Consider the following 72,089-nt stretch of genomic DNA (forward strand, 5'->3'; position numbering starts at 1 on the left):
AAACCCAAAAGTCACTACACTTAGCTTGTCTCTAAAAGCATTTTTGCAAAAATAAATAAGATGAACAGTTTAATCATATAAAAATATTTTTAAAGATGTAAAAACTTTTTAATTTTACATTTTCATACAAAAACAAAGTGGTTTTAATATTAAGGATGTAGTCTAGACAATATAAAATTAAAATTAATAAAAACATAAATATTATTATAATAGAATTTATCACTTGAATCTGGTATCAATTATAGATATAGATGAAATGGTTTATGCCTATCAATTGGTAGTCAAAGTCAGAGATTAAGAGGGTGGGTAGGTCACTTCATTTCTTTAGCACCAATTACTGACAAAATTTTCTCTTTCCATTTTTGTTTCAATGACTTTCACTGCACATTCCTCATTTTACTCTTTTCGCGTTCTCGACTCTCTTCTTCTTTTCCCACCATCTCTTCCTTTCCTTTCTCTATATTTCTTCATAACAGAACACCATTCATCACTCATCATATCTATATTAATCAGTCTCACAGCAAAGAAATGGTGAGTGTATTCTTCCATCACTAACTGTTGCTGTCTCTTTTTATATTGTTTTTTGATTCGATGTTAGTTTTTCTCTCATGGTTGGTTCCCAGGAAAATTTAGATTTTTGAGTATTGTATTTATTGCATCACTGATATTCTCAGGAAAAGAACAGGCAGTAAAGCTTCTTGGGTTAATATATATTGTTTTGGCTTAAACTTTTTACTTTTTCATGAATTCAACAACTTTATAGTTGGTGTCGAAATTAATATGTTTCCCAGATTGTGTATTGATTGCATCGTTGCGTATCCATGGAATTTGAGTAATTATTAAAGCAGCAAAACTTGGAATGAATTGTTATTTGTAGGTGGGCTGCGGGATATACATAAAGAAGGAAAGAGATTGGGTTAGAAGCCTTGTGGAAAGCGAGTTCTTTGGGGTTTGTGTTGAACATCAAAACCTGAGAAAAAATGAGAAAAACGTGTTTTGCATCCATTGTAGTATTGGGTTTTGCAGGCATTGTAAGGCTCACACTCACCATCCCTCCTTTCAGATCTGCAAATATGTCTATCAAGATGTTGTTCGTCTTCAAGAAATCCACAAACTTCTCGACTGTTCGAAAATTCAGGTTTTATTTCTCTTTTTTTGTTTGTCATAGCTACCTGGGTGATTATGGTCATCTCTATAATTATTTCCCAATTTTAATTTTTTATAATTCCCACAAAAATCTGGGTTTGGTTGAATCATGTGACAGACATACAAAATCAATGGTGAGAAAGCTGTACATTTGAATCCTCGGCCTCAAGGTAAAGATGCCAAGCCATGTACAAAATCAAAAACTGGTGCTGCTTGTGAAATTTGTGGAAGATACCTTCAAGACCCTCCTAATCGTTTTTGTTCCATTGCATGCAAGGTAATTTCACTTTTAATTCTCCGACTGACATAAGTAATAAAGTGACCAATGCCTGAATCCGAGTAATTAATAATATTGAAATGGTCAGGTAACGGCAGTTGATTTGAAGCCTAAAGACCCAAGTCATAAACTGGAGTTGCCAATACAAGAGCTTACAGATAAACTTGCCTGCAAATACAGTCAAAATGCAGAAACAAACTCGGAAGAAAAGCAATCCACCATCTCGTCAACCGATGTTTCGGAGGAGATGAAACCATGTTTAAGCACAAGTTTAAAGCCTAGGAAACGAATGACCAAAAGAAAAGGCATTGCCCATAGATCTCCTCTCACTTGATACTAACAGCAGAAATCCATAGCTATATAACAGTTGATATATAGGTAGAATTTCAACTGCATTTTTAAATTATTCCTCCTCCGATATTGTACAGTATAGGATAGAAAATGGATGAAATGTTAGATTGTGAAGCATTATTTTAAGTTCCATTTTGAATATTTTTATGTACCACTTTTTAACAGATCTTGTTTTTATGTTTTTTTTTTAAATCCCAAACACGATTTAATTATCTTAGACATGTTTTAATTAGTGTTATATATTAAGCATGGGTTGTAATGGACCAACTGCTGGTCTGGATCTTTGTCGGTATAAGGACTGGTGTTTATTTTCGTCTCATATCTGTTTTTGGGACCCCATCTCCTTTGATTATGGCAGCAACGTGTTCTTTACATATTTATTTATAAATATACACCTCTAGTTTTTTAAAAATATAATTAATTAAAATAAAATAATCAAATAACATAAAAACCTTAAAATTTAAACAATTCTTATTACAATCCACTGTCTAGAAACTCAAATTTTTTAAAGATTTGATTGCATAAAAATAAAAATTATTAACTTTGGAAAAAACAAAATTATTAAAAGTTGTAAAAGAAATAAATTTTGGAAAATTAATTATTAAAACTTATTTAATTAAATTTAAATTAAATTGGAAAATATAGTTAATATAGATGAGTGTATAATAATATTTTACTATCTTTAAAATTTAATAACGTGACACTATTTTATTAACTCCTAAAAACTATACTTTTAAAATGATACTAATATGAATTATTCCTTAATAAAATAAATGATAAAAATTTATTTGTAGCTCAATTTCAAATAAAAAAATCATGTATAGTATTATAAAAATACTAAATTTGTTGATAATAAATAATATATATATTTAGAAATTTCCATTATTTTTTCAACATTTAAATAATAAAATAAATACTTTTTAGTGCGTTCCAATACATGTTCTACTCACTATATCTTACCTTAACAATAATATTAATATTAATTAAATCTAATAAATAATAATTTTAAATAGTGAAATTATTTCCAGTCTCGTATACAGCAACAAACAGAGTACTGTATGAATGGATCAGATTTGATATATTTGGTCCATGGTGTGAACCATTAAAGTCACTTCACAATCTTTGAATCACGAAATGAAATCTGTACCATAAGTGGTGGTAGACCCGCACGTTATTATTATTATTTTTATTATAATAAAAAAATAAAATTATAGATGAAAGAAAATGTTCCCGTAAAAATAACGTGTGAAATGAGGTCTCAAAGGGGTGGATTGCAAAATTTTATATATGAAGTGAGTCACATAATTTTATTATTTTCATTTTTTAAAATAAGATTTAGATGTTATCTAGAAATTAAACTTGTTAATTAAAATTTTTACCCCTTTTTTGAGAAAAAAAACGCCTTTAATCCGATAAAGTCTAAAAAGGAAGTTAATAAACAAGAAGAAATTGGAGATAAAAGTGAAGAGCCTTTAATTTCAAAAAATAATATAAAAAGATAGAGAAAAGGAAGGTTTGAAAGTAATTTGTTATATGGGATCAATATGTTAAATTAATTCTAATGTAACTCTGAAACTACAAGCAACCATTCGGCTAGGAAGCTTTGCATTGTTTTTTTTTTAAACCTAAAAATATCTCAAAAAAATAAAACCTAGAAATATGAAGTGGGAAAATATTTCATCAGTCCCTGTTCCACTTAACAACAATGCCACATGTCGCTCATTTAATGAGCTACGTTTCAATTTCTGATACATTCTAACACGGAGTACCAAAAGACAAGATGGGAAAGAGTACAGGTACTAAAATAACAAATTAAAAGTACAGATGCCACATTGATAAATTTGTAAAAGTACAGGGGTGAAATTTGATATTATCCCAATATAAACTATGAAAACAAAAAAATACAACCAGTTTTTAAAAGAAAAGAAAATTAAATATTAATAAATAAAACTTGGAATCTCAGCCCATTTCCAGGGAAAGGCTGATTATTATCCGTTTTCTTACTGTTGAAAGTTAAAACAAAAGGGTTAAAACTCAGCGCGTTTTACGCTCATAAAGACGCTTTTGCCCCTATCTCTATCACAATCCGATTCCATCCAAGCTACATTGTTCCATTGATATCGTAGGTTTCTTTGTGAATCTTCTTCTTGGGAATTCTTTCTCCAATCATGTCGGTGAGTTTATTTCTTTACCTTCTTTTTTTTTTTTTATGTTTTTGATACAACTTATTCTTTATGGGGTGTTAAAAAAAAAAAAGTCTTATTGAAAGAGAATTGTGGGTTTTGCTGTGTTTGGTTGCTGGGAAAGTATAGGAAAAATGAGACCGTAAATGCTGGGATTATATTGTAGTTCTTCGGGTTTTTAGACTCCACCTTCGTGGGTTATGAAAACAACTTCGATACAAAGATTCAGTTGGAGATACTTCCTTTAGTTTTTTTTTCGTTTTTCTTTTTGAAGCAAAATTTGGAGCTTATGAACTGATATTGAAAAATTATAAATTGCCCTGTGAAAATTGTAATTTTGATGTTTTTAACCAAAAAAGGATCGTAGGTTTTCCTCTTATGTTGTATGACATTGGAGTTTGATGATCATTTTATAATTACTTGTGTGGATTTGCCTTACATTTCATGCTATTTCTAGTTTATGAATCTTGTTTTATAGTTTTTAATGCAATGTTTGAAACATGATTCGTTGATATATGATTTAATTACAATTGATGTTTTATTTCCAAGCATTATAAGCATATTCAGCATTGTTTCTGTTGATGTGGCAATGGCTAGTGAGCATTTTCCTTTGGTAAATTATTATCTGTATTCCGCTTTTACTTGCCATCTATATTACTCCGACTCCGGTGCATTGGATATGGGCATATTCAATTGTTTAAAGTTTTTCCATATATTTGATGGATCCTTGGAGGGTTATATGGCCATACCATGTCCAAATATGCATCGGATACTGGATACTTTAAGAAAAATGAAGAGCCAGGCAATGTAGCTTTCCGTGAATCCTCTGGTTGAATATCTTACAATTGTAATTGTGAACCTGGTTTTTGTTTATGTTTGTGGTGTTCGTTTAGTTTATCGATGTCCATCATACCTGTCCCATGCTATTTAGCTCAATATTTGATTTTTTGCCAACTAGAGCTTCTCTCTTTTACACCTTACTGATTGTGGCATATGCAGGTCACTTTGGATCATATGGATCTCAGTCTTGGAGCAGTACCACGTACAAATGCTACAACGAACTGGATGATCAATGTTTCGGATGTGAGGAAAAAACGTTTTTATTATTTTTTTCGGTTGGTGCAATTAACAATAGAGCTCTGTTGATTATTATTTCCTATAGTTAAACCTCTTTTAGACTTCTAAATTAGAAATTTACATTTGCAGCCTTTTTATAATAGCATTTAGTATCGAAAAATCCGTGAATTTTTTGCCCTCTCGCACACTATTTTTGGGTTGAGAACAGTATAAATTAACTTAACTTTTACCTCTTTGTTTTTTGAAAGATTTTATACATATCATAACAAGTTTTATCTTGAAATTTTTTGATGAGTATGACTCTTATGATATCCACTGGCTGTAGAACTCGAAAACAAAGCAAGCAGGTTCATATTTTAGCTATATGTTGATTTAATTGCAAATTAAGGTATCAAAAGGTTGAGTTGTGAAATTAAGATGCTTGAATCAATTCAACATGTAACAAACATCAAAACCTGCTTGTGACGTATTCGAACTTTATCACCATTATATAGGAATAATAATCAGAAATTCTAAAAGCAGTGATCCTTGTTATAAAATGCAAGCATAATTTGTCTGCTCTTTTGTTCTGTGCAGATCAGAACAGTTAAGGTCAGTAATATCTCACCATCTGCTTCAGAGAGGGATATCAAAGAATTCTTTTGTTTCTCTGGTGACATTCAGTATGTTGAAATGCGAAGGTGATTACCGTCAATTGGAGTGCAACTGAGTTGTTTCAGGAAGTGGTGCTTAAGATTGTGATGAATTTTGCAGGGAGACTGGAAATGCTCAAGTCGCTTATGTTACCTTCAAAGAGTCGCAAGGAGCGGATACAGCAATGCTGTTGACTGTATGTTAATCAGTGAGATTAAATTTTTATGCTTAAATCTCCTCAGCAAATCTTAAGCTTGATGGTATCGGAGGACAAAAGCTAAATTGTTTTACTCTTCGTTTTTTTCTTGAAATACTCATGTCCAACACATATCCAGACATGGGAATCGAGAAATGATTTTCAGAGGACTCTCCAAATTCATTAAAATTTTGGCAAAATTAAGCATATCCATGTCAAACACATGACTACATTCGACAGTCCCTTTGAGTCTAAGTAACATGGGTAAAAGCGTTACCAAAGGCACTGAGGTATCTTGAGATATTAGCTTTAATGCTTTATGAATTTTGAATCGATAGGAAACTTGAAACATTTGGAAATAAATTAATAATGTTTTTGCATGGTCAAACCTATTCGAAGACATATTTCAAAAAGAGAAATCAGAAGTGAAGAATCAAACTTGACTCAAAGTTTAAAGGTCTGTTCTGTGCAAACTTATATCAACGTTGTCTTTGTTGTATCTTAAAAGTTAAGGGGGTTCTTGTGAGAGAATCACTATCCGAGTCCTAATGGTAAAACCTCAAATATGCAGCTGTACATGCTTGCTTTCTACTTATTTGAATTGAGTGCTCATTTTGATTAATTCAACTTATTCGTTGATTCAGGGAGCTACAATAATTGACTTTTCAGTCAATATCTCACCGGCTGAGGATTATGAGCTACCCCCCGGAGCTCTCCAGTCTAACGTGGTATAGTTCCTCCTTTAACCTGTATCATACAGCTTTTATCTCTATAGGATGATCGATGCAGTACAACACTTCACATGACATGCATCAGTGAGAAAAATACCTATATTTAGTTGTCTCAATATGTTTATAACCCTTCTATCGTGCTTTTATCTTGTGGGAAAATGCCATAGTCTATGTTTTGTTTTTGGATGCGTATATTAATTATGCCAGTAGCTACACCTACTTACTTCCAGATACTATTATAGCAAATGCATGATCACTGATGTTTCAAAACTGTTGCTTTGATTCTTTATCATATTGAACACATATTTATGAGAACACAATAACTAAATCTTTTGCTCTCGCTCGAGTAGTCTTATTTGTATTTTTGTGCTTATATCTATTTGGAAGTCATGTTTTTCTCAAGCATTCATTAGAATTTGATGGAAAGAACTGAGTGCATTTTCGCTGTCTTATGCTTAAATCATCAATTTACGGTTATCTTTATGAAGGAGAAAAAGCCAGATGCTACGGATTCTAATGTGAATAAGGCTGAAGATATGATGAGCACGATGCTGGCCAAAGGTTTTATCTTGGGAAAGGATGCTATCAGCAGGGCAAAGGCATTTGATGAACGGCATCACTTGATTGCAAATGCCTCTGCTGCAGTCACTTCAATTGATGAGAAAATGGGTCTGCGTGAAAAGTTTAGCATCGGGACAACCGTTGTAAATGAAAAGATGCGAGAGATGGACGAGCGGTTCCAAGTGTCCAAAATGACGAAATCTGCATTGGCTGTTGCAGAGCTTAAGGCAAGTAGTGCAGGAACAGCCATCATGAGCAACCCTTATGTATCCACAGGAGCTTCGTGGCTTTCAAATGCATTCAGTGTAGTTGCGAGGGCAGCAGAGGACGTGAGCATGTTGGCAAGGGAGAAGGTCGAAAAGGCTGAGGCAGAAAAAAAGGACATTATTTACAAGGAGAGAACAGGGATCATCAATGACTTTGCTCATCTCCATCTCGATGAAACTTCATCACCAAGCCTATGATAGTTCCGACTTGTTGATTCAACCGATAGCAAACTGTAAGTATGGAATGATATGATTGCTTTTGAATTTTTTCAATTTTCCCTTTAATGCCTTGATTCTTTCCATCCTTGCTTGTTGTACAATACACTGTTACAAGGGATTATGATTGATTCAAATAAATTTCAAATATAGAGTTTGTGTAAAATTTTTTATTATTTGTCTTTTTTTCTTTGGTACAAATCTGTTGTTCTTCTTTTGAAAAGCTTTTAATAATAATAATAATAATAATAATAATAATAATAATCAATTGATTATTATCCTTTTAATAAATGATTAATTACATTTTTCACTTATTTTTAATGAGATGGATTCGTTTTTCAAAAGGGTTTATTTGTATTTATTTATTTTATTACATCTTAAATATGATGCATGTTCTTTGAACTTAATAACATTGAATTTATCAAATAATTTTGTAAAAGTATAGGTATAGTTTTTAACTTCTTATTTATTTACCTTAGTTTATATTCACATGGGATTGAACTCTATACCCAAGGGATTGACCCCATTTCAAGAGGGAAAATAGAAAAAAGGTTAATTTCTCATTGACAAGTTAATTTTATTTTTTTAAAAACGCCAAACATTGTAAAACTTTCGAAATCGAAATTATTTTAGTTTAAGTTTTTCTTTCTTTAAAGAAAAACGCCAAGTTGATTTTAATGATTATGTTGGAACAGTTATAACTTTAAAAAAAAAAAACTCGTCTTATATAACTATATGAATTCTCTTAAATTTATTCTAATTAATTTTAATTAAGTTTAAATTTAGTTATTCAATTAAGTGCTTTTAGTAGTTCCTTCTATGGATATGTTATAAAAAAGAAAAACTGTCTTCCTTATGTATAGTATTACAAAACTTTTTCAACATACTGATTATACTTACTATTCCTGCACATGCAGAAAAAAAAAATCACATTCGCTTCGGCTACAATCACTTACAACTTATGACTCCTTCAACTATCCTAATCTTATTATTCCGGTGAGGTTGAGGTGGCAGTGGAGGCAAATTTAGTAACCTGTAAACGGTGGTTTGATAAGGCTTTGCTGACGTCTTGTAACCCACCTTTCCATGTGATGGTGGAGGAACTAGGGTAATAGCAAATGATGTTGGGATTCCTTTCTTTTGCCACTATGCTACCTTATATACTGTACCAACCAGTCCAAGCTCTGTTTAGTCAACATTATCAGTAAATCTTAATGTAGTGAAATCAGTGATAAATATGAAGCAGAGCAGCAACATTTTTAGGCATTATAACGATGTAATAGAAGATTATCTTTATAGCAATACTATTCCATTGTGTATTACTGGCCTTACCTTCATGCATTCAGGCAAATCATTGTCTTTGGTTCTCATATGAATCTGCAATAAACACAGGTAAAAGTTATGTGAATCTTTGACACTTTTTTTTGACAACATCAGAACATAAGGACGTTTTTGCATGAATTTGGATACCATATAATATATATACGATTAATTCAGGTCAACGAGTCATTTACGCTGTGTTTTTTACCTCAATGACTTGGTGGTACAGTCCATGTTGATTGCTATCCATGGAAGCCATGATGACGACCCCAGCGGCAACAGTTGAAGGCCAATAACGTAGCTGTTCATGGTCTGACAATGCAAGCACTGCCAGGTACTTGGCCCTTTTTTCAACATCTGCATCGGCCTTGGCTGCTTTCAGATAGAACCTAAGGATGATTTGTTGTAGATAAAATCTTGGTTCAGCACTTGTATAATGTTGTCTAGGATCTTTCATTAGAACAAAATAATAATAAAAAGAAGTGTACCATAAGAAGTTATATATGGTAGGCAGGAAACATTGGAAGTTGAGAACCTCCATCACCAGCCATTCCATGGCCACCACTTCATTTCTGCTGTACTTGTTGGTTCCTATGTAAATATTCCTTTGCCTCACACTGACATAGATAATTAGACAGAAGTTTACATCAGCCAAAACCCCTTTTTTTTGCCAAAAGTTAGGTTCGTGGAAAGAGTGAATGGGACTAAGCTTATAACCAGTTGTAAGGCTGATTTTCTTCGATTCTGGTGGCCAATGCAAGGCAGGCTATTCCAACGATCTGAAGACTCCTTTTATTTCTGAAGAACCCTTTGCTTAAGAATCTGTCAAGCAAGCAAACGCCAAGGAAAATTGTCTCCTGCTGAAACTCCTTTGCAGTACATTGCTGCTTATTCATAATTATCAAACACGAATCATCTTTAACAACAGATTATCATTAAACAAGTTTACAATATATAATATACATTTAAGTCACGCTACAGCCTAGTTAATAACAAAGACAGCCATAACAGACAAAAAAAAAAAAGGGAGCTTTTACGCCTAATCCATGGCCCAATCCAACCTTCATACATCGTCTATTACGTGGAATTGCTTTAAGAATCGAAAATTGAATTCCAATGCTTTTTGTTCTTTTCTTTCTCTATTAGAACTTCAAACCATCTAACTCACCATCTCGATATAAAAGGACGTCAGCAACAGAGAATCGGGTTTAGCTCAAAACGACGAGTTGTTGGACGCTTTGATTAAGCCCATTGAACGAGTTTAATTTTACACACTAGTCTCATTCGGTTACAAGCTAATTTGGGTGAATACGCTCGCTATAGCACCGAAATTTCTTGCCACGGTAAGTGAGAGCAGTCTATCACCCAACGGTTCAAACAAGATAAGATAGCCTTGGCCAATGCGAAGCAATCCAAGGAAAGCGGACTAACTGTAGATTATTCGAGTAACGACTCAACTTTCATGAACGTAATGAGTGGTAGTATGTCTTTTCATGGACTAAAATGGTGATGTGTCGCAATTTGATTCAATTACACAGTGCTCGTGAAAAATCGTCAATGCAAAGAACATCTAAATGTACTTCTTTGCTTTGATTCAAGCTTATTTTCAAACGTGTTCAGAAAAATTAACCAAAAAAAATGACTGACCTCAACAATCCAGCGGATCATGAAAGAACGTTGCTGGAGAATAAGATCACCGTAGTCAGTCATGAATCGGTATTCCTCGGCATAATCATGCAAATAAACTTGTTGTCTCTCTCTGTCCCTCAACCTTTTGTAACTCTCCTCGTCTTCCTCATTTTCAAATCTCGCCAACTTAAAAAGAAAAAAAAGAACACAAATCATTAAATTAATTCAAATAAAAAATTCAACATATAACTGTAAAAAGACTTGAGTAGACTTATTACTGTAGAATTAAGTTGACGCTCATCTTCAGCGTGCGAAGTAAATTTAGGATCTAAATGAGAGGATGATCTGGAGAATTGTTGTTTGAACTCGAGAAAAAGAGAGTAAGTGGCTGAAGTAGGAGATTCATTTGTTGATTTCTCAGAGAATTGGCTTCCGGAATCATAAGATAGTAAAGGAGTATAATCTGAAAAATCTAAATCCGATGTTTCAGGGAAAAAATCTGATTGCAACTCAGAGAACACGGTCTCGTGACTCGATGAGTAATCAGATACGAGTACGACTTCTTCCAATGAGAACTGTTCATTGCAAGCGAGATGTGAAGAATCTAAACCGGAGAAGCTCTTCGGCTTTTGGTCCACAACGGACTCCGAGTTCGAAACGGTGAAATTGGCGTCCACGACGTCTTTTACATTCTCTTTGATTGCAGTGTCTAAATTCGACGTTGAGGAGTATTCAAAGCCGGAAGTCACAGAAACGAGGTCGTTTTCTTTATTCTCCGACGAGAGTTTTGAGATTTCATGAGGAATCAGCTCGACGCCGGAAATGTCAGATTGCGTAGCCGCTCCAAGAGAAGGAGAAACCGCGTCGTTTTTCTCAGTTTTCTGCAAATCTTGGCTTGGCTTTCTCAACTTAGAACTTCGTTTCCCAAAGGCAAGAAAATCAGTACCAGAATTGGATTCGACGCATGAAGATTCACTCACTTCCGCAGCTTGTTCATGTCCTTTGGCTTCTCGCTCCTTCTTGTAATACGATCTGGTGATCCTCCTAAACTTTGACTCTCCAATTCCTTCATTTCCTAAATTCTTCTTAGCTTTAGCTACACAGCCACCTTTGATTTCAGCGAACTTCCTCTTCTTTTGATTAGAAACACTGCATGAATCGCAAGAAACATCAATAACGTCGAAGTTGGAGCAAGAACCGGAATCAACCGAGAGATCAATGGTTTGGTTTTGGATAACAAAAGAAGCGATCTGAGAACGTCCTTTCCGAGGTCGCTTCGAACGGAGTTTCTTAATTATGAATATGGACGACGTTGCAGCCAGTGGTAGTGCCTCTGGTTCCATTATCTTTTGGTTCTTCGTTGATTTGATATTCAGTTTCATTTACAGTGATTTTGCTTAAAATTTGATTTAGGATTTTTGAAAAAGAAGTTTTGTTTGGAAATAGATGTTTGAATTAAGCAAAAGGTGGCGAAGGTGAAGTTGAAGCTATTCGGTTATGGACGTTGTGGGGGGCGTAGTGGGACTGGGACTGGTACTGGTACGGGGGACAACTGCGTGATAGATTTTTTATATGCTGTGTGCGGCCTTACCTTAGTACCCATGAAGATTCATTTTGGTATCCAATTAATGGTATAATTTTTTAGTATCTAATTCAGTTTTATTAATTAATTATAATTTCTCATCAAATTAATTTTTTTATAATATATTCAACATAATTTTTATATAAACTTTAAGTTGGCATGGTTGTTTAGACTTTTCTATAAATATAAAATTGAATTAAGGTGTTAATTTTTATATAAATTTATACTGTCATTATTATATATACTACCAGAATTTAACTTTTTTTTATCTTTTATGTCTGCTCTAGGTTTTAGGTTCGAAGTTTGTTATTATTCCTCTTAGTAATGTCATTTTCAAGATTTATTGTGTTTTTTTTAGAGGTATAATATGCCTAGGAGAAAGTAACATCCGGTTTTAACCAAAAAAATTAATACAATAGGTTGTTTTGATTTCGATTTAATTAGGTGAGGCGGGTTGGTCAACTTTGACTTCGATTTAATCAATTTTGAAGGTTGGTTCTTAATTTTTTTATCTCGAAATTAAATTGATCAAAAAACCCAACTTATTTTATCTTATTTCTAAATAATTTAAAATATAATTATTTTTATAATATATAATAAATAAATTACTATATAAATTCAGCCCAATAATTCTAAACCCAACTCAATAGAATTGACGGAATCAATGTGAGTTAAATTTGATGAATATTTTTTAATTAAAATCATTTAGGTTAGTTTTCTTGTGTTAAAATCAATTAAATTAATTTAAAAAATCGATGGAATCGACTGATCTCTCCCTAAATATGCTTTAGCATTACCCACTTTTCTGGTAGAAATTAAAACTTTAAAGATTAATAAGTGACATACATCGTAATATAGTGTATAATAAAATAATAATAAATTTCAAATGTTTCATCATAAACATGAAAAATTATCCGAAATAATAATAATTATGAGATTTAACAAATTGCTAGTTAGCCACATTCATGATCAACCTGCTGCCTGTATTCAGCATGCGTAATGAAAAGAAGCATAGAAACATATAGAAATTTTATATAAATTAGACATAAGATAACAGGCAGCAAGGATGCGCGGCTATTCGAAATTTTACTTTTCTTCAAATATTTGTTTAAAACTGTGTCCAATACATATTTGAACACCAGCATAGAAATATGATTCTTCAAAGATATGAACAAAATTAGACAAAATTTGAACATAACTTTCAGAAGTTCTAAGTTCTGAGATATCTGCAATTGCCATCCATTTACCAGTTGGTTCAATCTCCACTTTTTGTGTTTTCCTCATAATTTTGTAGTAAAAGCTCGAAACTACAAGTTTTTTCCAAAAGAGCTCCAGAACCTGATATCTCCATTCCCATACCAGAGTAAAGGGATCCGTCTTCATTTCGATTTCCATCATCTTCATTATTCCCCTGAAAATCGTTTGCAAGAAGCTTTTCCCATGCACCATCATCATGCAAATCTGGAGGAAGGAATGGTGTATGACTTTCATCCATAAGTGCTTTAACAAAATCAATATCCATCCAAAAATCTTTGGTTTCGGATTCATGAGGATTTTCAGAATCTATCATTGGTGTCAATACAGGCTTTGAAGTTTCTATTGTTGGTGGCTGATACTGGACTATCATATGCTCAGAAGCCACTGGTTCAGTATCCTCTGAAACTTGTTCTAGCATATTGCTTGCTTCAGTCATGCGCCAATTATTTTCTTTCGGTTGAATCAGTTGGACCAAAAATCCCGGGCTTTGCATCGCCATTATTAAGAATGACAACAACTGCTGCTGACTTTTCTCCATTCCTTGAAGACGATCCTTCAAGAGAAGCAACTTATTGTCCGCAATCTGCTGGTACTGCCCAAGTTTAACTAATTCCTGCGTAAGAGCATTCTTATCGGTCTTCAAATTTTCAACTTCATTCCACAGCCTATTATTTTCATTGTTTTCGCATGATCCAACAGAGTTCTCCGGCTGCTGTTGCTGCTGCAGAGACTTACGCTGCTCAGGTCCCTGAGAGTATTTCCGCCTAGCAATATTCTTCAGCAAGTCTTTTCGACCTCTGACAAATCCATCATTTGCAAATTCCCAACGATCGCTATCAATTTTTCTAAAACCCTGGAAAAACTTTCAAGTGTTACTACTTGTCAATGTCTTCAATAATGGTTAGTAATTCAAAAAGAAAACAGCCATGCATTACACACCCCCTCCTCCCAAATAAATTGTATTCTAATGCAATCAGACAGATATACAGGCATGTACAATACACACGTACAAAGATGCTATAATTGCTCACTAAATCAAACTGCTTCATTTGTACCATAAGCAAATGTATCCTGAGTATCAAGATTTCTGGTTTATTAATCCACTAGTATTGCCAGTTGACAGAAATGACAAGAGGTACATAATATAGGTCAACTGTGCCTCTAATTGTCTAATGATACAGCATCCATCTATGTTGCTTTGACTCTTATTATTTTTCGAAGCACCCATGTCTGGCATTCATGCCTGGCACATAACCGAACATGGGTATGGGACATAACTCTCCATGAACCCTCTAGATACGCAGAAATACTTCAGAACAAAAATTGAACACTCCCCTATCCAACACTTACGTCCAAGTAATATAGGTATAAGCTCATGTATCAGATACGAACTAAGCTGCCTACCTGTTTAGACTCAGCATAAAACATTTAAATTCAGCAATTTACGGGCTTGTGTGATTCAAAATGTCAAATTAATGCCCTAGACAGCAAAATTCCGCACAAACAGCACAACTATTAAGGATTCCATTTTTTGAAAGTTGCCCTAATCGAGCATGAATTAGTGAGAAACCTTCTAGTCCAGAAGCAATTACTTTAGTACATCATGTAAAAGTTTATTGTTCACGGTTACAACTATCAGTTGTAAACAAAGAGGTAAACGAAGAAAATTCATTTGCCGACCAAGCCCAGCCTATATGTTCGGACCTTTATTTTCATATTCAATAGATTTAACTAATGAAAAGGCACTCTGAGGCTATTGAAACTCATTTGACGAATAATTCATAGTGGAACAGATCTAAAAGGGGATCCTTTATCAATCAGCAGAACATTCAAAAACAATGAGAGACTGGAAAAAACAAGAGGAAAGACCGAGATAATGTCAACCAAAATGCCAGTGGAAAAGGGGCAAAAGTAGTTAAAGACTCTGCCTCTTTTACCACCTACAACAAAGTACAAAATCGAGATGGAAAAAGTCGAACAAAGTTGCAGAAATACCTTATGACTACCTTCTAAATAATCATGAAATAAATCACTGAAAATAAACCACTGAAAAAGTATCAAGAACTTAAACGAATAAATCATTTCATTCTGCTAACACAAATAAGAACCAAATAGAGCAGGAAAACAAGAGGGCAGATGACAGTTGGAAAATAGCAGTTGGATAAAATAATTTCAACAACTTTTTCCAAAATCTAACCAAAAGGGCATTAGACAACATTTAGATGTTGCTCATTGTTAAAACTCTGATATTAGCCATGAATGGCACTAAAGTGCCCTATCAACACAAAGAAATTCCTAATTTGAATTATGCTTAATCACCATTTATCACTCTGCAACTCGCAAATCGCACTTCAGGGTGTATTGTCAGTGTATTCTTCCTAACAGTTAGTCTATGAACTTTTTAAAAACGGTATAGAGAATCATAATGATGATGAATACAAGGCAAGAACTTTAGAGTTCCACCGAAAACTGACATTTACTATCTCTTTTAACATGTAGTCCTGAATTAGGTACACAATATCAGGATCCAAAGCAAATAATTCCCCCTTTTGGTACCAACAAGAAATTTTACACTGTGATTTCGATTGAATCGAATCATCCCCATGAAAATGAAAGGATCAATCTAACAAAACTTAGTCATAGTCAAGCTTTGTTAGGCCTAAGATAAAAAATAATAATAATAAAGAAGTCCAACGAAGCCAACATTTTTCTCTCATAAATCCAATCAATCAAACAAAAAAATTGAGCAAACATTCAACCTAACTGCTAGTGGTAGTGTATAGTCCTTTCCCCATCATTGCTACGTATTGAAACCAAGCCAAGAATCTCTCTCTACAAATTTAAATTCCGAAACTTGAATTCCCACTACTTAGAATATAACCCCAAGACTGCAAAGTGAACACCAAAATCAAGCTCTCACAAGCAAAGAACCAAACTCAAAACCACAAATAAAGCAATATTAACAAAATCCCAAATATTCAAAACAGTAAAAATTCCAGCACAGATGTGCCAAAGAACCCGATTCAGAACTCCAAGAACCCAAACACACACACACAAAAAGGAGAGAAAGAAAGAAACCAATTTTGACGTGTTTTAAAAAGGAAGGAGGAGGAGGAGGAGGGTAGAGATACTGACATAAATATTGAGTTGCCTGATGAAAGAAGAGAAATTGCTGTGCTTGAAGTACTGAGGAAGCAAACGAACTGAAAATTCAGTCATATCCCAGATTACAAAGCTATCATTATTTTGGGTCCATGAAATTATTGAATTGGTAGCCTCATCATCTACCATTTCATAACATTTTCTTAGAAACGGTGCTATTGACTGAGACCCAGTTTCATTGGGTTTCACCATACTGATGTTGGGTAAGGAAAAGGAAGTTAGAACCTGAAAATAGAATGAAAATAATTAATTATAGATTGTTGTTTAAGAAAAGAGAATGAAAAGGGCGTGTAGGGGGTTTTATGAAAAAATCTTTGCTTCTTTAGAACCGCGTGAAGTTTGGAATATGCTGTGGAAAAACAACACCGTCTCTCCCTCGCCCTCTCTCTCTCTTCCATTTGAAGGGGCCGAAGATATTAAAAGAGTGTGTTGTTTGTCTCGCAATTGATGCAATGTACGACCAATCACCATAACTTGCGTCACCTTTTGGAGAATTGGAAGGGATAACCAAGTTTCCTTGCCCTTGGATTTGCTTTGTAATTACAGTTTCACTCCTATACTATTCCGTTCGTTTTAATCGATGAATGTCGATTTCAATTTAGTGGACCGCTATTAGATCTCTCCAAAGGTGGGTAGTCCGCCCGGCCCGGTATTTAATTTAAATTAATAAAAATTATTTTAAATTTTAAATTTTAAATTTAATTAAAAGTATATAAAATATCAATTAAAAATATATTTTTTTTATTTTTCATTAATTTTTGAATAGTGAAATGAATTTTTTGTGTGGGTAAAGACAACTAGTAAATAGGCTTGGATATGAATTCTATTTAGAATTGAATGGAGTCGGACACCTCTAATCGCTATTAATGAATTTTATAATTTAAAAGAGTTGAATTAATTGATTTACAATATTTTTAAATATAATTTTTAAAAAATTAAATATAATACTTAATCTATATTATATGTCTATAATATATATATAAACATGAGTTTGACATATTCAATAAAATTGAGTGTCATCAAGAATATCGTCCGATTAAGAAAAACTATTTTATACATTAAATATAGTGTAAATATTTAATTATAATTATTTTTAAATGTCAAACCCTATTTGAAATTAACTCATTTTAGTAGCTGGTTTGACCCACTAACTCTATTAACTGTTTATTTAAAAGTGTTTAATAAAACTTAACTGATAGCAAAAATGTTAATATGTGTAAAATAGCAAATAAATGCATGATACATTTTATTGTTAATTATTTGTCTGTTTATAATACTTCAGTCTTTTTTGAACAATCATGTGGCAAATGGATAAATTTTTTAGCAAGCATGGTTAGATATGTAATTTTACATATCTCATTCTCAATTAATTGTGAAAAAATTTACTCATCCTAGCGTTTTAGTAAATAGTATGCAGTAGTTAGACATATTAAATAAAGTACATTCTAATAAAAATTACCTAAAAAAAGGGGCTGGTTAGGATTAGTAAGTTAGAATTATACAAAAAAAAAAAACCAAACATAAAAGCAAGTTTGAAAAAACTTTTAAACGAGTGAGAATATATTTTATTTTCTATTGTATTATTAAATTAATTTTAAAATAATATAAAATTATTAGTTAAAAATTTGTGGTAATTTAAAAATAGAGTTATTACTTTAATATAACTCTAAACATAATATATAGATATATAAATTTTGTGATAATTATAATTTAATTTACCATTATTAGTTAAACAATTTTGAGGTAAAAAAGTTTTGTTAATTTTTTTAATTATGCTCATTTTATTTAGGTAAATACTTATTATTAGAATAGAAGTCTAATACCTTAATTACCACTTAATTAATATTAAAGTTATATACCAATTAAAATTTAAATTTAAATTTAGCTTTATAAATAACATGCAAATGTTTTTGTCACATCAACACTAAAAGTGGCAACACCGATATTTTTTTTATTTATTGGTGTCACCTATCAATATAGAAATAAAACTTACAAAATATGTTTTTTATAGAACCAAAGTCTTATTTATCTTGTTTTCTTAAGCGATATGATATGTGGGATATGAGTATATATAGACTTATAATTCATTTGCACCTTGTTCCTGGAGAATGTGAGATTGTTTACTCTTTTAACTAACAACATAAGATTAAAGGCTGCACTATATTTTATAATTTTTTATTTTCTTTCATTTTTATCATGAAAATTTTATATATTACCGTATTTGTTTTATTTTTCATTTTTATAATCATGTATTAATTTATATTTAAAAATATTATTTACACTTGTAATTTTTTTATTATTTTTTATAAATAACAACATAATATTAAAGGCTACACAAACTTGTTTTATCTATAGGAATATAGAGAGTATTCTAGAATATATATTAAATTGAAAATAAAAAAATACGAATGTAGAGTGTTGTATTTTTATTTTTATATTGAAATTTTATATATTTTTAATTAGTTTTGTTGAGTTCATTTCACTTAATTGATAACCAACTCGGAGTTTTAGTATTTGTGTAAACATTAATGAAAAATATTATATTATTTCATAATTATTACAAACACCATGTTTGTTCGGTTATTATTATAATAATAATAATAATAATAATAATTATTGTTATTGTTATTATTATACTATTGCTGTATAAAATAAAAGTTGGAATAAGCAACCTTCAAATTATATATTTTTTGTTAGGTATTTAAATTTTTTTTGTCAAAAAAGATCTAAACAATAATTTCATAACTATTATGGCCTATAAAAATCTTTCAACTAATTAAGAGTTTATACCTTACATTTTTAATAATATTTAAAAATTAAATTTAATTAAAATATTATTTAATAATCTCACTTACACACAAAACTTCACATTTCTCTTTTCCTTTATTCACAGCACCAAACATGGGAAAAAATATTGGCGTAGGAGTAAGTAATCTTACATTGTTTAAGAACAAGTTGTAAATAGATTACGAGTCTATATATATTCATATCTCACATCTCACATCGCTTAAGAAAATAAGGGAAATGAGACTTAAGTCTATATAAAAACCTGTTTTGCAAATTTTATTTCCACATTAAACGGTGGCAATATGGCATTAAGAAATAAAAAAAAAATTATTGGTGTTGGCACTTTTAGAGAAGTGTTTTCGTAAATTTCCCAAAAATCGGCCTAATTAGGTAATCATTTTAAAAAATCGACATCTATGAGTATTTTAGTCAAAAAATTACTTGAACTTGTCAGGATTAATAAATTAGAATTATATATAAAATAATGGAGCATTAAAACAATCATTCTTCAAAGAAGTAATATCAAATCATATTTGAACAACGTCAAAAATGATCAAAGATTGTTTTAATTGATGATAATATAATATAATATTATGATTTTTTAATTTTTAAGTTGTTTTTACTTTAAGTACTCTTTAAAACCATTTGTTTATCTATTTGTTATTTGTTTGGTGTTGGAGGAAAATCTTTTATGGGGTTTTTTTTTAAAGTCAAAATTTATTAATTATTTTAATCACTATTATTAAATGTATTTATTAATCTAGTGTATATGTTTTTAATATTTATGATGAACTATTATTATAATAGTTACAAATTACGTTAATTTTTTAAATTAATATTTATAAGTAACAATGATTTTAAATAAATTATTTAAAAATTAATTAAAAAATTAAACGCACAAAATGCAAACTAATAAAAATTAAAAGTGTGGCACGAAAATAGATTTGATAAGGAGCTTTCTAGTCGTTTAGACCGTGCTAGCGTTGAGAACCATTTGCGGATGTTGGGTTGTCGGAGGATTTCTGCGTAGGTTTGGTGGATTTCTATTTAGTGTTGAGGGATGTCCCATTTGTAAGGACACGACTTCCTTCAAATGATTATCTTATGGTGTATGGTCAATTCAGTTAAATAAGCATGACCACAATACACAGATGATGGCTTCCACCTTTACAATGCAGCCTCTAAGAAGATTCTTTGAACAAAATTTCCCTCCAACTGAGGAACATTAATACATATACTTTGAGATACAAGACCTCTAGTTGTTTATGCCACAAAAACACCCTCAAAATTTTTTTCAGCTCTCCAAAACATGATACATGTATTTTTAAATACCAAAATTAAATAAACTCAACACAAGTGAAATCCGAATCTAATTGCCTGAATGAATTTACCCCCGGCAAGATCATAAGAGCAACTCAGCGATCTGAACAGCATTGAGGGCGGCTCCCTTCCGTACTTGGTCACCACAGACAAACATGTCCAACCTATTATAAAATTTCGTATTCACATCAAAATTATCTACAAGGGAACACACACAAAAGAAATGTAGGGAAATGAAAAAATTTACCCATGATTGCCTTCTTGAGACACATCCTGGCGAATCCGGCCAACCGCAACCTCATCTTTGTTTGATACCTCCAATGGGGCTGGGAAGCGATTAGAAGTCCGATCATTGATCACTACTACCCCTGGTGCAGTTTTCAAAATTTCTCTTGCAGTGTCCTGATCAACAATTTCCAAATAAAGAATCAAGATAAAACCAATGTTATATTTATCATGAAGAAGAATTATTAGGCCAGAAAACAGTTTGTTTGTCAGTGCACAATTTCTCTGCAAGACCAAAGCAATAAACAAGCCTCTAAAACCCCGAATATTCCAAATTTAGTTTCAATGTGTAACGGATACTCTCATTTCTGTTGCAGTCTGCCCTCTTCCATATAATACAGGCCACTATGATTAGGGATGATATAAATCAGGGTCCAAGGCCGTTCTTCTAGTACTGTACATTTTCTTATTGAAACCAACATGCTAAGATATCATACTCAAACAATAGTTGTCTCCGACAATGTGGCTTGAAAGTATGAACATGAGATGTTTCTGCCATTTCTAATTTCTCTTGTTCTAGTCATAAAATTGAAACTAAAATGATGAAAGGAAAAAGAAAAAAAAAGTTGCGACAAACTCATAAATACAAGTAAAATGAGAAGAAGCCCTAAAAACAATTAACAAAGAGCTTCAAAACTTGAAAGATGATGCAATGCATCTAGAAGCTCAAAACTAGCTATAATGACAAGAATAAGTCAAATGTTTGTGGCTTTTTACATTACTTTTATTTCATATACTGATGATACAATTGCAAATCTACAACTTATTAAAATATTACCTCATCAAGGGGCTTCTCAAACTGAAGATTCACGCTCTCAGCATGAGCACGCATCACAGGCACTCGTATGCATGTAGCAGTGACTTTAACATTCATGTTGTTCTGATTAAAAAAAGGAACAAAGTCATGCAAATAAAACATGCCTCTCTCAGATGATTGTTCTTCACAATAGATTTGATGATTTATACATACAGAACACTGATTACTTACCCAGATTTTTCTCGTCTCTTTTACCATTTTCATTTCCTCTTCGTTATATCCATTCTCAAGAACCGGAGCATTATGTGAGAACAAATTAAAAGCATACTGCATACGTGCAAGAAATATGGGAAAACTGTAAGAAGCATGGCGAGACGAAAAGCATTTCTCACAATGTAAGAGAAATATGCATACTTGTTGTTTAAAGATATTACAAGTTGGTGGTTTCCCTTCCAAGACCTAAAATAATGCAGCAATTAACCAATTTAGAAGAATTATCAAATTATCACATAAAATAGGAAATAATAAAATGAAAAGGGAAAAGAAACTGAATCAAATAACCTCACGGGTTTGAAGCTCAAGCTCATGCATAGCAGCAGCACCAGCACCACTGGCTGCTTGATATGTACTGACCACCATCCGAGTCACCTGCCGCACATCATGAATAGAATCAATGTTTGAAGCATAAATTGTCGGATGTTTAAGTTGCTTGATGAGGGAACTGAAACTGGCAAAAAGCTCTAAACAATGAACAATACATATCCTACGCTAAAGACTAAAAACATATAGTTTTCTTTCTCAATATCTCATGTAAATTTCACACTATAAAATACAAACGACACAAAGCATTATACCCTACTAATTGAAACTCTCATTATTCATTTCTTACTTCATGTCGTCAATTTCTTAGTAGAATTCTAATTCATGCAAGTGTTTCTATATATTTGGAGGGCTTAGTAGAATTCTAATTCATGCAAGTGTTTCTATATATTTGGAGGGTCATATTCTCATACTCATATACGGGAAATAGGTGTAGGACATGGATATTTCAAGAAAAATGAAGATTCCCGGCATCATAGTTTTCAACTGCAACTTCTAACAATCATCCATGAAATCCAAATTAAAGCATAAAACAAACAATGCAAAACTAAATTCTACAATTAATCTACCAATCAAAAAGCTTAAATATTTAGAACACCCCCCAAAAAATGAAATGAAATGAAAATTTTTAAGTTATACCTTAGCATGGCGATGAAGAGGGGTAGCAGCCATTAAGCAGATAATAGTAGAACAGTTGGGGTTTGCAATCAAAGCACCCTTTTTATTGCCAATTTTAATCCCGGCCATTGCTTCCGGATTTACTTCAGGAATAACTAATGGCACTCCATCAACCATTCGAAACGCTGAGCTATTATCTACCACGACGGCGCCTTTATCAGCCGCAATGGGACCGAACTGTTTGCTTATCGACCCACCAGCACTAAAAAGCGCGATGTCAACATCGTCAAAGCTGTCGGCGGTTAGTTCTTGGACGGTTAAGGTGCGGTCTTGGAATGAAATGGACTTCCCAGCGGAGCGTTTGGAGGCGAGAAGCTTGAGGGACCGGTAAGGGAAGTCACGGTCGGAGAGGACGGAAAGAAATTCTTGGCCGACGGCGCCAGTGACGCCCACGACGGCGATGGAGGGGCCTGATTCTTGGAAAGACATGCGGACTTTGGTGGGGCATTTGTTGGTTTGAAGTTTGGGCTTGGGCGTGGATAGAAAACGTGGTTTGAGAGGGTGGCTGAGAGAAGCCATTGTTATGAGATCACTGAGATGTAAAAGGTAGAGAGAATGGGAATGGAAAGGGTGGTAGCGGCGGCGGTGGTTTGGAGTGATTGTTACGATGCAGACTGCTGCTCTTTTTAACTTTGATTTTCTTATTGAGACATGCAACGAGTACTAATCTAATACAACAGCATAAGGGTTTTGGGTGTGCGACATCCAAGTTACAAATAATGTTAAAGAATTAATTATTAGTGTAGATTTTAAAGGTTAAAGAACTTATGACCCGCAAATTTCTTTTATTTAATGAACAAAAGAAAAATTCACTCCTCCTAGATACAAATTTAGCAACAAAGTTCTTCACAGCCTCAACCTCAATCCAAACAACTAAGGCTATTAGCAAAACTCAAACCTAAACTACATATAGAATAATAAACACCCTTAATTATCAAGCCATTATATAAGCTTCATTAAATATTTATTTTTTATAATAAAACGTGAAAAATACCCTTTTAATTTCAAATTTATTTAGTATAAATAAAATTTTAAAACTTTTATTATCAACTTTCTTAATTTTCCAAAAACTTATAAATGGAAATACATTTTCGTCATTAAATTTTTTAATGTTTTTCTATTTTAATAAAATAAAACGAAAACCACACTTTCATTCAAAAATTAAATTAATTACCCTCCAACCAAAAGTTACATTCATTACGAGATATTTTAGAAAAAATAGATAATTATAAGTTAAAATTATTAGTCAAAATAATTTTTATATTCTTTTCATATTTGTAAGGATTAGAAATAGAGTCGCTTTATAGTTAAAACAAACTTAAAGAACATTTAATTAGAACTTTCCTAATTTCCAAAGCATCAAATTTTCAAATATGCTTGACTTTTCTAATTTTCAGAACATTTTAAATAGAATAATGAAAACGTTTTCTTTGCCAAAATTCTCATATATTTTATTTTCAAAATTCATTTTTTTCAACGGTGCTTGATTTTCCAACAAAATGAAAACAAAAATAATCCTAGTATCTAAAACCATTCTTGGTTCAGTAATTCTAATTAATTGTAAACTTTATAAAAAAACTTTAGATAATTGTTATGTCCTATTAAAAGATGTCAGTTAATATTTTTCTTAACAATACGCGTAATCATTCTGTTAATATTCTTTCTGGTTGTATATTTTATAGTATCGTGTGTTTCATTAAAGTGATTTCTATAACGTAAACAGCTATTAAACTAAAAATTTAAAAACTTCTGAAGTTAAACCAGTCTAACCTCTTAACTTCCAATTTAGCTAATTAAACCGACCAATTCAATTATAATAAACAATAAATATAATGAAGTTTATCTACCTCTCTTCTCTTTCTAATTTTCTGTTTTGAAATAAATGACCATTTCTAAGCCGAATCAAAAGTTTGCTTCTTTTTTCTTTCTTTTTTAAAAAAGGGAATCATGGAAATAGAAATAGAAATACAGGGGCACTGAGGGGGCATATTTAAACCAGGAATAAAATACTGTTGGAATCTTCTAAGGCTCGTTGGAGCCTCCCAAGTGCATAGGAGCGCCTAAAATTTGCTCTGAACTGCATCCAATAATTTCTAACAAACTCTTACAAGATTTTGGCGAAAAGTATGAATACATATACATCTATCACTAAATCAAATTGCTCGTTTAACGTATTGAAAAGTTAATATAAGGGGATGAAAGCTATAAAATCCAACGCCACATACATTAGGTAAATCAACATCAATCACAAAACTCTTCCCTACGACAGAACACGTATCCCAATCGAATATGAAAATGGATCTATAGGGAAATAACAACAAAACCCCGCCCACATACCTTCAACATAGTATAATATACCACCACTGCCCCTCTATTTCAAGTTTACCCTCAAGTTCAGGGACTGTTAGTAAAATACAATCAACAGAGAAAATCATCCCACCATTGCAAGCACAAAGTGAAGGCTCCAAACAATTACCATTCAACAATACATCTAGTTTTAGATATTATACGATAAAAAATTCGGTAATGACGACAGATTCCAAGACAATAGCAGGTTCTTGTTATGCTACATGGAACAACAGTCAACATGAGTGGAAACTATGGGGGAGAAAGCAAACTTACAAATTTGGGGTAACCCAAGTTTGTTTCACTAGCTTTCACTTAGCAAAATAAAGAGTTCCTCGTCAGCAATGGCTCCCTTTTCCATAGCCCTTTCTAAAGCACTTAATCCACCCCAATCTTTAATCGTTGATCGTGCGCCTCTGCATTGTATTGCGAAAATAAAACAGTTTATCCATTTGAGATGAGATTAACAAATAAAGCAATATATTAAAAGTGATACGTAGCTCAACCTTTTATCAAGAATCAGAAGAGCAATAAATAAGGTGAATAATGCAACCTATTACCTATATAAAATAGATTTATGAAATAACTTGGTCTGTGGTAAAGCATCCATCTCCAAATTAAATTTCATTTAAGTTCATCCAAAATTAAGCCATGAGTATTCCCACAGCTCTACAACAAACAGCTTCTCAGTTACAGGTATTATACAATTCTCTGGTCAAATTAGAAAGATCAGGACCTCCAAGTGAAAGAAGGCTATATACCAAAGGAAGAATTTTAACATTAGAATTATGTAGCTAATATATATTTGACGTGGGACTCAGCACACACCTGCACCACATGATGGCTCTGTCTTCCGATGAATTCTCATCAAGGTGAGTCACACTATTTGGTATACAGTATCCTTGTGCAACCAAGTCCACATGATAGTGTCTCCAGAGTGGGCTATAACAACTTCATAGTGAAGGTGTATCGAAGACCCACACTTCATGTAAATAAACTAGAGTTGTCTTGGGCATATAAATATATAAAAGGCGAACACCCCCACAAAGCCCAGTCTTTTGGGTTGAAATCCAGGCTTGTAACAAGTGGCATCAAACCACTCTGGGGGAACTGTGATGTCATAGATTGCCCAGGAGAGCTGTTCTGTGTGCACAGGTGTATGCCAAGTCTAACATAAGATGTGTCTACAGAAATATTGGGCATAAGTACAGGTACGGTCACCTCACCCAATGGGTAGTAATTTGGATTGAGACCAGGCTAAAATTAGTATCCATCATTTGGACTTAAGGCATGCTTTGATTGTGTCATCTATTTGTCAGAAATATCAGATTCTTGTGGATAAGTAATTACGCAAAATCTGCAGCCTACCTTCTCAGTAGATGCTTTGCCAATCGGTTGTTCCCTTCAGAAATGCAATGGTGCAAAGGAGTTCTGCCATGGAAGTCGCGCATATTTATATCAGCACCAAATTGCAGCAACAGCTCAACCATCACAGGATTGCCACGTTGGCATGCCAGATGCAAAATGGAACAACCTTGTAGACAATTCTCTGGCTCATTTGAATCCTTGATTCTTGGACAGGATGATGGATCCCTTTCCTCTTTGTCGCTATCAAGTGATGAGTCTTGTGCATCAACAACATGGTGATACAACTCAATGGTAAAAACATCATCAAAGGTGGTATTTACAATATTGGTGTCTGATATTGCAATTAGACGATACACTTCTCGTAAGTTATCAGCCTTAACAGCTTGCCAAATGTTAGCAGAGTTTGGAAGAACCCCAGATTGCACTGCATCTCTGACAATTAGCAATTTCTCAACGTACTGGTTAAGAGAAGGAAAAATGTTAGGCTTTGTATTGGAAATCACAGCATTTCTTATCAGAGGAATGCAGGAAATGAAAGACTACCTAAACAGCATGGCAATTCGCACTTATGCAAAATTGCAATAGTCTAAGGGGACAGGTGTGTATGCAAGTTCACCTGCTTTTCAGCAGTGTACATGAATGCTACTGAGGGTATGAGGGGCAAAGAATCCAACATGAAATGATCTTGAACATGAGGAATAACACATAATATCCTAAAATGGTTTATTCCTTTCTTGCGTAAGAAGCCAAATAATCCATCAATCAATGTACAAAATGATTACAAGTAGCAGAAGACTAATATTCACACAATACTTAAGAAGGAGGTGAGTATGCAAGAAGAGGCTTCCTGCTGACTGAAAACCCAGCCAACTGCCCCTTAAATGGAACAGTAGAAGGAGAGCAGAGATGAGGCAGAATGAATAAATGCATTGTTTGTTAAGTATGAATTTTGATGCATGAACATCAAAAGAAAAAGAAATCCAACAAAATACCTTAGCATTAATGTATTTCTCTCTATGGGAAATCGGATCTTTGGCACATGGTTTTGTTATTGATGTGCCATGAGCATTTGATTCATCCACTCTGCGAAGAATTACATTTAGCATGAAATGGAAAGAGGTTTATTGTATCGCTAGGTACTAGGAAACAAATAAGCTAACAGGTCAACCATTCATTGATCATAAGTTAAACCACTATCAGCTTTTGATTTCCTCAAATTCACTCATTTAGAACGTAACCAATTATCATGCTAACATATCTAACAAACACAATGCATCATTTTAGGAAATTTTTGGCTCACATTTTAGGGGGAAAGGGTGTGTTATAGCAAAGAGTAGGACAAAAAGAAAGGATGTGATAACTCCTACCAAATGTCATATTATACAGAATAAACAAAAACAGAATGAGGGTTTTACTTTTCCCAAAAAATATAGAACAAAGCAGAACAAAAGAGAAAAGGATATTATACAGAACATTATTTAACAAAAAAGATAAGCTTTTCCAGTTTAAAGTTCATTATAAGAAATAGCACTACAAATTAACAAATCAGTTAGGTCGCCGCACTTTCATTTTCTTGTTAGCCTGAGGAAATCTTACCTCTCATTCTTCTGAAGCGAACCTTCCCATACAGAGTTACAGTACGCATTACCCAGAGAACGAAATAATTCCACAATTGAGGATTCCCACACTTTGACATCTAACGTCAAAGATCTCACCTGCATTGAAAAAAATAGTATATTTTATGAATGAATCTTAAAATAAAAGAAAAGTCATCATAGAAATTCCTATCAGCTGTCTCCTTATTAGTACTTTGATTCTTAAATTTTCTTATTATGCTTGTAAATATAGCAGGTGAACTTTCATTCAACTCATAAAATTCAGAGGTTGGAGCTTTACAGCATGACTCATATAAAATCCACCATATTTTCACAGATAAACAACTTGTAAATCAATGACAGGAAAATCATTTGGAAATATAGAAGGTTTGACATTGTACAACAGAGTATCCCAATAGCCTGCTGCAGCACCCAAACGTGTAGAAAAACTACTCAAGTCAATTGCAGAAGAGGTAATTGAAAGTATAAAAGCAGGTTTGAATGTACAATATATTCTCCTAACAGATAGGTTCAACACCCAAAAATGTTGGAGATGAAGGGAAGTAAATACTTAAGGGATCATAATTTGATATTCAATTCAATTTCAACAATCTAAAACGAAAGACTTCTTACCTGGTACACCAACTGTATAGGCAGTAAAAATTAAGACATGACATATAATGCATTAAGTTCAGTTTCATGAAACCAAATGTGGAAAGTGTAATATCCAAAATAACGACAAGGATAGGACGAAGCCTTTGCTGCTACCTAATATCGTTCAATCTCCCCACTATAGCCTATAGGAATAAATTTTCAGTAGCATAAAAGGAACTACATCAGAGCTAAAAGTAGACACTAATTTTTAGTAATATCAAAGAGCATAACCTACATGTTACTAAGAAGTCTTAAACAGGTTGAAGACCAAATATAGAATATTAACTAGAAACTGAAAACCAGCATAGCAAAATTAATAAAGAAAAGAAAAAGGGAGGTCCCTTTCTCTTTGAAGAATAAATCGCACCTTTGAAACGTGTACACCAAGATTACGGTGAACACCTGAGCATTCGATGCATAATAATATGCCAAGATTAAGAGATGCCCAGTCTGGTTCTGGAGCATTGCATTCTGCACAAACATCATTTCCAGAAATTTCTCTGAGAACAGCTGAGACAGGTTTTGCTCTGTTGCTAACTCGGTCAGTCCCTAAAGGAGGAAGGCTATTAGGTGACCTAGCATTTGAAGACGCGCTGTGAGAATAATCATTATTCTCCACATGCTTTTTTCCCGAATGCAGCCACAACAGACAACCAAATCACCATTAGTAACAATTTAATGAGAACTGTTGCTTCAAAATCACAGAAAATGGAAAAGGAATGGCTTTAAAGGGGAAAAAACCTGCTGCCGGATACGATAATTGAAAAGAGATGTAATAACTGCAGTTATTTTGTTAACCCAGTCCATCCTATCTGCCCCATTTTCAGCCTGCCCAGAACAGAGACAAAATGTACCAGCACAGATATCATGAGGAAAATAATACTATCTAATTCAAATATAATTGTAATAATTGTTTCACAATTAAGTTTGGACAAGGGATTTGATCCATGCTTCGTTCTCCTTTTAAGGGCACTATATCAAGCCATCGATCATCAGGAGTTCAAAATTTGGACAATTTTAAATAACTAAAATTAAGGTTTCATGAGAAAATTTACCATACACATAATGTCACAAACAAAAATCAAACGATAACACCAAGAAAACTAACCCCTTTTTCATACTATATACAGTTAGCTAAATGGATCATAATGCGCCTTTTATTTGCTTTATACTATCTCTTTGATTAGTTCAGTAAAGTGAAGGGGAAAAAAGGGAAAAAAAAAAAAAAAAAACCTTCAATGACCAATCAATGTCACCTGCAATGTGTATGTTTTCAGTGGAGATATGATCCTGAAGCAAAGCCGTAAATCTGTATCTTCCGCATCCATTTTTATTGTTGAAATACGAAGATCAATGGTATGGTAGCCCAAAGTTTCTTCATTAAATGATGATGACCTATTATGATTAGCACGAAATCTTGAAAATACACCACTGTTGTGTTCAGCCGAACCAGTATACTGATGGAGAGAACCCTGGAAATAAAGCATATAAAGTAAATATCATCCCTCATCAAGATATTTTTCACTTCATTTTCAAATTGCTCTATTGTCTAACCTAAGAATCTATGCAATGCTTCTTTCATGGAACCATCTATTGATTGCAATCTACTATCTATACATTTCATGCTTGTTGCATTTCAATTTCAAATTAACTCTATTATCTGCATAACTAGACAATTTGAAAATATAAGAGAAAACACTGAATCAAACAGCCAATTAGAGGGAAAATGAACCACTTGAATATATTATATGGGTTTCATGTTGCTGATATGTACATAAAAGTCTCCTGTATAATGATATTCATTCAAACAGGAACAAACATGGGAAACAGCGATTGCCCGTAAGAATTTTGCCCTAAAATCTTAAAGAATGAGTTCTGAGATAGATAAACACCATTGAACAAGCAGTCATATTTACTGCAGGTCAACATTTTATGATGAAATATAATTGTGCAACTTAGAAGCCTTTTTCTTTCTCTCTCTATCAGCTAAACATAACATAAGACAACTCACCAGTCTAGTATTTAGTAACAAAGTATAGAACAAAGCAAGTTCATGCAGGTTCCCAATGAACAAGGAACTCGAACAGTTTGGAAGATCTGGCTGGAATACAAGGTTAAAATTATCTTGACTTTTCACTTTTCAGAAGTTAGATGCAGCAACTTCGTAAGTTTGAGCATATCCTGACTGCATCATGTTTTGGGTTAATAGGAGAGAAGAAGATAGTAAATATATGAAGTGCTTTGACAGGAAGTACAGTCTCTCCATTTTAAAGTTAAGAGTTTTTGACACACATTTTTATCACTAGAATCATGTAGAATAATATTAATCATTCTCATTTCTCTCCAATAACCAAATGGAGAGATAAAAAAATGAGTCAAAAGAAAAACTGTATGTCTTCCCTTTTCACTTCTCCCCCGAACTTGCTATGTGAATGAGAAATAATAATTTCTCCATTTCACTTCTTTTCTCTCTATATTTTCTCAATCTGAAAGACACTGTTATAGCACAACAAAACCATATAAACACTCAACTATCTCGTCACACACCCTCAAATTTGTCAAAACAACTGATTAACAAGCATCAAGACCAAAATCCAGATACATGCTCCCATTATCCATAATCATATTTAAAAGACAACATGTTTCATGCTAAATCATTAAACTTGATCAACCAAAGACAGTAATAAAGACAACATAACATACCATTGGTTCAGTACCCTTATTCCTGTAATAGTATAAAGTTCCTTGACTATCAAGTACAAAGAACCTCCTGTTCCAGTCTCCCCTCAAACTTGAAGGGCGCTTTAACAAATATCCTTGCTTGATTACCTGGACCTGCAAAATGAATGAAAAAGAAAATATTATTTCATTCTCGAGTAAAACTGTTGGTGAAATAACATGATGCCAATATGATAAAAAAAGAAAACAGAAAGTAATGAAGATCAATCACTCACCTCCCCATTTGTAAAGGACTGCATGATTGCCTCTATGTTTTTGTCTGAATTCACGCCAATAACATGAATGCCACCAGAACTTGTTGAAGGCTCAATATTACCAGAAGCTCGTAAACTATCTATCTCGGCTTGAGTCCTGAATTCTTGAATACGTTTTTCAAGCTTATTTTTCTCAGCATTTGCTAATTCTTTTGCTTGTTGAGCATATGTCAATACCTGTTATATCAATAATATTAATTTAAATTAGAGGACAGACAGGTTAACGGCATGGGATCCCAAAGTCACCATTTTGAGATGACAAGTGTGCCTGTATTCTACACACAATCTAAGATCATCTGACAGAGATGGAAATTATGCATTTATATAACACAAACATAAATGAATACTATTGCATTCAGGAGACCAAATCTGTTTTATATGGACTTGGTTAAAAACATCAGATACAAGTATGCACCCAGATGTCTGATTTGTCTTTTGCTAAAGTTCCAGACTTACGGATTTGAACAAAAAGTGTCCAAAAATAAGATATGCTACATGGACACTTAAAATTACAAAAATATAATATTATTGGTAAATTTTAAAAAAGAAAAACCCAGAAAAGACTTTAACAAAACTCTTTTGAATTATTTGTTCTTTTACAATATAAAGACTGCATACTAGTTGGGCCTATGCTGACCAAAAATTGTGCTGGCGTAGTGTAAAAGTGTGACCTTGAATTGTGCCTATCTAATTTAAGTTTAAATTGTGCTGGCATAGTGTAAAAGTGTAAGCTAGAATGCACTTGGTATTTTATTACTAGGAGTTCTGAAGACCATTAAAACAAAATCCAAATAACTTTGATTGAAGAAGTCACATTAACCCCTTATATCCTGAATCTGTTGCTCTTCCTCTTATTTAAACTTTCCCTTCTTCCACTTATCATTTTATCTTTTCCATCTCTTTATATTCTTTTCTTGTTCTACCTTTACTTCCATAGGATGTTTCTTTGATTTCTCTTTTCCTCTTACTCTATCCTTCGTGAGTGTAATTTTATTGTCAATAACTGGGTTTAATCTGTTGTATTTAATGATATTTAGTTTTATGCCAACCCAAATCCTCAAAGGCAACAATTTTTCTTAAGCCAGCAAACCCAGTATCACCTTTAGCATCCATTTTGATGTGGCTTAGGGAAGAAAACAGCAGTAATTAAAGAATTAGGGTTGAACATACAAATAGGAAAGAAAATGGAATTCTAGAAAATTTAGGGTTATAGAAAACCTCCAAATTTTTAATTGGTTCAAAGAAAATAATAAGAATAATAATAATGATAATGGCTGTAAAGCCTACAAGTTATTTATATAGGTTTTCTTTCTTGCAAATAAAATTTTATTCCTAGCCCTAGATTTAAACCCTAAAGATACTTAAAAATACTCACTGTTCAAAGTATATCTAAAACTAAATATTATAAAACTGAAATAATAAAATATTATAAAATAAAAAAAGCTCCTGCATCACTAGTTTTTTTCTTTTTACTTCTGAATTGATAATTTGCAAGAACCGAAACAGTAAGACCACTGACTGCCAAGTCCTTCTGTTCAACACCATATAGGACTAGTTTTCAGCACTCATTTCCATTTCATTCATGTCAACACAGTAAGGTGCATTAAATAGCTGAGCCTGAATAAAAAACTATGAAATTTGTGATACAAGAATCACTAAGAAGGATAAACCATACAACTAGATGATTCTAGGATATATGATAAATTTACAAGCATTGCACAGACAGAATATTCTTTGACAAGGTAACCCCCAAAAGAACAAACACACAAGAATACAGCTGTGTGTGTCTTGTGTGTGCCAATCTATTTACGCTTTGTAACTAAAAACACTTCTAATCATATGCTTGACAAAATAAAACAGGCATGCAAACAATATCCACACTAGCCTCTAAAAGAATAAACAGTATTCAAATAATTGTATGGATTATTTATATTGATGAAAGTTCTTTTCTAATTTCCAATACAGCATCCAACACTGCTGTATTCATACTTCATAGGCTCGTAGCTAATTGCAGAGCCAACTTTTCTATGGAAGAATTTCCGAAACCATTGATTCTACTTACTACATATCATTGACTTATTTTAACATTGTGGAGCACAACCATCATTAAATAATTAATTCAGCTAATGGATAGTGGCAATAAACATTTCTCCCATTTTCTCTAAATAAATAATGTAATATATTACCTGGTGAATAAATGGTTCCAACTGGCTCAATAATTCATACCCCTGAGACAAAAGCAATCAATCATATTCAGACCACAAATGCAATATGCATAACTAGCAAAAAATAAAATAAGTCATAAAAGAAAATACAAACCAGCTTAAAATATCTAAGATGGCCGTCCATAATTGCACTTATAGATTCTAGAAACTCGTACTTCTTTTTTGCTTCAATATTCATTAGAGAATTTACCTGTTTTCCTTAAACCAAAAAGAATAGTCACGAAATCGTGCATGAAATATAACGAGAATTGAACATAAATAAGCAGGGAGTTTCACAGTCGAAGTGAACATACTAAATTGAAGCGGGTTCTTTCAAAAGCAGATTTTGAATTCTCTAGATCCTGTGAAAAACAAAATCCAACCCAACCCAGAGCACAGCCAGGTTAGTTTTATTAAGGAAAAGACAACTGCTCTGTACAGAAAAGGTAGGATGTTATCATGAAAACACAAGAGATGTGGAAAATGATATGGCATAATCTGAACACAAAATGCATCCATTACCAAAAAAACAAAGCTACTTTAATACAAGGGAATGATTAGTTAGTTAGGTTCCAAATTCTTGAAGAGAAAGAGGGAATGATTAGTTACTTACGGGATCTTGGAAAGAATGCTCAAGATTTGCACCTAACGTATCTAATATTTGCACCTAATATTCAAGATTTCACCTAGTGGACTCAGAGGTATTTAAAATTTTATCAATGCAGATCAGAATAAGCTATCAGATACTGGAGACAACAGAATAGATACCTAAGCAGAAAAGACCAGATTGTGTAAACATTCCATCCAGGTAACTAGAAACATACTTTTTCATATTAAGGTGAGCAAAGAGAACGAATCAAGCAGATAAGTTTTCAAGAAAAAGGCATAACATCAGGATATATTGTTCAAATACAAAAGAAGTACAATTATTACAAGCTAATGTGATATCAGATCCATAGTTCAATGATCAAGAGAAACATGTGTTCTCTTTCTTTCTGATGGTACGGAAACAGTTAAATATTTACCAAATAATGGACCAGATTCAAAATGACAGAAAAGTGAGAGAACTAGTGAAAGACAAAGAGGATACTATACGAATATCATCTCTCAGCCTTCTTTAAAACAAGTACAATAATTACATCCTGACTAAAGACTCCGTTATGAAGAGTCACTTTCATCATAAAGAGATAATCAATCAGCTGGTATTTTTGTATGACTGACCTGTAACAAACATGTGGGAAGTCAATAATTAAGTAAGGAAGAGCATACCTCTTCTAGCACAGCAACAACATCTCCTGGTGTGTTCTTCTTCAAAGACACGAACTTTTCACGTGCCTGGCAGTACAGAGCATTTAGCAAAAAGCATTATCTACTAAAAAAATCAAGGAACATGATGCTTTTAATGGTTTTATTATGCTTACTCGGTGATTTCACATTAAAATTTAGAGGAAAAGTAGCTAATATTTAAGACTAATATAAATCCATCCACATAACTTTTGAATTCACAGCACTTGTATCAGTAAATCCACTGGAGAACATTGAAGATAATAAACTAGCAACTAGTCTTTTTGCTGCAAAGAATACTCAAGAGTTTATAACACAAAAGACATTTCATCAAGTTGCTCAATCAGTTTCTCAGTTATTCATGGCTATTAGTTAGCTCTTGATTTTTAGAAGAATTCTGTGGTAGCACAAATAACAGTCTGCTTTTACCAAATAATTGGTTAGTTCCAAAATTTACTCCAGATGATCTCAAAGGTAAGGGAGTGAAAGAGCGAGAGAAATGGTGAAGGAGATACGAACTGTCATTAACATAAAAACCCAAAATTAACTTCATGTCAAAAAGTAAGTTTCCATAATCTTCAATACCTGAGAATATCCATTCGTAGCTTTGTCAAATCGTTGACGAGACTCCTGAAAAAGACAGGAGGACAAGAGCTGTCATATAAATTTTTTTTTTTTTTTGGGGGGGGGGGGAGGAGGAATGAAGACATGAGTTTAGCTCTAGACTCTAATTTGATTAGCAAGAAAAAATCATCATAAAAAATGTTGAGCTACTTTCATAATGAATGTAATCAATATGTTTTCCCATCCGATTCAATCTCCACCCTGCACACACACCCACCAAACTCCACCATCAGAATTTATTGTATTCTGACAAGACATCTCAACCCAAACTGCAACTATTTGGCCTCCACAACTATCAACAAGTCAATCCAAATGTTTCATCCACAACAAGTTCTTATGCAGACAGTATACAATCCCTCCTAAAAGACCATAATATCCACGATTTGGATAAGAAACACTGTCGTATGTCCTCTGTAAAAATGAAACATAATATGGCTCAATGTTTCATTCTTCTATTCATTTGAGGATCCCATTTTTCCTGACATTCTGAGTTTCATATTCCCAAGTGGATTACTCAGGTTTGTTCTAGACGGCTCCACTATCAAGACAAGAAGAAAAAGGAAAAGAGGTAAATTTAATGTAAAAAGTAAAGGAATATTCTTACTTTAAGTGCATGGATTAAAAAAACATATTTTTAGGCTAACAGCAAACTACATGGCTACGTAAGGAGGTAGGATAAAGGAAAAAGATAAGCTTCAACCCGAAACAAGGGAGATGAGAAAACATAAAACACAAACCATAGAAGTAAAAAGACCATAAAAGAGTATGTAATAAGTTGTTTATAGTGGAGGAAATACTTCAATGAGGCATGCTCCCCCCTCTAAAGTGTCTCAACTTTTCCAAACATAGCACATGAATAGACTAAAGCAAAAATGACAAGTGATTAAGTTGGTTATAAACCAAAGTGGCTTGTTTAACAAAAAAAGGGTCATCCTGTGCCATCCAATGTACCTAGATCAAATTTAAAGATTCACAAGAAAACCCAAGGAAAGTGTGGCAATCATTGCCAATCCCCCGTGCAACTCTAGACTAAATGCGGCAAGTTAATAACAACTTCAATTCCAAATTGATGACCAAAACCACCAAATTTAGAAAAAAGGAAAAAAAAGAAAGAGATAGTAGCTAAATTATCTTCACCTTTGCATCTTGCAAATCAACAGTTGTAAAGTGCATTAGCCGATCAACTAACACATGCTCCACCTGTAATGGATATTCAAATTTCAAAATCAGAAACAAAATTGAGCATCCCAAACAAAATAAACCAAAGATAAGTTACTAATCTCTTCGGCATGTAGATGGCATGAGGTAAAAGGTAATATTGGCTCTCCCATATAAAAATTGTTTCTGAAGTCATGCAGCGGGTGGCCTCAAGATTGTTAGCCTTCAGGCATCACATATTTAATGCTCAAAATACTATGATATTAAAGAGTAAGGTAAACTAACCAGATTGAACAAAAAGACATCTGACAGAAAACGTAGAATTTACAAAGTAGTTGCACATGTACAAATTAACGTGTTAAATAGTTTTTAGAGCAAAGCTACAATCTGACCAGGTGAATCTATTTTTGGTAGAAGATATAATTCATAAGACTGTTTGTAATAAGGTACAGGTACCATACATAAGTGCACTTAGCATGTTTTTTAAAAGACAACTGCAGAGGTCTTTGATTTTTATCACATGTCACCTAATTTCCTCAATAGAAGCAGGTTAAAGGAGTTGATGCCTCATATAGGCAAACCTTTTACAAATGCAAGCTTTAAAGGTCCATGATATATATCAACTAGGAGCTTATCCACAATTAAGTAGTCTTTAACACTCATGTTGGGAGTAAATGCATGGTGATTATGACATCTGACACAAACTTTTCCCATGTAATTTCATTAAGAAATATCACAAATGGTTTATAACATCAAACAGCTTAAAAATAAACACACGCATATCAATCCTTAGAGACCTATGTATACCTGAGGCACCAAAACTATGTACTCATGCACCAAAACTATGTATACTTGAGTTGCCAGAGAAAATAACATTAAGTAGAAAGTTGGTAACAAACCAGATACATTCGTAATAAGCATTAATAAGACAAAGACTATGTATCCCAGTCTTATTCAATTGCAGAAGAAAGAATTGCTTTCTCTAGATGGTAAATTGATACCCACTTGTGAAAAAAGCAACTCCTTATAGCTAGCAAGCTCACGAAAGGCACTGATGAACTTGGACATGATCGGCCCTACAAAAGGAAACATTCAAACTTTCAGATAGGTAGTTCTATCTTCAACAGCACAATTTTGAAATCAGGCACATCATCTTCTCTATTTTCATTTACATCTTAATCTTTGATGAGTAAATTTGCGTAAGCCACAACAAAGGGGGGAAAACATTATTGGAACCTATATATGGCCATCACATAAAGAAATAGATAACCAGAATAATAAAAAAATAAAGCATCAATTAAAATTCTCAACCTCCTTGTACAAGAACAGTAGAGAAAAAAATCTCAGTCAACAAACAAGCAAGCTCCTAAGAAGCAGTTTAGTAAGAGGAAGGGAACCTAAAAGCTTAACCCTTATTAGTAATTTAATGGAACAAGAGGATAATCTCCCCATCATCTTCAGGAGGACAACTCAATCATCTGAAGAGTTTTAGCCAGCAAAAATAAAGAGTAGGAATATAACACACAATCATTGCCAGCAGCCAAAGAATGAAACAATAAATCATAGACCACTCTTTCACCATATCCTTTCCCCAAAAAAAGAAGGCTTATATACCCTATGCCTTCAGAATTGATTAAAATCTCCTCAAGCAAAAGTTCCAGGCAGCTTTCAGACAATGATCTTGAGAGGTGCTATGGCATTCCAGACGCTCATCTAAATATAATATTTTACAAGCACCAGCATCAGTAATTTGTCATAGAGCGCAATGCCAAATCTTCCTAGCACAACTTTTGGGGATTTTACATAGGTCAGAGGGTTAGTTAATACAGAGAAGTAAAATCATCCCAACTAATGGGTCTGTAGCTTCTTTCTACAGCTAAACCAAGTAACTAAAAAACAAAAGCTTCATTGGTCATTAGTAATGGTAGAATAGGTTCTTAGGTTTCTCCTGATCCACAAGAAAGTATTTTGTATATAAGCATCTGAAACACAGGGAAAGCTAACCTGATAGAAGCTTCTCATTACCATTGTACTCACCCATATAATTCACCCCCACGATAACATGTCTTTCTACCACATATTTCACTTCGGCCACACAACCCTACAAGAAATTATTGGGATATTTTCCTAAAAGTCTAAAACCTCAACTGGATAACATAACTTCTAATCTAGAATGGGAAACATCTTTTAGTGAACTAGAATATCCTGAGATAATCTGGAGAGCTAAATGCATCCACTTGTGATCCAATCTTGTTCGGGCTTCAGTCCCAAGAGCTCTACCTTTAAAGTTAAGAGGTCAAATATGTTGCATCATGCCTACATCAACAACTCTGAATAAGAGTACATAGTTCTAAATATGCACCAAATAATCTGCAAACCAACTTCATTTCCTAACCAATTAGATCTCCTAACTTTTTTTTTTTTTTTTTTTTGCCTTCATGTTTTAATTACATTATACTGTAATAAACGCAAATCAAGTGGCCAAAAAGCAATTACCATTTAATAGCATTTGCTGTGCAAAATGGAAAAATAAAATTTTGTTAAATGGTATTCAGCTTTTGGCCATTGATTATACACAGTAGTTTACTTGAGAAATGTTATTTTGGCAGTCAGTAACACATACATGCAGAGCAAAATGCACATTTGAATTCATATCCAGTAATTAACAGAATTTGTTACACTAGAACCAAAACTTGTTAACATTAACTAGCAAGAAACAACTAGGCTGACTGGTGATGTAGTCAAAAAATTGAATAAGAGACATTGGCTACCTCCTATGGAGGCACTAAGAGGATCATCATGTCCACAACCAAATGCTTCTAAAGACTCAGCGAAGCTATTATCTGCATTATATGCTTCTCCAAGAGCTGCTCTGCAAAGGAAACAGAGACGGAGCAAAATAAATAGATAAATACACATATGAAGAGAGAGAGTGAGGAATCTTAGATAATTCTTGTATTTCACAACTTAGGTATCTAAAACGAGCCCTTGAACCTTTTTCTCATGTTTTTATTTATTGGTTTTGGGCAATAATATAACCATATACTGCTTTCTTATTACAGCTGAAATTATATAACAGTAGCAAAGAGAGAGGATAAATTCAAGGTTGGATGCTAAGGGAAATAAGACCAAATTTTTGAACCCTCGAGCTCCAAGCTTGCTAAGAAACTGATGCTTTTGCATTAACTTTGGGCACATTCAGAATATCTTTTGGTCTATGTTACTTGAACTCGAGTGTGGGATATGTTTAATCTTCAAAAAGTTTTTGATATATTCAGAGGTTCAGTGGAGGGTCATATCCCCATGCCCTAGTGCAAATGTGTGTCAGACATGGGTAATTAAATAAAAATGAGTAACATAGTTGTAAATTATTATCGTCTGGAAGCAACAAGAGAAATGGAAATCAATCAGAACAACCCTAATAAGAATGAAACTTACTAGTCGGAAATCATAACCTCCGTAAATTATAACAGACAACAATTTAATCCAAGCATTTGTAGCAGGAAAAAATGAATAGGTGAAAATAGAAAGAGAAAAAGTATGCATACATATATTTTCTACTTCCTTCGGTCAGTACTTGACAGCGGTTTTTCAACTCATCAGCCATCGACTCCAAAGAACATACCTGTTCAATCAACAAACAGAAGTTGTTTACTTTTCAGAAATAAAGAAAACGGAACAACAAACTGCTAATCAGCAGAGATTCAACGGAAATTTGATTATTCGGTGAACGGATTTACACTCGACTAATTAACTAATGAAACAAATTTGAAAAATAAACAAAAAAATAATTCTGGAATCAGAAAGGTCAAATAAAGTCGAGAAAAAGGAGAATTCTGGAGTTACCTGCTTTTGAAACATAGGAGAATCTTCTAGCTTGAGAAAAGCCGCCATTGCTAATTTCGAATCTCAATACTGCAAAATCTCAGGGTCTCAATCTCGGATCCAGAAACGAAAATCTTTGAAAGCAAAATCCTTGTCGCTGTTGAATTAAATAAATATAAAGGTAGGATAACTCATGTTTGGTATCATATCATGTGTTTGCCGGTCATGGGTCTCTATCTGGGCCTTCATAGTTTGGGCTTAAAACCGACTCTATATTGGGTTGGACCATCAGGTGGTTAATCATCTATAAAACACAAAACTACATTCGGTTAGCGAGAATTTGAATAGTTACTCGGGAATAAAATAAATAAGTAGCAGTATTATCTTGATTGACTTGAGTAAAACATGTATACCATTGCATTGTTTGGGCGTTAGTATAGAAAAAATTCGTTTGTATTTTCGTTACATATTAAATTTATAATATTTTTATAATATTAGTTTTTTAAATTTTATTTTTTAAATCATTAATAAAATAAAAAAGTAATGTAATTATAAATTATTTGTAACATTCTTAAAACCCTTTAGTCAAAAATAATATGAGATAGAATTTTAGTGAAATAAGATATAAAGAAAGTAAGGGATTAGAGAAAATGAAATAAGAATTATGTTGTGAAATATTAATTTGAACTAGGGACTAAATCATAAAAGTAAAATATGTTGTGAAAATTTTTATGATCCAAATGTAAATATTTAAAATGTGAGGGTTAAAATATAAATATGAAAAACTTGAAGGGCCAATAGTGAAATTATTTTAAGGATGAAAGGGTCCAAAAGGATTAAATTGAACAAATGAAAAATGAGAAGAACTAAATTATAAATTTTACCAATAAGATGTCATAAAAGGATGGAATTGTAGAGAAAGAATAAGGTAAAATAACCATTTCTTAAATAAGATAATTATGGGAAAATATATTTGGTTATGGACAAATTTGAGCCATTAGATTAAATTGAAAATAAGAATAAATTGTGACCAATGGATTGAAATCATGACTAATAGATTTTTATAATATTTTAATATTAATTAAGAGATTTTTTTACCGAAACATGAATGAAAATTTTTCATGCTTCATCAGCGTCCATCACTAGTATAAATAGGGGAACTTTAGCTTTTTATGCAACTTAATCCTTTATCATAAAATTCTATCATTTCTCTCAAATTTCTTGGAAATTTCTCTAGGCACCAAAGAAGAAAAATGAAAAAGAAATCCTAGAGAGTATGTGTCGTAACCATTTTTTTGAAAAAAACGAGTATCGACTTGGAGAAAAAAAACAAAAATAGGAGTCGCCACCAATCTTTTTAGGTGTGATCGGATCACCTTAAGTTAATCATTTTAATAAAAGTTAAGATTTACTAAAACGATAATTTTTGGTCTACGAAAATTAGAAAATGAGTTCGGGAGTCGGTTCGCATACGAGGAAGGATTAGCACCCTCGATCGCCCAAAATTGGTACCTAGTTGATTAATTAGTGTCTTAGTGTCGAAAATTTGAAAACTTGAAAGAATTTAAAATACGATCCCTCTTTGTAAAGAAAATGCTCAAATGTTAAGGATCTTCTCGTCTCACAATATAAAATGTCACATCCAGTAAGTTAGGACACGACATCTTGAATTTTCGAGAGCGAGCCTGCCTTTTATATAAAAATTCGTGTATTTCAAAAGGTTATTCAGTTAGTTAAGGTGAGCGAGGAAAATCGAAACCCAGTAAGTTAGGGCACGTTTCCTCGAATTCCCGAACACCGAATATTGCCTTTACTTGCAAAAATCTTATTTCGAGGTAACAAAATGCCATACCCGGTAAGTTAGGGCACAACACCTCGTATCTCCGAGAATAAGCATTTTTCAAAACTCATGTCGCGATTTAAAAGAGTATTCCGTTATTTAGGTTAAAGGAGAAAAATCGAAACCCAGTAAGTTAGGGCACGATTGTCTCGAATTACCAAATACGGAATGTTACTTTTATGAAAGAATTATTATTGGGTTGGATGATATAACGCGAATTCGTAAAGACGAAAAGACATAAATCATGATGTTTACAAGCCTAATGATAAATGAGTAGTAAAAATGACAAAAATGAAAGAAGCAAACAAGCTATGAAACTTAAAAAGAGAATAATAGGTAAAAATAATAAAAACGATAAAATAAACAAGAATAATAAGAATAAGTAAAAGAGGAAATTTAATAGTAAACCGATAAATAAATAAGTGATATTTAAAATAATAAAAGAAAAATAATAATAATGTTGCTAAAAGGTAAAAATATGTTAATAAGGAAGATAATAAAAATAATGTGCTAATAATATAATAGTAATGATAATAACAATAATAGTAAAAATAAAATATTATAATAAATAAAATAATAATAATAGCAATAAAAAAATCATAATAGTGATATTAAATAAAATAATAGTAATGTAAATGGTGCTAATATCGATAGTAACAAAATAAAGAAAATAAAAATTGTAATGATAATAATGACGTGAATAATAAGAAAAGTAAGAAATGATAAGTAACAATAGTGAGAACAATAAGTATAATAATATATATAATGATATATAAAAAAATATCATATATAAAAAGTATATATATATATACATGTATAAAATATAATAGGGTAAAAATAGATATAATAATAATATGTACATAATGTGGTATTAGAAAATATACACATATATAATATAGTTATTAAAAATATACGTAAGACAATATGTAAAAAAAAAAAGAATAATAATATAGCATTAATGTAACGTCCCCTAACCCTATACCGTCACCGGAACAAGGTTACGAGACATTACCAACAAGATACCAATTCGGTCATTAATTAAAATAAATATTCACACACATCCTAGTTTTAAGATGTCGTCCCTTTAATGGGCCCTCGCGGTCCAATATAAACAGTAAATTCAATTCGGGACTAATTTAGAATCACTACGAATTCTTAGTAAACTTCAAAATTCATACTACATACCGTTGCCAACCATAATTTACTCATTTCATCAATACTTCTATAACCTAAATGACTCTCATAAAACCTCCTAGGTACATGCCATTATCAATACTCAACATACTTTACCTTAATGAATTCGGGATCGTCTTGGGATGCTTGATTCAACGTACTATCTTTACTTAACTGCATGACGAAACAAACCGCACGCTGAGTATGGTATACTCAATGGTATCTCTATAATCCGAACAATTAATAATATAACAAATACTTAATATCATAATAATAATTACAATTATTCAATTATTTATTCATAGATAAATTTCAACTACTTACCATATAAATTTTATACAGTTCATATAATAAACACAATAACATAATTGTTCAATTCTTAAATAAATCCATTACTATTTACTCCGTTCTTTCACTTACTATTCGGTATAGCTTTCCTTAATTTACTCACAATTCAATATCTTTAAACTATATTCAACTATACACTTATCAATCATATTCCATTTTAATTCATTTCAATAAAAGTCAATTTCATTTATATCATATCAACTTACTATCCCGATAGCTTTCAAGATATACATACGATTCATATATCTCAAATCACATTTCAATTCATCAAGTGGCATCATATATCATCAATTTGAACTCCAATCATTTCATGAACCTTTGGTTCATATTTTCAATTTCATATAAATTTTCAATTCTCAATTCAATTTCTCGTTTCATTTCAATAGCTTGATCAATCAAATTTATTCGATTTATCTTTCACTTATTTACCCCTATTAACAAACCCGGACTTTGACGGATACACGGATTCCAACCTAAACACACTAGTACGGCACATTGTGCCTAAAACGGTACATAGTACCTGATCAGTATACGACACATAAAGTGCCTAAAACGACACACGAGGTGCCTGAAATACGACACATAAAGTGCCTGATCGGTAAAGCTGGCAAATCCCGTACACTTCCAGATCCTATGGCATGCCAATTATATCCGACTTAGCCCGACTAGCTAATAGGGTATTTCGTCCACTTTCTCAATTTAATAATTCTTTCATCAATATCTCATTCAGATAATTACATATATTTACCCATTTTCACAATTCATACAATTTCATTCAATTTAACAATATATTTCAATTATTCACATTAATTCATAATTCAGTACAATTCAATTCATTTTTCAATATCGATATTCAAATATCACAATCTCATATATTCATACAAATTTCCTCATATTTCCAATCAATATATTTTTCAATATAACATTCATTCAATATTCAAATTTCTACATAAATCATATATATTATATAATTCAATCAATATAAATTCAATTAAAATAATTTCAATCAATATAAATTCAATAAAACAGATATTCATAAATCAATTCAATATAAATTTATCACACACTAAATCAATTCATTTCAATTATAAAGACACAATACAAATAATTCCCATCTTAATTATTTATCATAATATTTATCCAAAATTCAATTATCATAATTGCATAATATCTCATTCACACACACACACACACACACACACGCTTATATATATATATATATATATATATATATATATATTTATAATATATAATTCAATTTAATTCAATCAATATAAATTCATCACATACCAAATTAATCCATTTCCATTATAAACACAATAATTCTCACTTCAACATTTATTAAATGCATTGAATAAAAAAAATATAACAATTAATAACTAGGTTCGGATTATAGAAATACAAACCGTATTTTCTCGAGCTAACTCCCTTTGTCTTTGCCATTTTTTTTTCCTTGCTTAGCCGAGGTTTCCCGAGACAACATTAGCTACGGGAATTAAAACAATTCATATTCGTTAATTCACTACTAATTTATATCTAATTAATACAATTTTTATTCAATTTCTACTTTAATTTCAATTTAATCGTAACTAGATTTACTTACTTTTTCTATCTCAATTCATACTTCATTTCTATTCAAATTTTGTCCAAACTCATACTTAACTATTAAATTTCCAGCATATTTTCATAATTTCGAATTTATTTCCATTTAATCCCTAAAACTCAAAACTTATAGCTTAGTTTACGATTCAATCCTTTATTCAATTCCAATCAAAATTTCTATCAAATAAACCCCCAATTCCATCATTTTATTCAACATAAACCATACTTAGAAATCTAATGACTTTCAAAATTTCTACTTAAAACAAGTAGTATTTATCTCTAGGATTCCAAAAACTCAAAAATCATAAGAAAATGGGCTAAATTGACTTACCAAATTAACTTGGAACCTTTAAAACCTTATTTTTCCTTTTCTTTTCTTCCTTTCTCCCTTCTCTGTTTCGTCCCCTGCTATTCTGTTTCTTTCCTCTTTTATTCTTTTGTTTCTTTCTTTTGTTTCTTATATATATATATATATATATATATATATATAATGACAATAATAACTATAATAAAAATCTATTTAATAACAAATATTTATTTAACACTTGTACCAATCATTTTATACACTTGTTTTTCTTTTTCTTTTTTATATATATACATATATATTTAATAATTTAATGATATACATAATTCAAGAAAAATCTTGATTTTTCTTCCATTCACCGCCTCATTTCATGGGTATGGCTTAATTGCCATTTTGATCCTTTTATTTTCTATTACTTTAAAACTAAACTTTCACATTATATTCAATTTAATCTTTTATCCAATTATCCTTAATTAAGCTAAATTTACTTAATTAAACTTTAATTAATCACTCACTTAACTTCATAAATATTTTTACTTTTTTTAATAATCTAATCCATTTTTCGAAAACAGTGACTTAAAATACACTTTTCTAATAACCTTAAAGTTCGGTCGTTACATTTCTCCCCCCTTTAATAAATTTCGTCCTCGAAATTTTCCTAAGAGAGGTGGGAGTACAAGTACAAAGATTTCGCTGTTTCTCTCGGTTCCCATATTGTTTCCTCAATATTATGACATTACCGCTCAGGCTAGTATCTCAACCGGCTCTTTCTCATACGATAGATTGCGTCAAATCTCAATATCCTTTGTCGATATAACATGTAACAAATCTGATCTATATCATTTTCTAAGCTTCAAATCATGGAAAAATTATCATAAACTTTCTGTAACTTCAGAAGCAAAACCAAACAATAATTTACCGATCCGACTTTTCTACAACTTCACATGGCCCAATAGAATAAGAACTCAATTTCTTTTCAACTTTGATCTTCAAAATTTTCTTTCAAACTGAATCTTTAAGAAATATCATATCACTAACAAAATACTCAATATCCTAACGTTTCAAGTCCACATATAATTCATGTCTATCAAAACTGCTTTCAATCTATCTCGAATCACTTCTACTTTTCTTCAATTTCACGAATTAAACAGCCCGCATATTCTTTTCTCTCACTTGTATTTAATCGGATCTCATGCGTTTACATCATAATCATTCAGAACTTCATACAGTGCTGAAAACTGTTATCACGTACCCAAAAATTTTGTACTTGTTCTATAATCAGAATATAAACCACGTATCTCAATAATATTAAAAAAAAAAATAGAAACCACCATACCATGAAATCTGATAATTTCAAAAACCTATATTTTAGACAATTATTAAGAAATTTATTCATACCTGAATAGAATTTGCAGACTTTACCATACCTTCGACGATTATTCAAATACCGTCTTTCTTTTTCAAAGATCGAGATAATTCCAATTCAAACCCATAAAAATTATATCCTACTTCCATTCTGATATCCTTTCTAGTCATAATATTCAAGATATCAGATTCGATATAAACATTTATACACAATTTCAAAGTACTACTTTTCTTTCCCAGTCTTCAACACATCTTCCTCAAATCACAGTACATTTTATTTCTTCCAGAATGCATAGACATAGTATTGCTATAAATTTCATACAAATTCTTCTGTCTAAGCTCTGAATTCTTTAATACAGCTTCTATTTCTAAACAGCAAATAATCATCAAATTCAATATGAAATTTTCAATCAAAATCATTTGTTCACTATACCCATTTAACCATTAATTCATTATCACATTTCTGAACTTTGTAGACCTACTGTAGAGAAGTAAGTTTAACCTTTATTTCAATTAGAATTGAGCGATCATCAGATAATGACAATAGAGTGTTCATAACTCCATTTGCTTTTTTTTTTTCCTGGATGATATTCAATTATAAAATCATGATCCTTTAATACAAGGACAATAGCTATCACTTTCGAATCATGTATCAAATAATTCTTCTCATGTAGTTCTAACTTTCCAAAACATAAACCGTTAATTCATTTCCTTGTGTCAAACACTGCTATCCCTGTAAATCACAAGTTTCTTTACTAGATTTTAGGCTAAACCAGAACTAGTGCTTCAGTTTACTGAGTTTTCAACTGATTAAAACTTTACTGACATTTATCAGATCATTCCAATGCCATATCTTTCTATGGTAACCATATATTTCAAAAATCTTTTTCTAACTTTCTGATAATAACCGACTAATCTCAAAAATTCTCTGATTTTAAATACATTTTTCAATATTATTTCAGGCATAAGATCTATAATAAATTCAGCTTCTTCAACCAACAGTAATTCGGGTAACTCTTCCGGAAACACATCAAAATTGCCATTGATTTAAAATTTGACTTAGATACTTTAATATCCAATTCATAAGCAAAGTAAATACCACAACCCTTTTCTAGCACACTTCTGTGTTGACATGTTCAATATCACAATAAACAATTAGTTCAATTTTCATCGTTCTAACCTTGCAGTATAATGCACTTTTGCTTACAATTCACCACCATATCATGTAGAATTAACCATTCCGTTCTTGAAATCACATCAAATAATAATAACATCAAATCAATCAGAAACAAGTACCTAATATCATTATCAAACAGTTCTTGTAATTTTATCAATCAATAAATCTTGATCCGAAAAATTTGATACTTCAACCAATAATTAAATCGAACTGAATGTAAAACTCTTCAATAAGTGCTAAATTCATGCAATCATACGAATAAATAAAACCAATATCAATTTAAAATAATCATATCGGTCTTAGATAAAAGAAAAAGGTACCTATAATGACATTCAAGAGAGAAACATCTTCTTATATACAATTAACATATGCCCCGGCGATATTCATTCTCCGATTTTATAGTGAAATCCTTTATCACACTTCGACTACCACTCGCATTTCTAGGTTACGAGTAATCTACCTCTAATAACTGTGGTATTTTGTCTTGAAATTTAAATAATATCTCTTTCAACTCTCTTCAATCAATCACTAAGATAATGATCGGAAGAATCATATCTAACTCATATTCCGCTCTTTATTCTACATTCTTCGATTTTATGTTTTCATTTAAACCATCTTCAAACTACTTGTACATTATGGTTTCTATTGGAATATACCTCGATATACTTATTCAATCAAACAAATTCCCTTCATACTCAGTTACAATTATATGGCCCTGTTTAAGCTTCAAAAATTTCTTTGCATTTCTAATCAGGAAATCTCTGACTAACATATATTTCTTTCAGAACTCATTTTAGAAAATTCCAAATAACCCTTTCATAGTTACAGCATAAATCAATATTTTCCACCTTTGGTAAATTGAATCTTTTAGTAGAAATATCATACCTTCCTATCATTTATTCGACGAACCAAGCAATTCATCTATAGCCTTAATAATATTCTCTTGCCAAGTTTCAATTCTTTCAAGATCATTTTCAGCTGTAATTTTCAATTCTTCCACACTATATGTACAAAATATTAACAACAGATATGTTACCCATTCAGACAAACTCAGACCTTGAAGTCAGAGCACCCCAAACCCGGCCGAAGTTATGGCCGGATCCGGCATGCCACATCAAAACGTTAAAAAATCCATTCTAAGTCCGAAAATCGTACTTAATGTTCAAAAGATTAATTCATTAAGGGTTAAAGTGAATGGAAGTCATGCACCGGTAGGAAACCGGAAAAGAGGTGGTGAGTCCATCGGATTGCTTAAATACCAAGCTCCTTCGGATCCAATCCTAGACATGCATACTGCCATTGCCACACCTTAACGTCATGGATATTTCTAGGAAACCGATTTGATTAAGTCATTTTTAGGAAAAGTGATTAATTTTGGAAAATACTTTCATTGCGGAAGCTTTGCTTGTTGTCGTGTTATTTTGAAATCAACTGTTGTTTTTGAAAATGCGCCCTAAAGCTATCCAGTTTCAACAGTTAAAATAAGTAATACCTATCTTAGTAATACATATTAAAACCATCAAAATAAATAAGCGGCCTTATTACATTTAAAAGCCCAAAACCTCAAACGTAATTAAAAGGATGTCCAGTTCACCGAAGAAAATCAAACTTTCGAGCGGGTGGCCACTCCAATTCCCTCACGACTCCAAGCCCACTATGGGTAAGGGATTTCTGCGTGGATGAAAATAAAAGGGTGAGTTTGGGAAACTCGAGTGTAAGGAAAACCCATTCAAAGCCCAAGTCACTCAAGCCTATTGGGCTTAAGCCCATTTAGGTAACAGATGGTGCAGGGCGAGCCATTTTGATTACAATAAACCGGGCCTTAGCCCTTATTCAGATAATGATATGGCCCATAGGCCCATTTCAAAATACATGCAACATCAATAACATATGCAAGCCCATTTGGGTAATAATGGTATCAAGCGAGCCCTTTTCAGATTACAATAAAGCGGGCCTTAGCCCTTATTCAGATAACAGTATGGCCCATAGGCCCATTTCAAAATACATGCAACATCAATAACATATGCAAGCCCATTTGGGTAACAGTGGTACTAGGGCAGAGTCCTTTTCAGATTACAATAAACTGGGCCTTAGCCCCTTATTCAGATAACAAGATGGCCCATAGGCCCATTTCAAAATACATGCAACATCAATAACATATGCAAGCCCATTTGGGAGACTACTCAACCCACCAACCACTACACTCCACCGTACCACCATACACTCCATGTGGGGAATAGTTCAACCCACCCAAATTAACACTCCACAGATTCACCTTGCTGCTCGATTAACAATAAATTGAGGCAAAGCCTCCAAGATCGTGGACAAGCCACTTTCATACTTCCTCCGTCAATATCCCAATCCCATGCATCGATAATAACAACATGGCATGCGATAAATAACAACATCAAACATGCATTTAGGTCAATTTAACCCTGGGGTATTTGGTAATTTTGCACCTAGGGGTATAACGATAATTTTCTATACATAGGGTATTATAGTAATTTAGCTGCTTTTAGGGTTTTTCATGCATATTCCTACTTTTCACGTACTAATGTAATCACGTCATCGGGTTCTTATCGAATTGGGCCCATTGGCCCATCATTCCAATTTTGGCCCATTAAGCCTAAAAATATCGAGGCACGTAAATCATGCACTTTGCGGTCCAAACATTGCAGCTTACCAAAAACATTAATCGATTTACCTCACGAGCATTCGCACACTCGCAAATCTACAAAATACTGGGTTTTCGACATTTCGACTTTTGGCTTTTAGATCTAGACTAAGAAAGAGGTGTTAGTTACACATACCTTGCATGCATGTTATTTAAACATGTATATCACCAATCAATCATCTCATATCTATGATTTTACTTAAGTATAATCTCCATTTCATCATTTTAAAGCACAATATGTTAGCTGATTTTTCCTTTAACATCTAAGGCACATGCATGCTCATTTGTTTGGCTCAACTTCACATATCTTCTATTTTTCATCAAAAGAACATGAAACAACAACCATTTCCTTCATTTTAATTCATGACCAAATGCTCACAACACAACTAAAAATCAAAATATACTTCAAGAGTTAAGGTAGAATCAAGAAGAACTCATGAACCTCAAAATAGAAGCAAGGTACCAAGAACTTACCTTCAATTTTCCTCCTCCTAATAACCGAATACTCAAGAGCTTTCTCCTCTCCTTTCTCTTCTCTAACTTTCAGCTATGATGAACAAAGATGGACAAAACTTTGTTCTTTTCACCCCTTTTTCTTTTAATAAAACTTCATATTTCATCCATTTAATTCTTTAATACAAAAGACATGATATTCTTATCATGAAACATTTACCTAACCCATTATCATGAAACATTTACCTAACCCATTATCATGGAACATTTACCTAACCTATTATCATGAAACATTTACCTAACCCATTATCATGGAAAATTTACCTAACACATTATCATAAAACATTTACCTAACCTATTATCAATTTGTATCAATTTGTACCATAAATTATGGATATCAAGTGTACATTTTGTCTACATTCAACATGATGGCTGGCCACTTCATGTAAAATAGGAGGTTTATCATGCAAATCCTCCTATTTTGCACTCCTATTTATTTGGCCACTTCAATTTAGCCTATAGCATTTTCAAACATTTTCACATAGGTCCTATTTCATAATTTTACTCCCTTTTTCTTATGGAACAAAAATTAACTACAATTACCGGGTTCTATCTTAAGCTTGGGCCTTCTAGAGGCCCGCTAACATAATTAAACCTATGCCAACATTCACAGGATTTCCGAAAATTGGGGCGTTACAGAAGCACTTCGGGAACCGATTGAGAAACAGGAGGGGCATATATCATAACAAATACAATTTCTTCTATTCATGAAGAACATCGTTATAATTCTAAATAATTATGTATCATTTTTTTATTTCATCACCATCATTCAAGAATTAATTACCCATTGAGTTTATACCCGGTGTTGTTGATTCAGTTTTCATCTAATTCACGAGACTATTCGTCTCAAAGACACATTTCATAATCAATACCATCGATATTTTCCTCTAACATTTTCACTATAAAACAGTACCAAACAAATATATCAGCATCCGATCCCGACTCAATTTCGACTCAATTATGGCATGTACCTCTAGACTCAATTCCGAGCTTGATTTAGTTCGAGAATCGGCTAAACCTAAATAGCTCTGATACCACTAAATTTGTAACGTCCCCTAACCCTATACCGTCACCGGAACAGGGTTACGAGACATTACCAATCGATGCAGTCAATTAGGTCATTAATTAAAATAAATATTCACACACATCCTAGTTTTAAGATGTCGTCCCTTTAATGGGCCCTCGCGGTCCAATATGAACAATAAATTCAATTCGGGACTAATTTAGAATCACTACAATTCTTAGTAAATTTCAAAATTCATACTACATACCGCTTGCCAACCATAATTTACTCATTTCATCAATACTTCTATAACCTAAATGACTCTCATAAAACCTCCTAGGTACATGCCATTATCAATACTCAACATACTTTACCTTAATGAATTCGGGATCGTCTTGGGATGCTGATTCAACGTACTATCTTTACTTAACTGCAACGGAAACAAACCGTGACAATGAGTATGGTATACTCAAGTGGTATTTCTATAATCCGAACAATTAATAATATAACAAATACTTAATATCATAATAATAATTACAATTATTCAATTATTTATTCATAGATAAATTTCAACTACTTACCATATAAATTTTATACAGTTCATATAATAAACACAATAACATAATTGTTCAATTCTTAAATAAATCCATTACTATTTACTCCGTTCTTTCACTTACTATTCGGTATAGCTTTCCTTAATTTACTCACAATTCAATATCTTTAAACTATATTCAACTATACACTTATCAATCATATTCCATTTTAATTCATTTCAATAACAGTCAATTTCATTTATATCATATCAACTTACTATCCCTGATAGCTTTCAGTATATACATACGATTCATATATCTCAAATCACATTTCAATTCATCAAGTGGCATCATATATCATCAATTTGAACTCCAATCATTTCATGAACCTTTGGTTCATATTTTCAATTTCATATAAATTTTCAATTCTCAATTCAATTTCTCGTTTCATTTCAATAGCTTGATCAATCAAATTTATTCGATTTATCTTTCACTTATTTACCCCTATTAACAAACCCGGACTTTGACGGATACAGTTCAACCTAAACACACTAGTACGGCACATTGTGCCTAAAACAGTACATAGTACCGATCGATATCGACACATAAAGTGCCTAAAACGACACACGAGGTGCCGAAATACGACACATAAAGTGCCCGATCGGTAAAGTGGCAAATCCATACACTTCCGGATCCTATGGCATGCCAATTATATCCGACTTAGCCCGACTAGTTAATAGGTATTTCGTCCACTTTCTCAATTTAATAATTCTTTCATCAATATCTCATTCAGATAATTACATATATTTACCCATTTTCACAATTCATACAATTTCATTCAATTTAACAATATATTTCAATTATTCACATTAATTCATAATTCAAGACAATTCAATTCATTTTTCAATATCAAATATTCAAATATCACAATCTCATATATTCATACAAATTTCCTCATATTTCCAATCAATATATTTTTCAATATAACATTCATTCAATATTCAAATTTCTACATAAATCATATATATTATATAATTCAATCAATATAAATTCAATTAAAATAATTTCAATCAATATAAATTCAATAAAAGCAGATATTCATAAATCAATTCAATATAAATTTATCACACACTAAATCAATTCATTTCAATTATAAAGACACAATACAAATAATTCCCATCTTAATTATTTATCATAATATTTATCCAAAATTCAATTATCATAATTGCATAATATCTCATTCACACACACACACACACACACACACACACACATATATATATATATATATATATATATATATATATATATTTATAATATATAATTCAATTTAATTCAATCAATATAAATTCATCACATACCAAATTAATCCATTTCCATTATAAACACAATAATTCTCACTTCAACATTTATTAAATGCATTGAATAAAAAATATAACAATTAATAACTAGGTTCGGATTATAGAAATACAAACCGTATTTTCTCGAAACTAACTCCCTTTGTCTTTGCCATTTTTTTCCTTGCTTAGCCGAGGTTTCCCGAGACAACATTAGCTACGGGAATTAAAACAATTCATATTCGTTAATTCACTACTAATTTATATCTAATTAATACAATTTTTATTCAATTTCTACTTTAATTTCAATTTAATCGTAACTAGATTTACTTACTTTTTCTATCTCAATTCATACTTCATTTCTATTCAAATTTTGTCCAAACTCATACTTAACTATTAAATTTCCAGCATATTTTCATAATTTCGAATTTATTTCCATTTAATCCCTAAAACTCAAAACTTATAGCTTAGTTTACGATTCAATCCTTTATTCAATTCCAATCAAAATTTCTATCAAATAAACCCCCAATTCCATCATTTTATTCAACATAAACCATACTTAGAAATCTAATGACTTTCAAAATTTCTACTTAAAACAAGTAGTATTTATCTCTAGGATTCCAAAAACTCAAAAATCATAAGAAAATGGGCTAAATTGACTTACCAAATTAACTTGGAACCTTTAAAACCTTATTTTTCCCTTTTTCTTTTCTTCCTTTCTCCCTTCTCTGTTTCGTCCCCTGCTATTCTGTTTCTTTCCTCTTTTTATTCTTTTGTTTCTTTCTTTTGTTTCTTATATATATATATATATATATATATATATAATGACAATAATAACTATAATAAAAATCTATTTAATAACAAATATTTATTTAACACTTGTACCAATCATTTTTATACACTTGTTTTTCTTTTTCTTTTTTATATATATACATATATATTTAATAATTTAATGATATACATAATTCAAGAAAAATCTTGATTTTTCTTCCATTCACCGCCTCATTTCATGGGTATGGCTTAATTGCCATTTTGATCCTTTTATTTTCTATTACTTTAAAACTAAACTTTCACATTATATTCAATTTAATCTTTTATCCAATTATCCTTAATTAAGCTAAATTTACTTAATTAAACTTTAATTAATCACTCACTTAACTTCATAAATATTTTTACTTTTTTTTTAATAATCTAATCCATTTTTCAGAAACGGTGACCTGAAAATACACTTTTCTAATAACCTTAAAGTTCGGGTCGTTACATTTCTCCCCCCTTTAATAAATTTCGTCCTCAAAATTTTCCTAAGAGAGGTGGGAGTACAAGTACAAAGATTTCGCTGTTTCTCTCGGTTCCGTATTGTTTCCTCAATATTATGACATTACCGCTCAAAGCTAGTATCTCAACCGCTCTTTCTCATACGATAGATTGCGTCAAATCTCAATATCCTTTGTCGATATAACATGTAACAAATCTGATCTATATCATTTTCTAAGCTTCAAATCATGGAAAAATTATCATAAACTTTCTGTAACTTCAGAAGCAAAACCAAACAATAATTTACCGATCCGACTTTTCTACAACTTCACATGGCCCAACAGAATAAGAACTCAATTTCTTTTTCAACCTGATCTTCAAAATTTTCTTTCAAACTGAATCTTTAAGAAATATCATATCACTAACAAAATACTCAATATCCTAACGTTTCAAGTCCACATATAATTCATGTCTATCAAAACTGCTTTCAATCTATCTCGAATCACTTCTACTTTTCTTCAATTTCACGAATTAAACAGTTCCGCATATTCTTTTTCTCACTGTATTTAATCAGATCTCATGCAGTTTTACATCATAATCATTCAGAACTTCATACAGTGCTGAAAACTGTTATCACGTACCCAAAAATTTTGTACTTGTTCTATAATCAGAGTATAAACCACGTATCTCAATAATAAAAAAAAAAATAGAAACCACCATACCATGAAATCTGATAATTTCAAAAACCTATATTTTAGACAATTACTAAGAAATTTATTCATACCTGAATAGAATTTGCAGACTTTACCATACCTTCGACGATTATTCAAATACCGTCTTTCTTTTTCAAAGATCGAGATAATTCCAATTCAAACCCATAAAAATTATATCCTACTTCCATTCTGATATCCTTTCTAGCTGTAACAGTTCTGAAGATATCTGTATCTGATATAAACATTTATATACAATTTCAAAGTACTACTTTTCTTTCCCAGTCTTCAACACATCTTCCTCAAATCACTGTACATTTTATTTCTTCCAGAATGCATAGACATAGTATTGCTATAAATTTCATACAAATTCTTCTATCTAAGCTCTGAATTCTTTAATACAACTTCTATTTCTAAACAGCAAATTATCATCAAATTCAATCTGAAATTTTCAATCAAAATCATTTGTTCACTATACCCATTTAACCATTAATTCATTATCATATTTCTGAACTTTGTAGACCTACTGTAGAGAAGTAAGTTTAACCTTTATTTCAATTAGAATTGAGCGATCATCAGATAATGACAATAGAGTGTTCATAACTCCATTTGCTTTTTTTTTTTCCTGGATGATATTCAATTATAAAATCATGATCCTTTAATACAAGGACAATAGCTATCACTTTCGAATCATGTATCAAATAATTCTTCTCATGTAGTTCTAACTTTCCAAAACATAAACCGTTAATTCATTTCCTTGTGTCAAACACTGCTATCCCTGTAAATCACAAGTTTCTTTACTAGATTTTAGGCTAAACCAGAACTAGTGCTTCAGTTCATACTGAGTTTTCAACTGATTAAAACTTTACTGACATTTATCAGATCATTCCAATGCCATATCTTTCTATGGTAACCATATATTTCAAAAATCTTTTTCTAACTTTCTGATAATAACCGACTAATCTCAGAAATTCTCTGATTTCAAATACATTTTTCAATATTATTTCAGGCATAAGATCTATAATAAATTCAGCTTCTTCAACCAACAGTAATTCGGGTAACTCTTCCGGAAACACATCAAAATTGCCATTGATTTAAAATTTGACTTAGATACTTTAATATCCAATTCATAAGCAAAGTAAATACCACAACCCTTTTCTAGCACACTTCTGTGTTGACATGTTCAATATCACAATAAACAATTAGTTCAATTTTCATCGTTCTAACCTTGCAGTATAATGCACTTTTGCTTACAATTCACCACCATATCATGTAGAATTAACCATTCCGTTCTTGAAATCACATCAAATAATAATAACATCAAATCAATCAGGAAACAGTACCCTAATATCATTATCAAACAGTTCTTGTAATTTTATCAATCAATAAATCTGATCCGAAAATTTGATACTTCAACCAATAATTAAATCGAATCGAACAGAAAACTCTTCAATAAGTGCTAAATTCATGCAATCATACGAATAAATAAAACCAATATCAATTTAAAATAATCATATCAGTGCCGATAAAAGAAGAAGGTACCTATAATGACATTCGGTAGAGAAACATCTTCTTATATACAATTAACATATGCCCTGGCTGATATTCATTCTCCAGATTTTATAGTGAAATCCTTTATCACACTTCGACTACCACTCGCATTTCTAGGTTACAGAGTAATCTACCTCTAATAACTGTGGTATTTTGTCTTGAAATTTAAATAATATCTCTTTCAACTCTCTTCAATCAATCACTAAGATAATGATCAGAAGAATCATATCTAACTCATATTCCGCTCTTTATTCTACATTCTTCGATTTTATGTTTTCATTTAAACCATCTTCAAACTACTTGTACATTATGTAACGGCCTAATTTTCAGTGGTGTCGGAAATGGTGATTTGAGATCACTAAATTCGACAAATAAGATTGAACAAGATAGTAATTTAATATTTATGAGTCAAGTAAGAATTTAGAAGAATTTGTGAAATGGTGAAATTAGTGAATTAAAAGAATTTATTAGGTCAAACGGGTCAAAAATGAGGTATCGAGACCTCAAAGTTGAAAATCGAGCTATAAATATTTTTATAAATATTTATGGAGTGACATTGAGTTAGTATTAAAGTTTCGTTAGAAAATGTTAACGTTTGGATGGCTAATTAATTAAAAAGGACTAAATTGAAAATAACGCAAAATTTGTTAAATTATGAGTAAATAGCTTAAGTATTTAAAAAGATGGATTTAAAGAGCAATTAGACCCAAAGGTTAATGGCTGGACGGTTTGGGTATGAAATAAACAAGAAAACAATGTGAACAAGGGGCAAAATTGGAAATAGCATAAAAGTTAATAGTTAAATAATGATGTAATTGAAAAATCTAGACATTTCTTCATATTTTCTCAGCTAAAACGCCATAGAAGGTCTGGAGAAAGCTGGTTTTCATATTTTACATCATGTGAGTTTAATTCTTACTTTTCTTGATAATTTTTATGTTTTTATGACTTTTACAATTAGGTCCACTTGTAGAATTCATTAGTTTTTGATTTTATGGGTGAAATTGGAAGTTACCCTGGATGGATAAGGGAATTTTATGATGAATTATTATGAAATTTAAGTTCTAATTTTATATTAAGGTGGTTTTATTAAGTGATTTTGATAGGAAATGATATTTAGGACCTAATTGTGAAAAAGTTGTGAATTGAAGGTTTCTATTGAAATTAAGAATATAAAAGGTTTTGAAATAGTTTATAATGATAAAATAAAGTGTTAATTGAGAAAAATTAGTTCAATTGATGGGTGAATTGAGAAGGACTAAATTGTGAAAATTGTAAATTTTGGGGTAAAAGTGCAATTTCGAAATTTGAACAGCATAAATTGTGAAGTGAAATAGAATTGAAATGGATGCTAATGAAGGAATGATTTTATAATTATAGATCAAGAAAACGAATCGAATCGTGGAAAGGAGAAAATTCAAGAATAGTCCACAATTTCTACGACTTTTACAAATTAGTCCGTAAGTAAGTTCATATGGCAAAGTTCAATGTTTTGATATGAAAATATTATGATTGTTAAAGTATTTTATTGTTGATGAATACTATCAATTTGCATTAACTAATGAATAATGTGTAACTAAAAGTACAAATTAGTAGGAACAATGGATTTGAGTGCTTCTATTCAGCGTGACCACGATGAGTTGACGAAACATATGTGACAAGTGTGCCCGTTTAAGACCATAGCTGGGCTATGGCATCGGTGCAATGTGATAATGTGACTCAGATAAGACCATAGTGGGCTATGGCATCGGTATAATGTGATAATGTGATTCCGTATAAGACCATATGCAGGATATGGCTTCGGTATGATATGTGAACCGTGTAAGACCATGGCAAGGCTATGGCTTCGGTGTGTGATGCGTATCAATGTGAAAGTCTATGGTTTACTATGGCAATGTGATAATGAAGCACTCAATTCCCTTATTGTTCCCTAATTTGACAATGAAGTAAATGAGAAATGGGCCTAAGGGAGTTAAATTGTGAGTTGCCATATGGAAATTATTCCAATGAGTTATTAATGAAATTGTGATTTGGAGGATGAAATAGTTAAACTAATAGATATATGATTGTGTACGATATTTGATATGATTTGTGTTTATATGCCTATGAGCTTACTAAGCTTCAATAAGCTTACTTGTGTGTGTTTAATATTTTTATGTAGATTGACTTGAAGTGAAGTGGGTAGATCGGATCAACACAACAGGGCACACTATTCAGATCAATTCGGTAGTTTTTGTTTTATGTTTAAAGATTTATATGGCATGTATAGAGTTTGAATGAATTGAAGTAAAGATGTTATAAACTAGTTAACAATATTTGTACTAAAACAGTTTTCGGTAAGTAGCAGTAGTTTGACTTTGAAAAATCATTAAAAATAGTAGAAATGGAATTAAATAATGAATAAATTATGGAATCGAATCTTGATGAGTCTATTTTCATATGGAAGAAGCAAAACAGGTATATGAGCTATATTTTATGAGATGTTTAAATTTTTGTGAAACAAGGCCAGAGTGATTTCTGGATCCCCTGTTCTGACTTTGGAAATTCACCATAAATTTTACAAAGATAATTATAAGTCATACTTTATATGTACAGATTCCTTATTGAGTCTAGTTTTATTAGAGATAAACGGCATAGTCATTGAAGCTCTGTAGAGAGATATCTGATTCGTAATACACAAAGGTCAGAGTAGTCAAACCCTGAAATAGGGAGATTTTAAATAATAAACTGTACTAATTGGCTTGACCAAAAATTCTAGAAAACAATTGGTAAGTAGATATATGAGTATAAATTCAGAAAAATTTACGGATTTGGATTTGAGTTTTATAACTCGAGATATGAATTATTTAGCAACTATGACACAGTTGGACAGCTTGTCTGAAAAGTATTATATAAATTATCTAAATTTGGTTAAGTGCTCAAATAAGTTTAGTAGTGCCTTGTGCTCGACTCAAACAACGGTCTCGGGTAAGGGCGTTACATTTATTGGTATCGAGCTTGGTTTAGCCGATTCTCGGAATATGTATGATGTGAAAAGTGTCTAGAATTACATGCCATATAAATCGTGATAGTGTCTTGTGTATGATCCGATCTAATCCTTGTTTTATTATAGATTATCTTGATTTGAAAAGATGTCGATAGACCGAACAAACGAGCAAGAAGAAGTTAATAGCGAGTACAAATCTCGAACAAGGAACAAGTAGTGAAGCTCGATTTCATTGATGCGAGAACAAGAACTCAAAAATATGATTTATGGATTCATGAATCGGTGGTATAATGAGAATGTGCGAGAAAGAAATCAGACTCGCAACCTCCTCCCCTATCTCAACATCTGTAGTACCCCGGTTGCTCCTTCACCTCCTCCGACAACCGAATCGCAAACGTTCTCCATTTGAAAAGCTCGAAAACATGAGGTGAAGAATTTGGGAAAGAACAGACGATGACCCGTTAAAGCTAAATATTGGTTACAAAGTATAATGAGGGTTTTAAGCAAATGGCGTGCTCACCAGATGATTACTTAATATGTGTCGTGTCATTATTGAAAGAAGAAGCTTATAAGCGGTGGGAAACAATAGAAGTTTGTACCGGTGAGAAGATCACTTGGGAATTTTTCAAAATGAATTTAAGAAGAAATATGTCGGTAGAAGATATTTGGATAAGAAGAAAAGAGAATTTCTCGACTTGCGACAGGGAAACAAGTCAGTGGCTGAATATGAAAGAGAATTTGTTTATCTGAGCAAATATGCTCGAGATATAGTACCCACTGAAGAAGAAATGTGCATCAGATTTGAAGAAGGGCTTAATGATGAGATTAAAATGATGATAGGGGGCATTGAGATACGAGAATTTGTTGTTCTATCAGATCGTGCTCAGAAGCTTGAAGAAGTATATAATAAAAAGATGCAATGAGATAGAAGAAGTAAAGAATCTTTCAAAAGAAGTGCATCTAAGTCATTTTCGGCTTTACCAGTGAAGAAATCTAAAGAGGAATTCAATGAGCCACTTGATTACCAGAAAGATCGGAAAAAGTAGGTCAAGACAATCGATTACAAAGCATCCGACAGACCTTTGTTAGTGTGGGTAGTGTACAAAATACCCAAAGGCCCAAGTGTCAACATTGTGGAAGAAGTCACCCGGTGAATGTAGAAGTAAATTAGGGCTTGTTATAAATGTGGGGCCACCGATCACTTTATTTGTGATTGTCCCCAATTACAAGTAGAAGAAGTGGAGCAGAGGAGAAACCAAAATTCTTCCTCAAAAGGAAGACGCTCTAGTCGAAGCGATTCTTCTGAGGGCTACTCGTTCGGGTATGAAAGATCTGCTAGCCGTTCGAAGTTAGGGCTCTGCTCGTACTTATGCCATTCGAAAGAGAGAGAAAAGCAACACTCGGATGTAATTCTGGTACTTTCTATCTTTATGATGTTCTGTGTATGCTTTAATAGACCACGGTCTACTCATTCATATATTTGCACTATGTTAGCATCTGAAAAGAACTTATTTGTTGAGCCTACTGATTATGATGTACAAGTTACAAATCCGTTAGGTCAAAGTGTGGTAGTTAATTTAATATGTCATAACTGTCCAATGAAAGTTAAGGGCTGTGATTTCCCCGCTGATTTGATGCTTCTACCCTTTCGGGAATTTGATGTTATCTTGGGCATGGACTGGTTAATGAAACATGACGCAATAGTGAATTGTCGAGAAAAACGAATTAGTTTGAAATGTCAAACAGGAGACATTATTTTGGTTGAGTCTGGAAATTTGGATGACATGGTTAGAATGATTTCCTTTATGTCTGCTCAGAAATTGTTGCGTAAAGGAAATGAGGCTTATTTAGCCTATATTCTTGATACTTGAAGTTCTGAATCAAAGTTAGAGCAACTAACTATTGTAAATGAATTCATGGATGTATTTCCTGAAGAATTACCAGGGTTACCACCCGATAGAGAAATTGAGTTCGTGATAGATGTGCTTCCGGGAACAGCTCCCATATCAGTGACACCGTATAGAATGGCTCCAGCAGAATTAAGAGAGTTAAAAATGCGGTTGCAAGAGTCATAGACAAAGGGTTTATCGGACCGAGTATGTCGCCGTGGGGTGCACTGTCTTATTTGTGAAAAAGAAGGATGGTTCATTGAGGTCATGCATAGATTACGAAATTGAATAAGGTAACAATTAAAATAAATATCCTTTGCCTCGTATTGATGATTTATTCGATCACTTAAGGATGCTACAAGAGTTTTCAAAAATAGATCTCGGATCTGGGTATTATCGATTAAAGGTAAAGGAATGTGATGTACCGAAAATGACTTTTAGAACTCGGTATGGTCATTATGAGTTCTTAGTTATGCCATTCGATTTGACAAATGCTCCTGCCGCTTTTATGGATTTAATGAATCGAATTTTCCAGTCTTACCTAGATAGATTTGTGGTTGTGTTTATTGACGATATCTTGATCTATTCAAAGACGAATCCGAGCATGCTCAAGACTTGAGAATTGTACTACGATATTAAGGGAAAACAGTTATATGAAAAATTTAGTAAATGTGAATTTTGGCTTCATGAAGTGGGATTCTTGGGTCACATTGTGTCATTGATGGTATCTGGGTAGATCCGAGTAAGGTGTCGTGGTGATTAATTGGAAAACTCCAAAGAATGTTACGGAAGTGCGAAGTTTCCTTGGATTAGCTGGTTACTATCGTCGATTTGTGAAAGATTTTTCACCGATTGCTTCACCAATAACTAAATTATTACAGAAGAATGTTGAGTTTGTATGGCACGATGAGTGCCAACAAAGTTTTGATCAATTAAAGAAAATGTTGACAGAGGCTCGGTGTTAACTCAACTGAATCAAAAAGCCATATGTAGTATATAGTGATGCGTCTCGAATGGTTTAGGTTGTGTATTGATGCGATCAGGAAAAGTTGTAGCATATGCTTCTCGACAGTTGAAACCACATGAGAGGAACTACCCTACACATGATCTTGAGTTAGTTGCCATAGTATTTGCTTTAAAATTTGGAGACACTACCTATATGGAGAGAAATGTTATGTGTATACTGCACCATAAAAGTTTGAAATATTTAATGTCGCAGAAAGAGCTGAATTTGAGACAGAGGAGATGGTTAGAGTCATTGACGATTACGATCTTATCATTGATTATCATCCGATGCGGCAAATGTAGTGGCGGATGCACTTAGTCGAAATCATCATTATTTGCTCTTGAGCGTTAAATGCTCATTTGTCATTAATGAAAATGGTTCTATATTAGTTGAATTAAAGACAAAACCAGATTCTTTCAACGAATTCGGAATTGCAAGATGAAGATCCGAAGTTGGTGTTGAAACGACAAATGGTTCGGATAATTTGAACTTAGATTACTCTATTGATAATAGTGGTATGTTATACCATCGTAATAGAATTTGTGTCTCGAATAATCTAGAATTGAAGAAGGATATCTTATCGAGGCTCATAGTAGTATGTACTCGATTCATCCGGTAGTACGAAGATGTATTGTGATTTGAAAAAATGTATTGGTGGCCTGGTATGAAACGGAAATTTGTGAATTTGTGGCAAAATGTTTAATCATCAACAGTAAAAGTTGAACATCAAGTGCCTACTGGTTTGTTACAACCCGTAATGATTCCGAATGGAAGTGGAACATGTGACGATGGATTTTGTATCTGGATTGCGGTGACTCAAGAAAAAAGATTCGATTTGGGTGATAGTAGATGATTAACTAAATCGGCGCATTTTATTCCTACGAATGTAATTTTCACTTGATAAGTTAGCGGAATTATATGTGTCGAAATTGTGAGATTACATGGGGTGCCGACATCAATTATTTCGATCGAGATCCGAGGTTTACTTGAGATTTTGGAATAAACTACGAGAAGCTTTAGGTACTAAGTTAAAATTTAGTACTGACTTTTCACCCTCGCACGGATGGACAATCGAGCGAGTGATTGATTTTGGAAGATATGTTAAGGTGTTGTATACTCGAGTTCGATGGCGGTGGAAAGGTACTTACCTTTAGTGAATTTGCTTATAATAACAGTTATCAAGCTAGTATCAAAATGGCACCGTTTGAAGCTCGTATGGAAGGAAGTGCGAGAACCCGTTGTATTGGTCGAATTAAGTGAATCGAAATTAGTCGAGTGGATTTAATTCGGAAACTAAAGAGAAAGTTCAGATTATTCGGGAAAGTTTGAAAGTCGCTTCCGATCGTCAAAAGTCGTATGCTGATTTGAAAAGAAGAGATATAGAGTTCAATGTGGGTGATCGTGTGTTCTTGAAAGTTTCTCCGTGGAAGAAAGTTTTACGGTTTGGTAGAAAAGGAAAGCTTAGTCCACGATTTATCGGACCATCTGAAATCATTGAGAGGATCGGTCCGGTAGCTTATAGATTGGCCTTGCCTCCGAACTTGAGAAGATCCATAATGTATTTCATGTATCTATGTTGAGACGATATAGATCGGACCCTTCACATGTGATTCCTCATCTTGAGATAGAGCTACAATCGATATGACTTATGCGGAGGAACCAAAGAAAGTATTAGCTCGGGAAGTTAAAGAACCACGGAATAAACGAGTACCGTTAGTAAAAGTGTTATGGCATCGACATGGATTGGAGGAGGTAACACAGGGAAGCAGGAGAGTCAATGAGATCACAATATCCAAATCATTTCGGTAACAAATTTCGAGGACGAAATTTTTAAAGGGGAGAGTTGTAACTACTAATTTTCAATGGTGTCGAAAATGGTGATTTGAGATCACTAAATTTGGCAAATAAGATTGAACAAGATAGTAATTTAATATTTATGAGTCAAGTAAGAATTTAGAAGAATTTGTGAAATGGTGAAATTAGTGAATTAAAAGAATTTATTAGGTCAAACGGGTCAAAAATGAGGTATCGAGACCTCAAAGTTGAAAATCGAGCTATAAATATTTTTATAAATATTTATGGAGTGTCATTGAGTTAGTATTAAAGTTTAGTTAGAAAATTTTAACGTTTGGATGGCTAATTAATTAAAAGGACTAAATTGAAAATAGCGCAAAATTTGTTAAATTGTGAGTAAATAGCTTAAGTATTTAAAAGATGGATTTAAAGAGCAATTAGACCCAAAGGTTAATGGCTGGACGGTTTGGGTATGAAATAAGCAAGAAAACAATGTGAACAAGGGCAAAATTGGAAATAGCATAAAAGTTAATAGTTAAATAATGATGTAATTGAAAATCTAGACATTTCTTCATATTTTCTCAGCTAAAACGCCATAGAAGGTCTGGAGAAAGCTGGTTTTCATATTTTACATCATGTGAGTTTAATTCTTACTTTTCTTGATAATTTTATGTTTTTATGACTTTTACAATTAGGTCCACTTGTAGAATTCATTAGTTTTTGATTTTATGGGTGAAATTGGAAGTTACCCTGGATGGATAAGGAATTTTATGATGAATTATTATGAAATTTAAGTTCTAATTTTATATTAAGGTGGTTTTATTAAGTGATTTTGATAGGAAATGATATTTAGGACCTAATTGTGAAAAAGTTGTGAATTGAAGGTTTCTATTGAAATTAAGAATATAAAAGGTTTTGAAATAGTTTATAATGATAAAATAAAGTGTTAATTGAGAAAAATTAGTTCAATTGATGGGTGAATTGAGAAGGGACTAAATTGTGAAAATTGTAAATTTTGGGGTAAAAGTGCAATTTCGAAATTTGAACAGCATAAATTGTGAAGTGAAATAGAATTGAAATGGATGCTAATGAAGGAATGATTTTATAATTATAGATCAAGAAAACGAATCAATCGTGGAAAGGAGAAAATTCAAGAATAGTCCCCAATTTCTACGACTTTTACAAATTAGTCGAGTAAGTTCATATGGCAAAGTTCAATGTTTTGATATGAAAATATTATGATTGTTAAAGTATTTTATTGTTGATGAATACTATCAATTTGCATTAACTAATGAATAATGTGTAACTAAAAGTACAAATTAGTAGGAACAATGGATTTGAGTGCTTCTATTCTGTGACCCTGATGAGTTGACGAAACATATGTGACAAGTGTGCCCGTTTAAGACCATAGCTGGGCTATGGCATCGGTGCAATGTGATAATGTGACTCCGTATAAGACCATAGCTGGGCTATGGCATCGGTATAATGTGATAATGTGATTAGTATAAGACCATGTGCAGGATATGGCTTCGGTATGATATGTGAACCGTGTAAGACCATGGCAAGGCTATGGCTTGATGTGTGATGCGTATCAATGTGAAAGTCTATGGTTTACTATGGCAATGTGATAATGAAGCACTCAATTCCTTATTGTTCCCTAATTTGACAATGAAGTAAATGAGAAATGGGCCTAAGGGAGTTAAATTGTGAGTTGCCATATGGAAATTATTCCAATGAGTTATTAATGAAATTGTGATTTGGAGGATGAAATAGTTAAACTAATAGATATATGATTGTGTACGATATTTGATATGATTTGTGTTTATATGCCTATGAGCTTACTAAGCTTCAATAAGCTTACTTGTGTGTGTTTAATATTTTTATGTAGATTGACTTGAAGTGAAGTGGGTAGATCGGATCAACACAACAGGGCACACTATTCAGATCAATTCCGGTAGTTTTGTTTTATGTTTAAAGATTTATATGGCATGTATAGAGTTTGAATGAATTGAAGTAAAGATGTTATAAACTAGTTAACAATATTTGTACTAAAAGCAGTTTTGGTAAGTAGCAGTAGTTTGACTTTGAAAAATCACTAAAAATAGTAGAAATGGAATTAAATAATGAATAAAATATGGAATCGAATCTTGATGAGTCTATTTTCATATGGAAGAAGCAAAACAGGTATATGAGCTATATTTTATGAGATGTTTAAATTTTTGTGAAACAGGGCCAGAGCGATTTCTGGATCCCCTGTTCTGACTTTGGAAATTCACCATAAATTTTACAAAGATAATTATAAGTCATACTTTATATGTACAGATTCCTTATTGAGTCTAGTTTTATTAGAGATAAACGACATAGTCATTGAAGCTCTGTACAGAGAGATATCTGATTCGTAATACACAAAGGTCAGAGTAGTTAAACCCTAAAACAGGGGAGATTTTAAATAATAAACTGTACTAATTGGCTTGACCAAAATTCTAGAAAAAAATTGTAAGTAGATATATGAGTATAAATTCAGAGAAAATTTACGGATTTGGATTTCGAGTTTTATAACTCGAGATATGAATTATTTAGCAACTATGACACAGTTGGACAGCTTGTCTGAAAAGTATTATATAAATTATCTAAATTTGGTTAAGTGCTCAAATAAGTTTAGTAGTGCCTTGTGCTCGACTCCGGCAACGGTCTCGGGTAAGGGGCGTTACACATTATGGTTTCTATTGGAATATACACTCTGATATACTTATTCAATCAAACAAATTCCCTTCATACTCAGTTACAATTATATGGCCCTGTTTAAGCTTCAAAAATTTCATTGCATTTCTAATCAGGAAATCTCTGACTAACATATATTTCTTTCAGAACTCATTTTAGAAAATTCCAAATAACCCTTTCATAGTTACAGCATAAATCAATATTTTCCACCTTTGGTAAATTGAATCTTTTAGTAGAAATATCATACCTTCCTATCATTTATTCGATTTAACCAAGCAATTCATCTATAGCCTTAATAATATTCTCTTGCCAAGTTTCAATTCTTTCAAGATCATTTTCAGCTGTAATTTTCAATTCTTCCACACTATATGTACAAAATATTAACAACAGATATGTTACCCATTCAGACAAACTCTGTACCTTGAAGCACTTCAGGAACCGATTGAGAAACAGGAGGGGCATATATCATAACAAATACAATTTCTTCTATTCACTGAAGAACATCAGTTATAATTCTAAATAATTATGTATCATTTTTTTTTATTTCATCAGTCATCATTCAGTAATTAATTACCCATTGAGTTTATACCCAGTGTTGTTGATTCAGTTTTCATCTAATTCACGAGACTATTCGTCTCCAGTACACATTTCATAATCAATACCATCGATATTTTCCTCTAACATTTTCACTATAAAACAGTACCAAACAAATATATCAGCATCCGATCCCGACTCAATTTTGACTCAATTATGGCATGTACCTCTAGACTCAATTCCGAGCTTGATTTAGTCCGAGAATCGGCTAAACCTGAATAGCTCTGATACCACTAAATTTGTAACGTCCCCTAACCCTATACCGTCACCGGAACAGGGTTACGAGACATTACCAGTCAGTACAGTCCAATTCCGGTCATTAATTAAAATAAATATTCACACACATCCTAGTTTTAAGATGTCGTCCCTTTAATGGGCCCTCGCGGTCCAATATGAACAGTAAATTCAATTCGGGACTAATTTAGAATCACTACGAATTCTTAGTAAATTTCAAAATTCATACTACATACCATTGCCAACCATAATTTACTCATTTCATCAATACTTCTATAACCTAAATGACTCTCATAAAACCTCCTAGGTACATGCCATTATCAATACTCAACATACTTTACCTTAATGAATTCGGGATCGTCTTGGGATGCTTTGATTCAACGTACTATCTTTACTTAACTGCATGCGAAACAAACCGTGCATGCGAGTATGGTATACTCAGTGGTATTTCTATAATCCGAACAATTAATAATATAACAAATACTTAATATCATAATAATAATTACAATTATTCAATTATTTATTCATAGATAAATTTCAACTACTTACCATATAAATTTTATACAGTTCATATAATAAACACAATAACATAATTGTTCAATTCTTAAATAAATCCATTACTATTTACTCCGTTCTTTCACTTACTATTCGGTATAGCTTTCCTTAATTTACTCACAATTCAATATCTTTAAACTATATTCAACTATACACTTATCAATCATATTCCATTTTAATTCATTTCAATAACAGTCAATTTCATTTATATCATATCAACTTACTATCCTCGATAGCTTTCAAGATATACATACGATTCATATATCTCAAATCACATTTCAATTCATCAAGTGGCATCATATATCATCAATTTGAACTCAATCATTTCATGAACCTTTGGTTCATATTTTCAATTCATATAAATTTTCAATTCTCAATTCAATTTCTCGTTTCATTTCAATAGCTTGATCAATCAAATTTATTCGATTTATCTTTCACTTATTTACCCTATTAACAAACCCGGACTTTGACGGATACACGTTCAACCTAAACACACTAGTACGGCACATTGTGCCTAAAACGGTACATAGTACCTGATCAGTATACGACACATAAAGTGCCTGATCGGTAAAGCTGGCAAATCCCGTACACTTCCAGATCCTATGGCATGCCAATTATATCCGACTTAGCTCGACTAGTTAATAGGGTATTTCGTTCACTTTCTCAATTTAATAATTCTTTCATCAATATATCATTCAGATAATTACATATATTTACCCATTTTCACAATTCATACAATTTCAATTATTCACATGAATTCATAATTCAAGACAATTCAATTCATTTTCAATATCGATATTCAAATATCACAATCTCATATATTCATACAAATTTCCTCATATTTCCAATCAATATATTTTTCAATATAACATTCATTCAATATTCAAATTTCTACATAAATCATATATATTATATAATTCAATCAATATAAATTCAATTAAAATAATTTCAATCAATATAAATTCAATAAAACAGATATTCATAAATCAATTCAATATAAATTTATCACACACTAAATCAATTCATTTCAATTATAAAGACACAATACAAATAATTCCCATCTTAATTATTTATCATAATATTTATCCAAAATTCAATTATCATAATTGCATAATATCTCATTCACACACACACACACACACACACACACACACACATATATATATATATATATATATTTATAATATATAATTCAATTTAATTCAATCAATATAAATTCATCACATACCAAATTAATCCATTTCCATTATAAACACAATAATTCTCACTTCAACATTTATTAAATGCATTGAATAAAAAAATATAACAATTAATAACTAGGTTCGGATTATAGAAATACAAACCGTATTTTCTCGAAACTAACTCCCTTTGTCTTTGCCATTTTTTTTCCTTGCTTAGCGAGGTTTCCGAGACAACATTAGCTACGGAATTAAAACAATTCATATTCGTTAATTCACTACTAATTTATATCTAATTAATACAATTTTTATTCAATTTCTACTTTAATTTCAATTTAATCGTAACTAGATTTACTTACTTTTTCTATCTCAATTCATACTTCATTTCTATTCAAATTTTGTCCAAACTCATACTTAACTATTAAATTTCCAGCATATTTTCATAATTTCGAATTTATTTCCATTTAATCCTAAAATCAAAACTTATAGCTTAGTTTACGATTCAATCCTTTATTCAATTCCAATCAAAATTTCTATCAAATAAACCCCCAATTCCATCATTTTATTCAACATAAACCATACTTAGAAATCTAATGACTTTCAAAATTTCTACTTAAAACAAGTAGTATTTATCTCTAGGATTCCAAAAACTCAAAAATCATAAGAAAATGGGCTAAATTGAC

The 72,089-nt window shown here is 32.1% G+C and overlaps 6 protein-coding genes and 1 long non-coding RNA gene across 10 annotated transcripts; 2 read left to right on the plus strand and 5 right to left on the minus strand.

Annotated features, from left to right (window-relative positions):
• Positions 1-276: 276 nt before the first annotated feature.
• On the plus strand, positions 277-2,069 carry LOC108459801 (protein RGF1 INDUCIBLE TRANSCRIPTION FACTOR 1-like). Its single transcript, XM_017759201.2, has 4 exons — positions 277-531; positions 878-1,138; positions 1,265-1,423; positions 1,512-2,069. The coding sequence occupies exons 1-4, from the start codon at positions 529-531 to the stop codon at positions 1,755-1,757; spliced, it is 669 nt and encodes a 222-aa protein (XP_017614690.1). The 5' UTR covers positions 277-528; the 3' UTR covers positions 1,758-2,069.
• Positions 2,070-3,741: 1,672 nt separating this feature from the next.
• On the plus strand, positions 3,742-8,956 carry LOC108457886 (binding partner of ACD11 1-like). Of its 2 annotated transcripts, XM_017757082.2 has the most exons (7): positions 3,742-3,948; positions 4,957-5,040; positions 5,611-5,714; positions 5,788-5,863; positions 6,508-6,591; positions 7,083-7,654; positions 8,555-8,956. In XM_017757082.2, the coding sequence occupies exons 1-6, from the start codon at positions 3,943-3,945 to the stop codon at positions 7,617-7,619; spliced, it is 891 nt and encodes a 296-aa protein (XP_017612571.1). In that variant the 5' UTR covers positions 3,742-3,942; the 3' UTR covers positions 7,620-7,654; positions 8,555-8,956. The 2 variants fall into 2 exon arrangements, with proteins under 2 accessions (XP_017612571.1, XP_052879542.1); XM_053023582.1 differs by lacking the exon at positions 8,555-8,956 and having other exon boundaries at positions 7,083-7,803.
• On the minus strand, positions 8,789-12,121 carry LOC108458611 (cyclin-SDS). The gene is made up of 7 exons (XM_017758021.2): positions 10,865-12,121; positions 10,605-10,772; positions 9,675-9,841; positions 9,446-9,574; positions 9,166-9,346; positions 8,970-9,014; positions 8,789-8,821 (listed from the first exon to the last, which is right to left on the minus strand). The coding sequence occupies exons 1-7, from the start codon at positions 11,966-11,968 to the stop codon at positions 8,789-8,791; spliced, it is 1,827 nt and encodes a 608-aa protein (XP_017613510.2). The 5' UTR covers positions 11,969-12,121.
• Positions 12,122-13,078: 957 nt separating this feature from the next.
• Positions 13,079-17,175, minus strand: LOC108457687 (heat stress transcription factor A-8-like). The gene is made up of 2 exons (XM_053023376.1): positions 16,561-17,175; positions 13,079-14,278 (listed from the first exon to the last, which is right to left on the minus strand). The coding sequence occupies exons 1-2, from the start codon at positions 16,777-16,779 to the stop codon at positions 13,424-13,426; spliced, it is 1,074 nt and encodes a 357-aa protein (XP_052879336.1). The 5' UTR covers positions 16,780-17,175; the 3' UTR covers positions 13,079-13,423.
• A 3,389-nt stretch (positions 17,176-20,564) lies between these two features.
• LOC108465202 (uncharacterized) lies at positions 20,565-23,915 on the minus strand. The gene is made up of 7 exons (XM_017765521.2): positions 22,976-23,915; positions 22,298-22,384; positions 22,151-22,195; positions 21,968-22,063; positions 21,758-21,859; positions 20,942-21,096; positions 20,565-20,858 (listed from the first exon to the last, which is right to left on the minus strand). The coding sequence occupies exons 1-7, from the start codon at positions 23,531-23,533 to the stop codon at positions 20,777-20,779; spliced, it is 1,125 nt and encodes a 374-aa protein (XP_017621010.1). The 5' UTR covers positions 23,534-23,915; the 3' UTR covers positions 20,565-20,776.
• A 1,302-nt stretch (positions 23,916-25,217) lies between these two features.
• Positions 25,218-41,259, minus strand: LOC108465205 (ADP-ribosylation factor GTPase-activating protein AGD4-like). 3 transcript variants are annotated; one of them, XM_017765523.2, is made up of 19 exons: positions 41,087-41,259; positions 40,789-40,865; positions 40,012-40,112; positions 38,246-38,316; positions 37,220-37,282; positions 36,044-36,088; positions 35,444-35,509; positions 34,489-34,536; positions 34,290-34,385; positions 34,157-34,198; positions 31,932-32,147; positions 31,681-31,812; positions 30,234-30,449; positions 29,719-29,805; positions 29,345-29,599; positions 28,325-28,443; positions 27,721-27,811; positions 26,729-27,186; positions 25,218-25,776 (listed from the first exon to the last, which is right to left on the minus strand). In XM_017765523.2, exons 1-19 carry the CDS (start codon positions 41,132-41,134, stop codon positions 25,665-25,667), a joined length of 2,343 nt encoding a protein of 780 aa, XP_017621012.1. In that variant the 5' UTR covers positions 41,135-41,259; the 3' UTR covers positions 25,218-25,664. The 3 variants fall into 3 exon arrangements, with proteins under 3 accessions (XP_017621012.1, XP_017621013.1, XP_052878685.1); XM_017765524.2 differs by having other exon boundaries at positions 40,012-40,107; positions 41,087-41,130; XM_053022725.1 differs by lacking the exons at positions 38,246-38,316; positions 40,012-40,112; positions 40,789-40,865; positions 41,087-41,259 and adding an exon at positions 38,140-38,163.
• Positions 41,260-45,713: 4,454 nt separating this feature from the next.
• On the minus strand, positions 45,714-55,735 carry LOC128285754 (uncharacterized). Its single transcript, XR_008276303.1, has 2 exons — positions 55,599-55,735; positions 45,714-45,912 (listed from the first exon to the last, which is right to left on the minus strand). It is a non-coding gene; the product is annotated as an uncharacterized LOC128285754 (long non-coding RNA).
• Positions 55,736-72,089: the final 16,354 nt, after the last annotated feature.

Source organism: Gossypium arboreum, chromosome 12 (assembly GCF_025698485.1).
Source record: "Gossypium arboreum isolate Shixiya-1 chromosome 12, ASM2569848v2, whole genome shotgun sequence".
NCBI classification, from domain to species: Eukaryota; Viridiplantae; Streptophyta; class Magnoliopsida; order Malvales; family Malvaceae; genus Gossypium; species Gossypium arboreum.

Bases quoted from the DNA above. Each gene is read 5' to 3' on its own strand.
- LOC108459801 (XM_017759201.2), top strand. The intron at 1,139-1,264 runs GTTTTATTTCTC...ATCATGTGACAG, and splicing joins TCGACTGTTCGAAAATTCAG to ACATACAAAATCAATGGTGA. The intron at 1,424-1,511 runs GTAATTTCACTT...TGAAATGGTCAG, and splicing joins TTTGTTCCATTGCATGCAAG to GTAACGGCAGTTGATTTGAA.
- LOC108457886 (XM_017757082.2), top strand. The intron at 5,041-5,610 runs GTGAGGAAAAAA...TGTTCTGTGCAG, and splicing joins GGATGATCAATGTTTCGGAT to ATCAGAACAGTTAAGGTCAG. The intron at 5,715-5,787 runs GTGATTACCGTC...TGAATTTTGCAG, and splicing joins CAGTATGTTGAAATGCGAAG to GGAGACTGGAAATGCTCAAG.
- LOC108458611 (XM_017758021.2), bottom strand. From the start codon at position 11,968: ATGAAACTGAATATCAAATCAACGAAGAACCAAAAGATAATGGAACCA. The intron at 9,842-10,604 runs GTCAGTCATTTT...ATGAATAAGCAG, and splicing joins TGATCCGCTGGATTGTTGAG to CAATGTACTGCAAAGGAGTT. The intron at 9,015-9,165 runs GTAAAAAACACA...TGTTTATTGCAG, and splicing joins TGTACCACCAAGTCATTGAG to ATTCATATGAGAACCAAAGA.
- LOC108457687 (XM_053023376.1), bottom strand. From the start codon at position 16,779: ATGGTGAAACCCAATGAAACTGGGTCTCAGTCAATAGCACCGTTTCTA. The intron at 14,279-16,560 runs GTCAGTATCTCT...AAGTTTTTCCAG, and splicing joins TCAGGCAACTCAATATTTAT to GGTTTTAGAAAAATTGATAG.
- LOC108465202 (XM_017765521.2), bottom strand. From the start codon at position 23,533: ATGGCTTCTCTCAGCCACCCTCTCAAACCACGTTTTCTATCCACGCCC. The intron at 22,196-22,297 runs GTTATTTGATTC...GCATTATTTTAG, and splicing joins TTGAGCTTCAAACCCGTGAG to GTCTTGGAAGGGAAACCACC. The intron at 21,097-21,757 runs GTAATATTTTAA...ATTGTTGATCAG, and splicing joins TTGAGAAGCCCCTTGATGAG to GACACTGCAAGAGAAATTTT.
- LOC108465205 (XM_017765523.2), bottom strand. From the start codon at position 41,134: ATGGCGGCTTTTCTCAAGCTAGAAGATTCTCCTATGTTTCAAAAGCAG. The intron at 35,510-36,043 runs GTATTGAAGATT...CTGTACTGCCAG, and splicing joins CTACGAATGGATATTCTCAG to GCACGTGAAAAGTTCGTGTC. The intron at 34,386-34,488 runs GTATGTTCACTT...TAAGGAAAACAG, and splicing joins AAAGAACCCGCTTCAATTTA to GTAAATTCTCTAATGAATAT.